The sequence below is a fragment of the Thamnophis elegans genome, chromosome 1 (assembly GCF_009769535.1).
Source record: "Thamnophis elegans isolate rThaEle1 chromosome 1, rThaEle1.pri, whole genome shotgun sequence".
NCBI lineage: Eukaryota > Metazoa > Chordata > Lepidosauria > Squamata > Colubridae > Thamnophis > Thamnophis elegans.
Genome location: NC_045541.1, coordinates 61,545,812 through 61,617,900, shown reverse-complemented (window position 1 = coordinate 61,617,900; position 72,089 = coordinate 61,545,812).

Sequence of the window (72,089 nt, the reverse complement as noted above, 5' to 3'; positions counted from 1 at the left end):
TAGAATATTAATTCTTGTGTTCTTGCATTCCTGTTCCATCGCAAAGAAAATAGAAGTCATGGCTTTTGATAATTTAGCAGAGTTCAGAAGCATGTTAGTCCAGCCTGGAAATATAGGGAAGAAGATCTTAAATTAAACAAGATCTTAAATCAAACAAGTAGGCAAACAAGACAAACTTTGTGCATGGCACAAATGGTCTCCCCCCTCCCCCCCCCAGTGTCAGGTTGATTATGTTTAAATACTATACTTCATTTTTGGTCCCTTCTTATTTTATCCACGTTGACTTTGTTTAATCCATCTTGGGGGTCTGCCAGTTCTTCTTGATCCTCATTTTTCTCATCCGATCTTTCTGCCTCTGCCATCTATCAGAAAAAAAAATTAGAACCCTAAATCTGTGCTCTGCAATAATAATATGAGAAAGGAAAGTTGCCAACCACCATCCCAACCGTTCAAAGGAGCAGCTTACACTTTTGATGGTTGCTTTTTTCCAAAGAAAATAGAAAAAATATATATGCAGCTACCAAGAATAACATCCGATTTAATATTGCCAGCCTATTTTATGTCTTTTCAAACCAGTAAATTTAATCTAACATAGTTTCTGGGAAAGGAAAAAAAGAAAGGCAAAAGAGATCCACATATTTATAATCATTTTCAAGTAGGCGCAGTGTAAAACTTATTCCAAGCCAGCCCTGCTAAGGACTGGCTTCTTCCCAGTCATAGAAATAGCACTTAAAATCCAGCTGGATTCTTCACTTGAGAAGTTGCTGATGCTGGAAATGTGTTTATTTCAAGTCATGTGACTTCACATGGAAAATATTGCACTGCTTCATTAGCAGCAATGGAGAGAGATGAAGCATGGCCTTGTAAAACAAGCAACCCAAACACTCAAATCTCTTTCTACATGGCGAATAAATATGTAAAGGTGGCGGGAAGGGGAAGGGTCAACAAACAAGAACAGAGAGAAAAATAGAGAGATAGCAGAAAAGAGACCATTTGAAATAGCAATAGAGCTTAGACTTATATACCGCTTCATAGTGCTTTTACAGTCCTTTCTAAGCGGTTTACAGAGTCAACATATTGCCCCCAACAATCTGGGTCCTCATTTCACTGACTTCGGAAGGATGGAAGGCTGAGTCAACCTTGAGTCAGTGATATTTGAACTACTGAACTACAGCTAGCAGTCAGCTGAAGTAGCCTGCTTCAGTATTGCACTCTAACTACTGCGCCACCTCAGCTCTTATATACTGTATTTTCTTTTGAAAGTGTATAAGAAAGAGTATAAGATGCACCTTTTCTCCTCTAAAAAGAGGCTGAAAATCTGGGTGCGTCTTATACACCGGATACAGCATTTTTTGCCTCCCGAAGCCCCACCCCTTCACCAAAATGGCCGTGCATAGCCTTATGGAAGCTTTCACAGAGCTCATGAAGGCTGGGGAGGGCAAAAATGAGTGAAAAACAGGGCATTTTTGCCCCCCCCCCAGTCCCCAGCAGCACTCTATAAGCCTTCATAAGGCTATGCATGCAATTTTTTTGACACAAAAATGGCCCGTTTTTTTGCTTGTTTTTGCCCCCCCCCCCCAGGAGCACTCTGCAAGACCCCCCCCCCCAAGGCTATTCATGCCTTTTTTTAAAAATGGGCCCATTTTCACGAAAAACAGGCCCTTTGGGGGAAGTTTGCAGAGTGCAAAAACTTTTTTTCCCTTTCAGAAAGCTGCTTAGTTAGAGGGATTGATGAGAATTACATTGGTCAAGTACTGTGCCAGCAGAAACAAAGTTTTAGGTGCTGCAGGTTGTCAGTGATTTCCTTCTCCAGCAGATGGATAAATACACCTGGAAACATCTACCTACCTACCTGCTCTCTTTCTCTCCCCCCACCTACTGTATTTCTCTCTCTCTCCCCCCTCTATCTACCTATATACCTACCTACCTACTCTCTTTCTCCCCCTACCTATCTATTATATTTGTCTCTATTTTTCTCTCTCTATCCCTCTACCCACCAACCTATCTACTCTCTCTCTCCCCCCACCTATCTACTGTATTTCTCTCTATCTCTCTCTATTTCTCTCTCTCTATCCCTCTACCTACCTATCTACACACACTCTCTCTCTCCCTACCTACCTACTGTATTTCTCTCTCTTTCTCTCCCTCTCTATCCCTCTATCTACTTACCTACTTTTTTTTTTTTTTTAAAGCCTCTTCAAAGCCTGGGTGCGTCTTATACTCCGAAAAATACGGTATACTCTTATATATCTTACTCTTAGAGAGATACTCTTATAAATACTGAGTATCCCTGTATCTTATGTGCGCGTACATATACACCTATAGCAGTTCACCCCAGTTTTGGAAGATAATCTGGCTCTTTGCTTTCTTCCTAGAATTTCATGCCTAGTATTTTTCTTTTTGGCAGCATGTTAACTAAATGATTTTAATTGTGACCTAGTTCAAGCAATATTATTATTGTGTTGCACATTTTGGGGAACAACATCCTTGAGAAGATGTTTAAATGAAGTCAGTAACAGCCAGGGCTCAGGAGTTCTTCGTGCCTGCTTATCAAAGATGAATAGAACTTTACAGCTAGCAAGGCAAAAGTGGGGAAAAGGAAAGCTTGTGTAGATATTATAGAGGAACTGCTGAACAATATTGGAGGGTCTGGTATTTTATTTTAATTCCTAATGGGTTTTTGGGTTCCTAATGGGTTAATCAACCCATTATTGCATGCGGGTTGTAGTAACTGAGGAATTTAAATTGTAAACCATTTTTATCAACTGCCATGTTATACAGGTAGTCCTCGATTTACAGTAGTTCATTTAGTGAACATTCGAAGTTACAATGGCACTGAAAAAAGTGACATGACTTTTTCACACTTATGACCATTTCTGCATCCCCATGGTCATGTGAACAAAATTTGGATGCTTGGTGATTGGTTCAGATTTATGATGATTGCAGTGTCTCGGGGGTCATAGGACCCCATTTGTGACCTTCTGACAAGCAAAGTCAATGGGAAAGTCAGATTCACTTAACAACGGTCTTTCTAAATTAACACCTGCAGTGATTCGCTTAACAAATGTGACGAGAAAAGTCATAAAATGGAGCAAAACTCACCTAGCTAGTTTCTCACTAAGCAACATAAATTTTGGACTCAATTGTGATAGTAAATTGAGGACTATCTGCATAGGGGATATATTGAAGTCATATCGGTAGATAAATCCTATGTAGGTCCTATAAAACCTATGTAGATAATGCTGTTTCAAAGTTGTAAATGCCATTTCAGGAATGGCAGTGTAATCACCACCTGGTGCTTGAGAAGGCAATTTCCAGTTTTCATTGGAAGGATTCTTGGGTTGCCCCACCTCCCAGCTCTCCTGATCTCATCCTAGCAACTTGCTACCCTGACAAGGTAAAGAAATCTCGATGCAGAACTGGTATCTGCTTGCCTTGAAGGCAATAGCAGTTTACTCCATGGCAAGCACACAAATATAAAAGGGACTGCCAATTCTACTCTTTCATTTTTCATTCTCGAATACAGCTCATCTGTCTGGAACCTGCACTGCATATCAGACATTAATACAATTGAGAGAGTCCAGAGATATTTCACGAGAAGAGTCCTCCATTCCTCTACCTGCAATAAAATACCTTATGCCACCAGATTTTAAATTTTGGGCTTAGAGAAACTAGAAATACACTGCCTTCTGTCTGACCTAAGCATAGTACATAAAATTATCTGCAACAATGTCCTACCTGTCAATGACTACTTCAGCTTCAACCACAACAATATATGAGCAAACAACAGATACAAACTTAAGGTAAACCACTCCAAACTCGATTGCAGAAAATATGACTTCAGCAACAAAGTGGTCAATGATGAGAATGCACTACCTGATTCTGTGGTTTCTTCCCCTAACCCCCAAAACCTTAACTTTAGACTGTCTACTGTTGACCTCACCCCATTCCTAAGAGGTCTGTAAGGGGCGTGCATAAGCGCACCAATGTGCCTACCATCCCTGTCCTAATGTTCCTTTTTATTCATATCCTTTTCATGTATTCAAAATCATGTTTATACTTTTATCTGTTATCTTATATATATGCTTGCCTGAATGAATGAATGAATGAATGAATGAATGAATGAATGAATGAATGAATGAATAAATAAAAATGGTGAAGAGGGGATGACATGTGTATTTAGGCCTGGATCTGAAGGATGATACAAACCTCCTGGAGGGCCAGTAAGCCCTGACTGTGTTTAGTAATTCACCATCAAGGATATGATACTGCATTGGTTCTAGATTATAAACTCTAGACTCACAAATGTAACTCATACAATTGCTTGAAGGAAAGCAAAAGAGTCTAGAAAGATCACAGGGCCTTTTAAAGTGGATGCAGAAAAGATGCCAGAAGAAAAGGCAGGTGGTCTGGAAAAGACCATTGTTCAATTGCCCCTTTGAGGGAAAGTCAGGAGAGTGGGCTTCTGATAAAGCCATTTGCTTAGGTTCCTTTCCCTTCATCCAGTCCCCATCCTCAGTTATCCTTTCAGTGTCTTTGAATGCAGATTAAGTAGGCTGTCTCTGGTGCCTTTTCTCCAGCTTGGATTTCTCCCAGCATATCCAGAGATACACTTTCAAAAGAAAACCAGCAATCATGGACCACTTGCAAGATTATGGAGAAAATACTGACACTGATGAACTGCCATTTCCACATAACCATTCTAGTCTTCCTAGCATGGCAACATCTCTAAATTATACAAACCATGCCTTCTTCTCCTTGTTAAAAAAAGCAATCTCACAATATATTTCACAATCAGCATCTGTAGAGACAGAACTATTAGCATTTATACTATAATAGTGGGCCATTCTTAATCATTTCCCTACACTTATATCTATCTCTTTTAGGAAGCTTTATCTTCTAGATGTAAAGGTGAAGGTTCCCCTCACACATATGTGCTAGTCATTCCTGACTCTAGGGGGTGGTGCTTATTTCCATTTCAAAGCCAAAGAACCAGTGCTGTATGAAGACGTCTTCATGGTCATGTGGCTGGCATGACTAAATGCTGAAGGTGCATGTAACACTGTTACCTTCCTACCAAAGGTGGTCCCTATTTTTCTACTTGCATTTTTACATGCTTTTGAACTGCCAGGTTGGCAGAAGCTGGGACAAGTAACGGGAGCTCCCTCTGTTATGCAGCACTAGGGATTTGAACTGCTGAACTGCTGACCTTTCTGATTGACAAGCCCAGCGTCTTAGCCACTGAGCCACTACATCCTTTATCTTCTAGAAGGACTGCCTTATTCCTATCATCAATAAGGTTCTCTTGAAGATGTATTTCAGGAAAGTCTTGAGTTTCTTGTGAAACATTTTGAAAGTCATTAGACATCTATATGACATCCTAATCCCAACAGAGCTTTCCTTGGTCCATCCGCACCAAATAAAATTATGTAATGATATTTTGTTTAATAATTCTCTGCTGATCCCAGAAATTCATGCAAAACCCTTTCAGACAAACAGGATCTCGGGTTTCAGCTCTGGCAGTTCTGTCAAAAGATTGTTTCTGCTTGAATTCTTAGATTTTTCTCTCCTCTCAATAATTCATCAAACTATGCACAGGGTGGAATAGATCCTTTGTGGTACAGCCATCATCTGTTGTACAGTACAACTAATAGTGTTTATATAGACATCTGCCACCAGTTTTGTTTTTCTCTTCAAGACTTTTAACTTCAGATTGACTTTTCCAAAAGACCTGAGGGCAATTTGGATTAGACATGGTATAGTGAAAATTCCTTTCTGGCAAACTGGTTGAATTCTAGACTAGAACATTGGGGCCCATTATTACCAATAAATGTTTAAAGAATTCTAAGCTATGAAAACATTGCCTTCAGGCCAACAATCACTGAAGTGCTGATAGTATTATATATATGACAAATCTCAGGATAAAAAGAATAATAATCCATAATTGTGAGATAAACATTTAAATTCCACTTGAAAGGTCTGGTACTGATACTCTCATATTTCCTTCTCTAGTGATCTCTTTGAAGATACAGAGACATAAAGGCTGGAATGATGGACATATGCTATCATATTGTCAATATCTTGAATGTTATTCTATGTCTTTTATATCTTTCAATCTTTTAATCAGGGTCTTCATGAATCTTAAATAGCATGCCATTTCAGAGACTTGATGTAATCCATTGCTTTTCTGTTCCAAAAAACAGCCTTTCCAGCCATAGATAGCTTGTGTGCAGTCTCAAATTTTGATAGCATTCTTGCCATAATTCTCAGTCCAGTTCATAAAAAGTCACTTTGTGCTTTATTTGTTACATTTTCCTATCTGTAAAAAAAAATGAGTGCACAATCAGGTCAATATAGGCTTGAACTCCAGCTGGGGTGATTGCCTCACCATGCTTGAAAGGGGTTATGGTATGAAATTTCTCTGCTTGTTAGATCTGGGCAATTTTTTTGGTAGCTAAGATCATCTTTTAAATATGAATGATATGCTCACTTAGAATTTTGAAAAAAAAATACAAACGGCGGTTATTGGCTTATGCACTTCCATAAATGATTCAATTTGTGGATTCTTGGCTTCAGCCTGTGTCATTGCCTTATATGCATAAGTTACTGAGAAATAAACATTGTCATGAATATTGCACCATGTACACTAAGATTGTAAGGAATCTGCCAAGATTTTTAGAAGCTTTCCCAAGATGGAAATTCTTTAACACAAGAGTGGCTTTGAACTCTTGATTCCATGTTCCTTTGTAAAATACATTGAAGTACTACTCATTTGAGTTGCCATTATACCAGCCTTGTGGTCAAGTTGGGTGTAACAATTACCGTATTTTTCAGAGTATAAGACACACCAGAGTATAAGACGCACCAAGATTTTGTGAGGCAAATTAAAAAAAACAAGGTTTTGCACTCTGCAGACCTCCCCAAAATGGCCCGTTTTTCATGAAAACAGGCCCATTTTCTTTCAAAAAAAGGGCATGAATAGCCTTTAGGAGGCTTGTAAAATGCTCCTAGAGTTAGTTAATAAATATGCCAAGCATTCTGTATACAAGACAAGCATTGGTGATGATTCTTTAGGTTGCTCTTCAATGTATCTTCAATATTCAGTACATCTTCAGTAGATTCAGTAGAGAGGTACAGAACTCCAACTAATAGTTATCATGATTATAGATTACGAGGATGATAGTCCAAATGTCTGGAAGGCACCATCTTAAGGAAAATTGACATGCCTTTTGTTGTTATTATTGTTGTTCTGGAACCACAAAGATGTCATTGAAGCATCATGATTGTCACTGTTATAATATAAATAGGGTAAATAATTAATGCAACACTATGATGGGAAGATAATACCTTCTTGGATACCTCACTGCCTTTTGATTCCTTGAAAGAATCAGATGCATTTTTTGAAATATATGTGAGTACAACTCATTAGAAATACTGAATAGGTTTTTAATAGGGGCAAATCCAATGACATTACTAAGCAATAATCTGCATAAAATATCAGCAAGGTTTGAATGACTACAATAAAATCCAGATGAAAGTAAAGAGCAAATCAATGACAAATGCTACCCCTTATTGAAGATAACAGGGAAACAAAAGATAGCCTTCTGAACAGCGAGTACACTTTTTGTTCTTAAAGCTCTTTCACTTTCTTCCCACTCACATATGGACATTAAGAAAGACTACAATAGTCGTGAATATCTATAGCTCGGGTGTAGGATGAGGGTGAAAGTTCATTCCCGAGCTTGAAGTTCAAAGAATGAACCTTCACTCTCAGTAAGAAAAATTACTATACCACTGTCATGTCAGTCTGTTTCCTGCACTTAAGTATGAATACTCTACTGGACAATCATTCTGGACAACACAGAATGTCACAGATTCAAGTAATTCTTTCTCATTTCTTGAGGCTGGTTATTGTTATAAAAACCTGTAAGATGATATTATGACATATTATTTTAAAAATCAAAAGAGAGGTTGACTAAGCTTTTGAAACAAAATTCAAAATAGTTACTTTGAAATGTTGTTACCTCTTCTAGAATTCCTAACACTCTGAATTCTATATCTGAAATAGTTGTTGAGTTTGGCAGAAGTTCTGATTTCAGTTGTATTGGCATAATCTAAACTTCTAAAAACATTGTCTTTTCTAAAAAAATGTGAAGTAGAATCTATCAATTTCATATAGGATAAATATTTGGTTTGAATTCTCAAAATTCAGAATGAGTCATATCAGAAGTTGAGTTTTATTTTCCAGATGAATATAACAATATAACAAATCACATAGTATTGGCAGATAAAACCCATCCAAGTATTAAAGTCAGCTTAATTCCCCTAAATTTTGTTCCACTTTGGTCCAGTACATGGCATTATGTATCTCCTACAATAAGTGTTTCTTCTGTGAGACCACATGTTCCTGCATTAGCCTCTTATTTATTAAAAAAGGTAATTGAATTCTTTTGAGAATAAACATGAGGCATTTATGTTTTGTGCAGCTACTAATGAAAAAAAATCAAGTACCAGCCTCAATTCTATTTATAAAAAAAACTGTCACTCCAAATCTGAGTTTTATATTTCCTCAAAGAAGCTAGAAGTTAGCTACCTGTATATCAGGTTAGCAGCCTATATGATATTGGACAATTTATGGACATTGTCTACAAAAATCTGGCTTCTCAGCCCTCACTTAACCCAAAGCAGAAATATAAATCTGGATTTTGTTTGATTTGTCTGCAGGGGAAATGTTTATAAAATTAACCCAAAACTAAGCAAACAATAGGAGCAAGCACATACTGGTGTTTATTTGTTTGTTTTTACTCTTACGGAGGAAAGAATTAGCTCTTTTAAAACATGGCTTATTTTTTTTCCTCCATCCATCTGGTTGTAGTTAGCATGGAGATATAATTTTCAAAACTGATCACTTATGGGTAGACCATGCAATTAAAGTATTTGAAAAACAAACAGCTCTAAACCACTGATTGTTGAGAGTGTGGCTTTGCACACGATGGCCCATTTTCCATGAAGAAAGCATCAGTTTCCAGCCAGGACTGCCTTTTGGGAAGTATATATTAAAAAGTCAGATTTTAACAGAAGCTAAATCTAGGCAGAGATAAAGATGAAAACACTGATTTGTTGTTGTTATTTTAAATCGATACATTTTTAATCCTCCCCTAATGGATACCAATAAAACAATAGAGTAAAATTAAAGAACACAGAAATAAAGCAGTTGAACAAAACTTGAGAATGGCATTATATCTAAATAGTATCAGACATGGCCATTTCATTAAGAGAAGCATAAATATGAATGGAGGGATGACCAAATGATTGGAGGTAGATGGAGTTCCATAATAACATATGACCTTATAGCAGATCAGACCACTTGTTTTTTGTATGCAATATTGTGAATGACAGTAGCTCTCCTGGATTTCAGAGATCTTTCCTATTCTGACAAATGTAGCAAAAATGTTGAAAATTGTCCCTGCTTCTTCTTCATGTCAAACATGTCCCCTGTATTTAATTTCATTGTACCATATGCAATGACAATACAGTAAACTAACTAAGTCAGTATTGTACTATATCCCTCCTCAAATGATGATTTCCTGAGTTCCTTAGGCAATCTTTCTTTGACCAGCAAAGAAGGGACCTAGCAATTTTATATTACTATGATGAAACAGTACACAAAGAATCAATTTCAGGAAATTTATCTATCTATCATCTATCATCTATCTATCTATCTATCTATCTATCTATCTATCTATCTATCTATCTATCTATCTATCTATCTATCTAGGGTTGACTCAGCCTTCCATCCTTCCGAGGTGGGTAAAATGAGGACCCAGATTGTTGGGGGCAATATGCTGACTCTCTGTAAACCGCTTAGAGAGGCCTGAAAGGCCTATGAAGTGGTATATAAGTCTACTGCTATTGCTATTGCTATTGCTATCTATCTAACATGTACAAGGTAATGAGTATAAGTATGAACATAAACATGAACAAAGGAACTGGATGCAGATAAATGGGGACAGTAAGACAAGGACGGTAGGCACACTGGTGCGCTTATGCACGCACACTTTAAGGACCTCTTAAGAATGGGGTGAGATCCATGGTAGACAGTTTGAGATTGAACTGTGAGGGTTTGAGGCTGTAACAATGGAGTTGGATAGAGTGTTCCTAGCATTGACTACTCTGTTGCTGAAGTCATATTTTCTGCAATCGAGTTTGGAGTGGTTTAACTTAATTTTATCTCAATTGTTTGCCCATGTATTACTGGGGTTGAAGCTGAAGTAGTCAATCACTGAATTTTTATTTTAAAGATCCAAACTACATGCTCTAGGGAAAAACCAAACCATATTTTTTTTAAAAAGCTTGCTTAGGATTCAGTAGGAATAAAGGGCATTCAGTAGGATATAGAGGGCTTTCCTCTTTATGGAATTATCACAGTGCTTCTACCTCAGTTAGAACTGAGGCATGACAAAGACTCTGTCTCTTCCCTGAGAATAGAACGCCAAACAAAGAGACCTGGAATAAAATTAACATATTCTGTTTTCTTTCTCTGATAGCTTCTTGTTCTTTCTCCATTTCCAGAAGATGCTGATATTTTCTCTCTTTCTCTTGTGTGTATCAGAGATGGTATTCAGCCAGTAGTGGAAATTTTGAGTAGTTTGGAGAACCGGCAAATAGACTGGCCCCAAATCCCACCATTCGTGTATGTGTGAGGGGGTGTAGGTGAGAGAGGATTTTGGTTGTTCCAGGATTATTTCTTCCCCACCTCCCCCAAAAGCAATCACCATGCCCTGTTCCTGATATCCACCTCTAGACATGATTTAAAAATAGTTCCTCTTCTCCAGCAACATGTAGCACAGTTCTAGTTACTGAGAAAAAGAAGTTCTGCAATTCTTGTTACAGAATTGCTGGCACACTTTCTTTATAGCTAGCAGCAGGAGAGAAAAAGTGCAATAAAAGAAAGAGGATTTGATGACTTCATACCATTCCCTATAGAGCAACTGCTCAAATTAGACAGTAAAAAACCAGTACACTGTATTAGCCTTTGTTTTTGATTTGTTTTTGCACAAAGTGGAAGCTAAGGAGAGTTTTATTGTTTTAAGACCTGCAGTCCTTAGAGGTGAGGATGGATTGACTTTCTCTTTCTGATTGAATTACTTTTTCTTCCCAAGAAATAGTTAGAACGAAATTACGTGAAGAGACTTGGGACCTTGTCTACCTGTCTGTCGGTAAGATAACTCTCTGATAAGGGAGGACATATTTGGTACAGGAGAAAAGCCAGCAAAAGAAAAATGACATTTGTAAATGGACCAGAGCCAGACAGAGGCGGCAGAAAATAAACAATGAAAACTTCCTCCAGTACAATCCTTTATTAGAGGAGGTGGGCAACAATTCAAAATACTGCCAGATGTTCCATTCTTAATTCATCTTCCATTTCCCTCCATAGACCTATGATCTGGAATGGAACACATACAATCAATCTTGTGCTTCCTACTATACATGTATACACAAACACTTATAGATACAACTCAAGATGAGAGTAGAAACACATAGAAACATATCTCCCTCCCTCTCATGCTTGACATACTTCAACTACCTTCTTTCAAATTAATGGAATATTAGAATTATGTAAAGAAACTTGGAACTCTGTTTGCAGAAAGATAACTCCCAAAACCAGAATCAAATGGGACCAAATTTGGTAGATCAGGGTGAGAGTCGTGAAGAAAAAAAAAATTCTCCACGTTTCTCTATGGTATTGGTACAGCAGAAGCACTTGGAGAATGGCTCAAAATGTTGTGGCTTGCTGCATTGTAAGCCTCTTTCTCCCCCCCCCTCTCCATTCTGTCTAGGGAAGTTGAAGTCCACTCTTTTTAAAGTTGTCAAAGTTGAAACACTGATCTAATCTCTCACTTCTCGTGAGTTCCCCATGTTGTTCACTCTCATTCTCTATTATCTTCCTGCCATGCATTTCCATGTACCTGTGGGTACACACACATGCTCTAAAACTTCCACTAAGGAAAATTGAAAACAAAGGTGCATGTGAATTTAACATTTTAAAACTTGTTTTTTTTAAAAAAAAAAAAAAATTAACTGCTAAAAATCCCTAATGGACAGGAACACTACTGTGTTTTTTTTTAACACAGATAGTAAAATATACTGTATTGTACTGATCCTTGTCCCTAGGCTTTATAACTGCTACAAGTCTTTTCCAATTTAAGTAGGGTAGAATGAGTATTAATTCACTTTAATAGATTCAGGCCAAAAATCCCTGTCTGATTGGGTCAGATCCAAGAACAATACAGAGCTCCAGAAGATATATCAAACAAAAGATATTTCAGTGGGGATAAAAAAACCCTCTTACATATTTGCAGTTGTAATTGGCCAGCTTTGGAATTTCTTATGGTGGATCTATAGAATACAGAATTTATTGCAGAGCTATGCTTGAGTGTCTTCCTTTGGATACGGATAAAAGGTGAAAAAATATAATATAAAGCTAATACGATGAAGGAATATTTGGACAGGCCAAAGGGTTTTCATAAAGTCTGAAACCTATACTGTACTACTGTTTGGAACTTCAGCTAACCATAGCTTTGGTGCCAAAATCTGTTAGACAGCTATAGCTTCTACGTAGATGCTGTAGAAGAACATATAGCCAAATCTAGTGGATTGTATGGAAATAGTGAGGATAATAAAATCTTATTCAGAATAAAGGCACTGCTTTGGATTACCTTTATTTTGAGATAATTTCATTTGGCCTCTCACTGGCTCTGGGATGATGTTGTTGACACTAAGAGGAGGTATTTTTCAAAGGAAAAAAATTGCTGAAGCTGCAGCCAACTAGGATCACCACAAAGCTTTATGTATGCATTGCCTAAATGGTTTGGGTGGTGTCATAACTTTTCTCTGCAGCAATCCCTACGGAAAACAAATTCCAAAATTAGCCTTGAGGAAAACATCCAAAAAGTGGGAGGCACATTTTGCAGGGGAAGAAAATAACCACATTACCCTACCTCCTTCCATTTTGGCTCAACCCTAGTAACCCAGAGCTAACCGATATTACCTTGGCATTTGGCAAATCTAAACCACAATCTGCCAGAGTGAAGCAATTTGAAGTTTGGCAAATTGAATACAAGAGTTCATCTTGGGCTTAAAGGAGGCCAACCAAGACATTTTGCTACTTGAGGTAGAGTAGAAATGGCATTTGCTTCCTCCATTCAGACTACACTATGTTTTTTTTTTTCTTTTTTGGCCATTTGAGGGAGAAAAGCCCACAAATATCTCCTTTGGAAAGTAGAAACAGAACTTATACTTATCTAACCATTTGCTACTTTTTCATGACACTCAAAATCAGTGGCCTGAGGCAATTTCTTCCCTCTGCCTAATAGCAGAGTAATTCTGGTTTTAGGAGACGTAGAGAATTCAATCTTGATAAATACAGATATGAGATTAGCTGGAGTTTGTAGACTGCAAGTCTGCAGATTGCTCTTCATTTTTACATAATGCCACGCTATCTTTTGTGAGAGAAAACTGTACAGATAAAAAAAAAATTGAAATATCATTATGAATGTGGAAAAAAAACATTACATATTACAATTTTGAGGTGTTCTTTTTTTTTAAGTCACATTATTATGAATGTGGAATAGAATTATGAATGTGGAATAGAATTATGAGAGATTACAGAGTAATCTGTAAAAAACGATGCTTCTGTTTCTCAGTTGAGATTAACAGAACCCTCTCAGGGAAGGCCATCTGAGAATGACTTTGAACCAGGATCTCCTTAATCCTACTTTTGAGCTCTAACTATTACACTGGATTTGTTTTCAGAGGAATTCTCATTTGTGTTAATATTGCCCCACTTCCAATAACTTTTTTTTTTTAGCCTTCCATTATTTATTTAATGGAGATAAACATTGCCACTTTTAGGCATTAGTAATCTACAACTTCAGAACTGCCATTAGGAAATCCCAAACACCAAAGCAAATCCTTCTCAGCTTCATCATTCTGATCACTTCTGACTCAGGCAACATGTCTCTGGGAAACATAATATCTTAGCTTCAAAAGATCAATGTTTTCCAATACTGCCAGTGAACAATGCACAATCAACCCTCAGCTACAGTATAGCAGAACGTGAGGTTCAGAAGGGGCCTGAAAATGAAACATATGATGGCAGAGGGCAAAGCAAAGTTTAAAATGAGGCAACTTTTGATTACTAACCAATATCAGATGAATCCAGATGGATGAGGTAATGAGCTTCTGTGTGAAAGAGAATGTGGGAGATGGTGGCGGCAGCAGAATAAGGGCGCAGACTGCCTATCATATCCCTAAAAGCTTCCTGTGACAAAATAACTGTCCTACGGGCTGCAACAGGCTGGTGGGAGGCTTTCCTTGTTCTATAATTATCTGTGAAATTGCAGCCCATACGGTTAAAATATTAAATAGGATAGCATTACACTGCTTAATCCACAACTGAGACAAAGTACAGATCAGGAGTAATCTACTTGACAACACAGTGCTGACTGTCTGATGTGGGAGATGTCAATTAGCCTTTAAGTGGAAACACACTTTTGCAAGTTAGTAAAATATAACATCCACTTTTTTAAAAAAAAAAGCTTAGCCTTTCTCCAACTGACCCAACTTTCTTTCACTTCTTGAAAAAGAGTGAAAGCTAAGCATTTTGACAGACTCACCATCCCTGGATGTCATATGGCCAGAAGTGAAGTGTGCACCTGCAGTTTTATCTTGGTCCTGAATCCATTGTTCAATGCTAATTGGGTATCTATTTCTTTGCTAAATATATTGAATCATATGGATGGATTTCAGGAAACTTTTCCTAGTCCCTGACATTGACCATGTTTGCACAAAGCAGTCAGCCGTATTGTGGCTTGGCTTAATATGTCATCCAAACCAGAGAAAATGGTCACTTTGTGGTTAGGTGACAGATCCATTAATCGCAATAACCGGTAATAGTAGTTCTTATTTAAGCAGTACTGACTATGGCTTAGTATGTCTTGTTGTTAGCTCATAGTTAAACAGTTATTTCTACCCAGAAAAAAACATGATGGCTGTGAGGTAAAGCTACCTCTGCAATATCTCTACTGCTCCACTTTTATTTTTCATCTACTACAGATGGGAGAGAGGTTTTTTTCACATTTGAATGCAAATTTACTTAAGTGGGTTCAACACTGTTGAACTAATATTCAAATCTAAAGGTAGTTACACAAAATTTATAAATTCTGCAATGTCATTCAATAGTTAAAAGTGAGTATTCATAAATATAACATACACAGTAATATGAGGGAATGTTATTAAACCCATTCATATATTTTGAAGGAAAGAACATCAAAATACATGTGGAATATAGTTTGAAACTTTCCACATTTCTCAAGCTTTTGAGAGAGGGAGGGAGTGGGGAGGAAGGGAGGGAGAGACCTCATCCATTGAGGCATCCAACCAGTAGTGTGTTGCTGTTTAACAATCAGCTCTCCCAGTGCAACTGCTATAACCTCCTGCTAGCTGGCAAAGAGCTGATTAGCACAGTGGACATCATGACTCAGCTTTGTTCTCAACCAGTTTGCAAAATTTCAGAAAACTTAACACTTGGCTGTTGTGAGCCTGCTCTAGCACGCTATTGCTTTCATCCTGATCAAGTTAACCAAGCCTTTCTTCTGTTAGAAAAGTTGTTGAAGTATCCCAACAATAAAGGAGGAGTTGATTATGGTTCCCCATAGGGTTTAGTCCCATGCTGTCGAAGTCCTATTCATCTATCTTTTGGTCAGTAGAAAATTATATTGTTGTGAAATCAATTTATTATTTTATTTACCACATCTTTCTGTTTGTATCAAGTGCAAGGTGGCTTACAATAATTAAAAATGTAAAAATATGAAACAGAACAAAACTAACAATTAAAATAAAATCTTGGAGTTTTCTGCCATCTTCTATAAGCATTGGCAGTCAAACCCAGCTTCTGCCTTAGAAGATACATTCTCCAATCTTGGAGAAGGCCTTTTTCTATATACATAATAGTTGAGTTTGGGCATCTTCAGGATGACTTTGCCTACTGTTCTAAGTAACTGGATAAACTCATATTCTCTTGGTTCAATGGGCCATACCTCCACAAACATCAAAGTTCTAATAAGTAGATTGCTGCAGCAAAGCTGATGAAGCTACAACAAAAAATAAAATAATAAGGGCGCTGGGGGGGCGGATCCTGTCGCCGAGGAGGGCTCAACCGAGCTCCTCTCAGAGATCTGGTCTGTATATCTAAATAAGATCATAGATATCACCCCTTTTTGGCTATAAAGGGGCAGGGAGTAGCTCTGTGTGCTAGGGTCTATTTGTAATTCACAGCCTTTCTCTTTTTTTTGGCTGTGGACAGAGATTAGATCCAGCATGAGCGGAGCTTTTATCTCCAGCCAGTTCTTCTCAGCTGCCTTTTTTTTGCAGCCCCAGACAGGCGACCCCCCCCCCCCCAGGACAAAGCAAAGTTGTTTGAAGCTAGGATTAATACGGGCGGGTCCCACTCCTGTGAGATTTATGCTTTTATTACTATCTTAAATACCAGCACCATTTGTCTTAGAGGCTTCTTTGTTTAAACGGACTTCAAAATGGCGATTTCTCTCCGTTGGTGACTGATAGGGGATGTACGTAGCCGGTTTTACCTTCCTGCAGACCGCTCCTTAACAAGATAATTTTTTTTTTGTTTTTTTGGAAACAGAGGGGAGCGAAAGCGCTGTTTATTTGTTTATTTATAATGGCACCCAGGTCAAAATCGAAGCGTCTCTCTACAAATGTGCCTAAAGAATCTATGAATGAACTTAAAGAATTTACACTGGAATCGCAGCCCTTGTCTCCTACGCCCTCTACTGGAGAATTCTTAACACAGGAATTTTTTTTTCAAATGTTTAATGATTTTAAACAAGAAATTAAGGAATTTGTATTGGAGCTATATGGTGATTTAAAATCTAAAATTGATCAAATGAAGGCGAATACGTTTGCAGCCGTGTCTGCCCTGTCAGATTATACCGCTGAAATAGAGAATAAATTGGAAAGCTTGGAGGAGGCTAATTCTAATTTGACTACTAATATTCAAATATTACAACAAAAAATTAGAGACACTCAAGAACAGCTCATTATGATAAACTTTAATAAGAAGGCATTCGCAATAAGAGTCAGAGGATTCCGCGAAAAGGAGCGAGAGAATCTGAAACAGACCTTTGTTGAAGCCCTCAGCCATGCGGTGGGAAGCCCGGGACTTAACTTTGATTGGCAGATTCGGAAAATCTATCGCCAGAATTCGTTGGTAGCAGAACAGCGACAGCTCCCGAGGGACATAATTATATATTTCTCCACAAAAGAATCCAGAAACGCGATCATGCAAAAATTTTACAATAATAGTTTGAGAGTTGATGGCCAGGACTTGATTGTCTTCAAAGAAATACCTTTCCAGATGTTAAAAGCAAGAAGAGACTATACCTTCTTAACTAAAGAGCTTAGAAATCATCAGATTCAATATAAATGGGAGGCCCCAGCCGGCATTACGGTCACATTTGAGAATCAAAGACTTCGTCTCAATTCTGTTTCGGAGGCTCGAGATTTCTATTACAAGACTTTGAAGGCGGGACTTCCTGATTCACTTGGAAAAGAGGAGAGACAAGCCGAAGGAGAAGGCAAGCAACAGACCACATGGCTGCAAGATGGAGGGGGTAGCTCCCCCTCCCTCGGAGAAGCAGAAAAGCGGAGTTTGAGGATTTAGACATTCTAAAATATTCGCCAAAGTTGTGGATTGAATGGGGGTTTGCGACCTCTCTCCGGTAGAAAAAGCGGAATTTATTGGTGGGGTGATACTGAATGTATATATGTAAAATGCATGCAGAATGATTTACGCTGTTTAAATCTTGTTAGAAGGGAAAGTTTGAAGAGATTATTTTAAAATAGAAGGTAAACTGATTCTTGTTGAAACTATTATTTGAATATGTGGAATGATCTATGCTATTTAATTTTTATTAGAAGGGAAAGCTTGGTGAAATTATTTTGAGCTAGATTTTAAACTAATGTCTGCATAAATTTGATAGTGGCAAATATCAGAGAAGCAAGGGATGAGGGTAAAATGCATGCGGAATGATTTACGTTGTTTAAATCCTATTAGAAGGGAAAGTTGGTCGGGATCATTTTAAGATAGAATGCAAACTGATTTTTGTGTAAAGTAATACTTGATCCACGCTGCTTAAATTTTACTAAGAAGGGAAAGTTTGGTCAGATTATTTTGAATTACTGTTTGAAATCAAGGTTAAGAAAGATTATTTACACTGTTTAAATCCTATTAGAAGGGAAAGTTTGATTATTCTTCTGTAAAGTAATATTTGAATATGTGGAATGATCCACGCTGCTTAAATTTTACTAGAAGGGATTATTTTTGAGCTAGATTGTATATTGATGTCTATACAAATTTGGATAAATGTTTATCTGAATACAAGGTTAAGGAAGAGGAATGGGAGAGTCTACAGGAGGCCGGGGTAAATAACAAAGAAGCAAGAGACGAGAATAAAATATAGATAGAATGACTTATACTATTTAAGCATAGATAAAGATGGGGGGCTGAGCTTAACACAAAGAGTTTCTTTTTTTTTCTTTTTTCTTTGTTCTTTTCTCTTTTTTTGTGTTTTTTTCCCCTTAATATATTACTTTTATTTTTAATCCATACGAACATAAGATACTTTAGATAGAAGGCAGTGCCAGGTGTGGGCCCTGGGAAGTCGGGAGGAGTAGGGATGGGGATTTATGGGGGGTGGGTGGGTGGGTGTTAACATAGTCTCAATAAGAACAAGAATGCACTTATATACGGTTGTTCTTTTTTTTTTTTCCTCTTTTCTTTCTTTATATTTTTTTTCCTTGGTTTATTTTACTTTTTATCAGATTATAATAAACAACACTTGAATAAAGGAATACACCAAGGAGGGAGGTAGAGGGAAAGAGGAGGGAGGAGTAAGGAAGGAGTAAGGGGAATGTAAGGAGGGCGTGTTGGGAGTAAGGGGAGAAGGAAGGTTTGAGGGGAAAGGGAAGTAGGAGGGGAGCGTTAGAGGGAGGAAAGGAAAGTTGGAGGGGGTAGATGGGGTGTATGGAGGATGGAAGTGTCAGGTGGGGTTGTGAATGATGAGTTGTGTTTTCTTTTTTAAATTTTTTTTTATTTTTTTTTATTTTTTTTTCTTATAGCAAATACCCTGTATATAAGTGATTGTAAAATGGAATGTGAAAATGAATAAAATATATTTAAAATAAATAAATAAAAAAATAATAATAAAATAAAACAAATCCAATTATAACTGTGTATTAAATGTTAGCCCAGTTTCCAAGGGATTTCAAAAGCTACTTCAAACTCTTGTCTCTGTTTCTTTTGCCCATTCTTTTGGTCCTGAGGAACAGTTTCCATCTTGTCTCTTGTACTGGTAATGGATTCATTTTGTATCAGGTTGTATGACTGTGACCTTGTAAGAACTTTCTGTCACACCAGGAAGGGCAGGGTCACAGACAATCGGCCTATGCTTTTTAAGGGTTCTAATGGTTAATACCAGCACCTTAAATTGCATTTTTGGCCATTGCAGATCTTTCTGTATGGCCAAGAAATACAACTTGACCTCTGCATTTTGTACCATGTAGAATTCCAAACACTTTTCAATGTAGTCTTTTATCAATAAAGTAGAACGCTTGTAGCTCAGGGTTGACATGAGGGGTGCACTGATGTCTTCAAGTAAACAAGCTCAGGGAGCACCAAGGCTCCTGCAGTTGTTTATATTTGTCCATTTCCTGGTCTCACAGCCTTAATGATCTCCCCACCATCCATAGTTGTTATAGAACTACTCAGTCTGATGACCTAGGGTTGTTTGAAGTGCCAATAGCAAACAGAGCTCCCTACTTTCCAAAAAATATATAGTTTTAATGAAACAGTAATTTTTAAAAACTTTTTTTTGCCTTTCAAGTGAGTTTTGTGCCCCAATTGATGTCTATTTATTTCTAAAGCTCTCCCTCCTTCCGTTAGACTGGTTAGAAATTTTGATCAAAGGTTGGCTGCTAGGTCTGTGAATGTGTGTATCCACACCATAATCACAATAAGGATATCCCACCAATTAGGATAATAACAACAAACAACAATAACAACAACAACAACCCCTCCGAGGAGCTTTACCTTGTTGTGGTGGAGGGGCTTGCACACTATAATGATCCTAAGGGATATGCTGAACAGGTACAACCATATAAGACAGGTCTTAGGTGAAGGGCCAGACAAAATTTGCTCCTCAACCCATTCAAATATGATGAATACGAAAAAAATGAAATTTATGCTGGCTGTACCATCATCCGGATTAACAAGGGAATTAATGGGAATCGAAGAGAAAGCAACTAATGGTCTGAGTATACCAACAAAGAAGAATAACATCAAGAATGATTTGCAGACTCAAAAGCAAACTGAGGAAGAAAGGGAGGAAGAGGATGCTGAAATGGATGAAGATAAAGAACAAGGAAGCACTGAAGAACAAACACCAACAGATATTGCTCAATTAGCTGAGAAAATAAAGCATCAAATGGAAGATGCTGAAAGAACACATTTGCCAAAGCTGAACCAAGTGAACCGGAAAGAATTGAGAAAGGTATTAAAAAAGGTCAATGAGGCTGTGCAAACCATTCAAACCATTACATTATTCGCAAGATATTAAAGTCCAAATTGAGTGGAGGAAACATCATAAAAGCCATAAATACCTGGGCTATACCTGTGATTCGATACTCTGCAGGAATAATTGACTGGACCCAGATGGAGTTGGACAATTTGCACAGAAAAGCAAGGAAGCTTATGACAATGAATCATGCTTTGCACCCTAAATGTGATGTTGACCGATTATATCTACCAAGAGCAGAGGATGGTCGAGGACTCCTACAAGTAAAACAGACTGTGGAAGAAGAAAGACACAGCTTGAATGATTACATCCAGAAAAGTGAAGAACCAATGATTAAGGAAATAAATAAAGGAGGCCTTTTGAAGACAACTAAGTTAAAAGCTGAATATAAGAAAAAACTAATTGAAAAGCGAGCTGAAAATTGGAAAAGCAAAGCTATGCATGGCCAATACTTGAAAAGTATTGAAGGCAAAGCTGACCAAAAACTAACTTGGAACTGGTTAAGATGAGGGGTACTGAAAAAAGAAACAGAAGGCTTTATTTTGGCAGCTCAAGAACAAGCCTTAGCCACAAACTGCATGAAGGCAAAAATTCAACATGTTACCACAATAGCAAATGTCGCCTCTGTAATGAGAAAGATGAGACAGTTGACCACTTTATCAGCGGGTGCAGCAAAATTTCACAAACTGACTACTTACAATGCCATGATCGCGTTACTAAGATTATTCACTGGAAATTGTGCCAAAAGTTTGGATTTGAGTACAGCAAAAACCACTGGGACCATCAGGTTCAGAAGGTTTTAGAGAATGACAAAGGCAAAATCTTGTGGGACTTCAGAATCCAGACTGACAGGCACTTGGCCTACAACACACCTGACATAACAATAATTGAAAAGAAAAAAAGTATGTTTCATTGACATTGCAATACCTGGTGATGCACGAATTGAAGATAAACAGCAAGAAAAAAATCACAAAATACCGGGACTTGCAAATTGAGGTTGAGCGACTGTAGAAAAAGAAATCATGTGTTGTCCCGATTGTAATTGGAGCCCTTGGAGCAATACCCAAAGGGCTACCTTGCTATTTGAAAATTCTAAATTTACCTGACTTGAACATTCTGACTCTACAAAAAACCATCCTACTTGGAACAACTTATATCCTCCAAAGTTAACTTAACAGTTCCTAGGTCCTTGGTTAGGATTCGAGCTGTTAGGCTACCAACCAGCCCCAAAGGCTGTGAATCTCACCAAAGATTAACATAATAATAATAATAATAATAATAATAATAATAATAATAATAATAATAATAATAATAATAATCGGCAAAGTGGATACATGACTTTGAGAAAAGCATTGGCAACAAACAAATGCAAGTATTAGAAATAACAACTGAGATGGTCAAAAATTGAGTAAAAAAGGTAAAGAATTGGACATCACCTGGAAAGGACGAATTACATGGTTTCTGGCTCAAATATCTGACCAGTTTACATGCAATATTGGCCAGGCAACTGAATGAAATTTTACAAAAGGGCCAAATTGATGAATGGTTGACAACTGGAAAAACATACTTGATTCAGAAAGATGCAACTAAAGGAACAACACCTGAAAACTACAGACCAATAACATGCTTGCCAACAACATTCAAATTACTCACAGGCATTATTGCAGATAACATGATGGATTATATAAATCTACTGAAGGCCCAACAGACGAAACAAGAATACAGAAAAGATGTGATAAAATCAAGAGTTGGCAGAACAAAGCACTGCACGGCCAATTTCTGGAAAAAATAAAAGATAAAGTGGACAGTGAACAAACTTGGTTATGGTTAACAACAGGTACATTAAAGAAAGAAACAGAGTCACTAATCCTGGCTGCGCAAGAACAAGCTATCCGCACAAATGCCATTAAGGCCAAAATCGAAAAATCCTCTGATGATGCCAAATGCAGACTTTGCAAAGAAGCTGATGAAACCGTTGATCACATACTCAGCTGCTGTAAAAAAATCGCGCAGACTGATTATAAATTGCGGCACAATTCAGTAGCGCAAATGATCCATTGGAATTTGTGCAAAAATTATAATATTAGAACTGTTATGTATTCTGAAACCTTCAAAAGGGCTGGCAACAGCTCTGCTGCTCCCTGATTGGCTAGGACGCAGCAGAGGGTGTTGCTAGCCTTCCTTAGCAGCTAATCTTCCCTGATTGGCCGTGGTACTGCATCGGCAGCTGCTGTGCAGTACCCGGCCCCTGATTGGAATGTGATTGTTACAATTACTATAAATACTGGGCGTGTTTGTGAAACCACGAATCGCTGTTATCTTACTCCTGTAACAATAAAGGTCATCTTACTGGCTATCCATGGCTCCTGCATATCCATCTACCCAATACTTAAAACTGGCGACGAAGGTGGGATGCGCGATTTCCGCAGGGCCTGGAATAAGAAAGAACAGCCAGTCGCAGCCACCTCTACCTTGCACAACTCCAGAGGCTACCCGAGCTACCTTCGCACAACTCCAGAGGCTACCTTTCAGCAGCAGCAGCAGCTGTAGCCACCGCCGTTGGAGCCTGCCAGCGTCTCCGCCAACTTGGCATCGATCAGACGCGGCCTCCGTCTGCCCGAGGGGGTGTTCCGCGTTCACCTCGGACGGAGCGCCGCCGATGCGCAAGGACGAGCAATGGACCGCGAGGCTCAACCGCGGAGAAGAGCCCGTGAAGGACCTGCCAGAACCCAAGGCCAGCATGCGCCCAGCTACAGCAGTATCCAGCCAACCTCAGCCGGAACTGTCTGGGCCCGAAGTCGTTGGGTTTTCCGTGCACCTCACGGATCCAGCCAGCTGTCCCGATAGCACAAACTGCTTCACGACCTGGCCACTCAGCCTGCCTGCGAAGTCTGCCTACCAAGGAGCAACTCTAACCTTCCGCTCAGAAGCCGCCTGCTGCTTCCCGTTCGAGCCAATCCTTCCTGCCGCGAAGAGCTCAACGCCTTGCCTCCGCAGCCTGCCTGCAAATCCTCGCTGCCTTCCGAAGAGCTGCCTCTACATGTCGCCGAAGTCTTGCTGTTCCCGACGCCGCGAGCAGCCCGAGAAACCAGGCCACCGTCTGCCTGCCTTCTGCCTCCACTGTCTGCCTCCTCCCTCTACTGCCGGCCTCCCCTCTCAGCTGCTGGAGCCACCGCGACTCTGCCTGCCTCACAACGAGAAGTTCGAGGAGCTCCAGGGCCAGCCGAGTTCAAGCCACCGCAGCCTCCGCGGCCTCACCGCCTGCGCAGCCTGCCCTGCCAGCTCCTTCCTCCGCCGGGCCTCCTTGCTGCCCTGCCGGCTCTCATCCGCCTCCGTTCCTCAACTCAGCCGCCCAGGGAGAGCCTCTGCCTGTTTGCCAGGGCCAACTCAGCTGTCTCCCGAGCCGCTCTCAACGCTCATCAACCCAGCCGCCCAGGGAGAGCCTCTGCCTGTTTGCGAGAGGCCAGGAAGTCACGGGCCGCCGTCCCATTCCGCCTCTACTCTTCCCTCCCGCTGGACCTCCGTGCTGCTCTGCCAGTCCACCCACCTCCGCGCAAAGCCCTGCCTCTGCTCCCCGCTCACTGACCTCCTGAAGCCATCCACGAGCCGCCTCCAGGGCTGGTCTTCGCTTCAGAGGTTGCCTCCGAGCCCAGGACCGGGAGAATTCAAAGGGGTTTGTTTGGGCACGCGCAGAACAGGGAGGGGGAAAAGGAAAGAAGTGAAATTGAGAAACTTGTAAAAATATGTACTTAACTGGGGGGAATGTAAATGAGAAGTTGCTAAAATGGGGTAATGCAGAGGAAATGTGAATGAATTAACTGGGGGGAAGGAGAAGTGAATGAATTTAACTGTACTTGAGAAGTGACTGAATTTAACTGTACTTGAGATGTGCATTAGCTGGGGGAAAGGAGAAGTTTTGACTGTACATGAAATGTGAATTAACTGGGGGAAAGGAGAAGTTTTAACTGTACATGAAATGTGAATTAACTGGGGAAAGAGGAAGTGGAAAATGGAGTTGTCATACAATTTTCTCTAAACTACAGATCCCAGAATGCTCCTGGGGCTTGATCCTTGTGATTTTTTTCGTAATAACAAGCAGAAGTGAATTGCTCTGGGTAATCTTAGTTCTAAAATGTTATACACACACACGCAAATGTAACACACAGACAAACTAACTAAAATGAGTTAATGTTCTTACAATGTTCTGGAACGTTCAAAGCTCCTTAGCCAAGCTTGCGTAGATCTGGGGGGAAGGGGTGTTATGTATTCTGAAACCTTCAAAAGGGCTGGCAACAGCTCTGCTGCTCCCTGATTGGCTAGGATGCAGCAGAGGGTGTTGCTAGCCTTCCTTAGCAGCTAATCTTCCCTGATTGGCCGAGGTACTGCATCGGCAGCTGCTGTGCAGTACCCGGCCCCTGATTGGAATGTGATTGTTACAATTACTATAAATACTGGGCTTGTTTGTGAAACCACGAATCGCTGTTATCTTACTCCTTTAACAATAAAGGTCATCTTACTGGCTATCCATGGCTCCTGCGTATCCATCTACCCAATACTTAAAAAGAACAGCAACAAACTGGTGGGAACATCAGCCTGAAAAAGTCACCGAAAATCAGATGGTCAAGATCTTGTGGGATTTCCGTATACAAACAGACAAAATACTGGCGCATAATACACCAGACATCACACTGGTTGAGAAAAACAAGGTTACAATCATAGATATTGCAATACCAGGTGATAGCAGGGTCGCCGAGAAGGAACATGAAAAAAATCGCAAAATACCAGGACTTAAAAATCGAAATTCAACGACTATGGCACAAACCAACAGTAGTAATTCCAGTGGTAATTGGCACACTGGGTGCTATTCCAAAAGCACTGGAATTACATTTAAAACAGTTAAAAATTGACAAAATCACCATCAGTCAAATGCAAAAAGCCGCACTGCTTGGATCTGCACGCATATTACGAAAATACGTTACAATGTCCTAGGCCCCTGGGTGGGGCCGGACTAGTAACCAATGCCAAATCCGGCGAAACAACTGGCCGCTGTGATACAATTGTATAATAATAACAATAATAATAATAATTTGATTACTTCTGAAGGGGAAAAATCTTTTTGACATGAGATTTTAATACAAGCAGTGGTAAAAAAAAAAAAAGAACCAGGAGAATGATTAAATGCAAGGGACATAATTATATATTTTTTCATTACATCACATAAATTTGTTCGTTAAATGATATCAAATACCATTAAATATCATTAAATTCTGTCCCTTTTACTTTTTTTGTATTTTTTATTTTTAAACAAACAAATATAAACCAACATAAAACATAAAAACCATCCTCCAGTTAATTCTGGCCCTGTTACTATTGTTCCTACTACTGGTAATTGCACATCAATCCAAGAACTAATATAGCCCTCTTTCTTCTATAGGATTTTTATCATAGATTTTTTTATCCTTCATCCTCATAGACCATTATGGCCTTCCATGCTTGATAATTTGCCTCGCTGAAAGGTAAGTTGTCCATTTCATTTTCTAGGCCTTTGTGCCCCCTTTTGTTTTTTTTATGTGTTCCTCTTATAAAGAAATCTTTTTTCCAAGGACAGCAACACAACTATAACAACTCTTTTGCATTTAGTTGCCTTGAAAAGCACCAGTCCTGATACGGCTGATTGTCTAAAGAAGAAATAGAGGAAGACTGGATCCATTGCACAGGTAACTGCTAAGTTTCCCAAAGTAGATTTAGAGCTTTAGATGAATAAATAAAGACTCCCACCCCTCAGCTTCCACTTAACAGAAAACTACACTTCAGGCACTTGGCTGATTCTGTTTCTATTTTAACCAAAGCTTCGCAACAGCTGCAGGTCTTATGTTTTAAACCAACAACTCCCTTTCCATGTTTATGTAGCCACATCCCATTTTTTTCAATGGGAAATATTTTGTCCCCCTGTTGGGAAATGGTCTTTGGCAAGCAGAAGTATCTGAAATATAGCTGTTGTTCCCACTGGGCCTGTCCAAATCAAATGGTGAATTCTTCTGGCATGCTTTACTCTTCCTTCAGTTTTCTTGGACAAGTCTGTGTTGAGGACTCGGAAAGTCCTCGACTTACGACCTGGCGGCTAGCAACAAGCCAGGTGGCGCCCTGATTGGCTGGGGCGCGTCGTCACTTGTTGCTAGCTGCTAGGGGCGTGCTCATTGGCTATCCCTGCTTGACAGCTCCATTTAAATAGCTGTCAAGCAGGAAGGGTGCTGAATCGCCTGCAAATAGTTACCTTTGAATAAACCTCTTGTTCTGGAAGTCCTGGCTCTTGTCTCGTCCTTCCGTCGATCCTCAAAACTGGTGACGAGGGTGGGATCCCAGCGATTCCAGTAATCAGTGCCTAGGAGGAACGAGAGGGCAATAAGCTGCAAAGCCGCTCAAACTGCGGAACATCCGCCGGCTCTGCAATCCGAACAATTTCTTTCCTCATTGCACATCGCGACCTAGAGATGGCAGCTCTTCCACCATTCGCCCCCTTTGGAACCTCCGGCGAGTCATGGGCCAGGTTCCTCAAGCGCTTTGAGTGCTACCTCATAGCCTCAAAGAATCATAACCTGCCACCGGAGGAGAAGTGCAGCTTCTTCCTCATCTGCTGTGGCCCGGCTATGTTCGCCTCAGCGAGGGCCCTGGCTTCTCCTTGGCCGGTTTATCAACTCAGCTGAGAGACGCTGATGGCGAAACTAAAAAATCATTATGCTCCCACCCCATTGCGAATCGCCCACCACTACACTTTTCACCAATGCGTGCAGAAACTGGCGGAATCCATCAGCCAATTTCTGCAATCTTTACGTGTAGCGGCGATTCAGAGTGACTTTGGGGACTTGGAGGACAACCTTGTAGAACAATTTGTCTGCGGGGTCAAAGACATTCGCTTTTGACGCCGTCTCCTGGCTCACCCAGAGATCACCTTGCAGCAGGCCGTGGACAAAGCCAGAGCAGCCGAGCTCTCGGAGCAGTCCTCAGCTGACATGCAGCATCTGCAGCCTCTCCCTCCTCCTCTACCTCCCCCACCTCCTCCTCCTCTACCTCCTCCTTGCCCTCCTCCAGCTGCTCAGGCATGCCTTGTCGACGAGCTGGTACCACTTGTGAAGCCGGAATATGAGCAAGTGGCTCAGCTCCGTGCCCAACCTAGGCGGCCTCCCCCTCTTCTGGCCGTTCCAATCTCTTCTGCTTGTGTGGGCTGCGGCAGCAGACACACCCGCTCTGCATGCCCCTTCAAGGGCACCGTCTGCTGTCGTTGCGGCAAGAAAGGCCACATTGCCCAGGTCTGCCGTGCCTCGCTGCCTGCACCTTATTTCCTTCAGCAGCCTGCCGCTTCTCAATCGCAACCGCGCCGCCAGCCTCTGCGGCCTGCGAGCCTGACTTCGCCGGGGAGACCATCAGCCAGATGTCTGCGGGAGTGAGGAAGGTCTCTGCTGCCCTTCACCTGGAAGGTCAGCCCTGCAGCATGGAGGTGGACTCCGGCTCCTCCCACTCCTTGCTGTCCTGGTCCACTTTCTCCCGCCTGTGTCCCCATGTCTGCCGCAACCAGCTGCAGCCGGTGGACACATCCCTCAGAGACTACCAGGAGACTCTTATTCCCACCCTGGGTTCTTTCCCCATCTGGGTTGACTATGGGGACTTTCACGGTCGCCTGCCTGTCTTGATAGTGCAAAAGCCCCTGCCAGCCCCGTTAGGGTTAGATTTGTTCCCTCCCCTGGGGTTGTCAATTGGGGGGATCCATCGGGTGGGTGCCTCTGCCCCCTCTTTGGAGGACATCCTCGCAGAATTCGTGGATGTCTTTGATGGCTGGCTGGGCTCTTACAAGGGCACCCCCATCTCCTTCAACCTCGACCCCCAGGTTGTACCTATTCGGCTGAAGGCTCGCAGGGTGCCTTTTGCCTTGTGGGCCAAGGTTGATGCCGAACTTGATAAGCTGCTGGTGCAGGGCGTCTTAGAACCGTCGACCATTCACGATGGGAGACGCCAATTGTGGTTCCTGTCAAGCCCGACGGGTCGGTCAGGATCTGTGCCGACTACAAGTCGACCATCAACCTTGGCCTCCAGGCAAACCCCTATCCAGTCCCTGTTGTGCAGCACCTGCTCCATTCCTTGGGGCGGGGCTGCACCTTTGCAAAACTGGATATGGCACAGGCCTACCAGCAGCTCCCGGAGGATGATGATGCGGCGGCGGCCCAAACCATCGTCACCCATCGTGGGGCTTTTTGTTGTCACCACCTCCAATTCGGCGTTTCCATGACCCCAGAGATCTTCCAGAGCCTCATGGAGCACTTGCTCCATGGGCTCCCCGGTGTGGTTCCATATTTCGATGATGTTCTGATCGCTGCTTCCAGCCGCTCAGAACTCATTGAAATGCTCAGGAAGGTCCTCCTCCGTTTTGTGGGCGCGGGCTTGAAATTGAAGCACAGCAAATGTTCATTTGCTGTGCCTAGGGTGGAGTTCTTGGGCTTCTTGATCGACGCCCAAAGGATCCACCCTACACCTTCAAAGGTTGTGGCCATCAGGAACACCCCCACTCCCTCCTCCAAGGCAGAGCTGCAGGCGTTCCTGGGGCTTCTCAACTTCTATGTGCCGTTCGTGCCGCATAAGGCGTCACTTGTCGAGCCGCTGCATCGGTTGCTCAATTGGTCCACGGCCTGGCACTGGGGCAGCCACGAAGTGTATGCGTTCATGGCTGTCAAAGACATGCTTACATCAGCTACTGTTTTAGTGCAGTACAATGACAAGCTGCCGCTGACGTTAGCCTGTGACGTCTCCCCCTATGGTCTGGGGGCTGTCCTGAGCCATGTCCTCCCAAATGGCTTGGAGGCCCCTGTGGCTTTCTACTCCCGGACACTCTCCTCTGCGGAGCGCAATTACAGCCAGATTGACAAGGAGGCTCTGGCTGCAGTGTCTGGGATTAAGAAATTCCACGATTATCTCTATGGTCAGCACTTTACACTTGTCACAGACCACAAGCCTCTCCTTGGGCTTTTGGCCGGCAACAAGCCAACCCCTCCCTTCCTCTCTCCCCGGATGACCCCTGTATGGAGTTCCTGGTGGCGTATTCCTATACGCTGCTCTACCGTCCTGGCAAGCAGCTAGGGCATGCTGATACACTTAGCCACTGCCCCCTGCCTGTCTCTGACCCGGCCCTGGTGCCCTCCTCGTCCATTCTTTCAATCGCCTCCTCGGGTCTTTCCCTCACCGCTGCTGACGTGGTGGCCCACACCAAGGCCGACCCGGTTTTGGCTCAGGTCTGCTCCTGCGTCCTCCATGGGTAGCCTCTGGGGAAGGTAGCTGACAGTTTCTGGCCTTTTAAGGCCCACCAAGCCGAACTGTCTCTCCATAGTGGGTGCCTTATTTGGGGAGACTGGGTGGTGATCCCTCCCATTCTGCGATCTCAGGTTTTGTCTCTGATCCACAAGGATCACCCAGGCATAGCGCGCATGAAGGCGTTGGCGCGCAGCTATGTCTGGTGGCTCTTGCTGGACACTGAGTTTATGACCTGGGTTGGCCGTTGTTCCACCTGTCAGCTCTCCCGTCCCGCTCCCCCAGCCGTGCCTACTCGAGAGTGGGAGGCTCCGAGAGGCCTGTGGTCTCGTACACATGTAGATTTTCTGCCCATACCAAAAGTTGTTCCATTCTGTTTAGTTTTGGGAGTTATTATATTGCCAGGCAGGCAGAAAACTCCTGGATCATTTCAGACCTGCTCATCCCTCCTTTTATGTTACTAATTAGGGAAGGGACAATATCACTATATGGCCACATGAAAAGGAAAGGTGCTTTGCTTTGAGCATATGTACTTATGCCATGTATGTATGCATGTGTGTGTGTGTATGCGTGTGTATTGTATGTACTGCATGTATGCATTTAGAAAATTTATATAGTGACCCAACTCATTCATGGTGATTCGGGGTGGCTTAGAGAAATAAAACCCCATATATAAAACCCAATAAACACCCACCCCCTTTAAATTAGACAAGACAATGTCCAACTAAGAATAGATAGCAACATATGAAAATATGTATTGTATATATTCATGCAGTGTGCTAGCAGCAAGGTCATATTGTTAGCTATTGCTTCAATTTGGTTAATAAAGCTTACTGCCATGTATCATAACAATGTTTTTCAAACTTGGCAACTTTAATGTCAGTCCTGGAAACCATCTTGGGCATTAGATTTTCAGGCCTGCCACATTTAGCCTGGGAGGGGGGATGGAGCTGGGGAGATATAGTCATAATAACATTCCTTTCTCCAAGAGTCTATGACAGTGGTTCCCAAACTTGGCAACTTTAAGACTTGTGGACTTCAACTCCCAGAATTCTCCAGCTAGCTCTTCTGTCTGGAGAACTCTGGGAGTTGAAGTCCACAAGTCTTAAAATTGCCAAGTTTGGGAACCACTGGTCTATGACATTCTGCCCTGCACCTGGAGTGGTGTGACTGGGACCATCTCCAGTTGGGATGGTGCTTTGATTGGACCATGTGATGGGCATGTGGGTGCTGGGTAGGTACTTGGACTTTCTTTTGGGTGGGGAAAACCTGGAAGCTTTCAGATTTGGGTTTTCCCAGATGTGCCAATATGACATCTCTAATAAAATGGAACTTTGAGGAACTTCAAGCCTTGGAGTTTTCTTTCATTGGTGGTGTTACTTGAAACCCTGACATTTAAAATGTGTTCCCTAGTCAATACATTTGCGGGGGAATACTGGGAGTTGCCTTCTACACATTTTAAGTTGCCAAGTTTGGGGGGAAAAGCCCGCTGTTTTACAGTCTCTATGCTCACCCTTACACTTGGAGAATGCACATTTTTGTATCTTCTACATGGATGTGTGCAAAAAAGGAAGCCTACTTGTAGATTTTGATAGTAGTCCATATTGTCTATACTAAGGTGACCAGATTTTCAGATTGGTAAAGAGGGACACCATTGACCGGGGGTGGGGAGCTAGGCCGCAGCAGTTACTGCCAGCCCGCGACCTCGCTAGGGACGTCTGGTCACCTTAATTATATACATCCTCTCTCTCTCTATCCATCCATCCATCTGTCTGTCTATCTGCCTGCTTATCTAGTTATGGTATCCCTCTCCCTCTTTCCCCCTCTCTTTCTCCATCCATCTATCTGCTTGCCTACCTATCTCTCTCTCTTTCTCTCTATCCATCCGTCTATCTGCCTGCCTATCTGTCTATCTAGTTATGGTCTCTCTCTCTCTCTCCCTCTCCCTCCCTCATCTCATTATCATCTATCTCAGTATTTCTCCACCTTTTTATAAAAATAATTTTTTTATTTATTTTTTGTTACATAGACGACACATACCCACAACAATAAAAACAAAACAAAACAAAAAGAAAAAAACCCATCATCACATATAGCATGTCGTTTGGTTACAAGTGTTTTAACATTTATCATTCTTATACATTTATTATTTCATTTAATAGGTTATAATATACAGTTTGGGTTGCTTTGTTTACCATCCCTTCCTCCTGTTATAACACCACCTTATTTTCCCTTTCTTTTCTCCCTTCCTCCCTTCTCTACTTTCTTCCTTCCTGCTCTCCTTCCCCTTCCTTCTTCCCTTACCTTTCTCCTACTCCTGCTCTTCCTCTTCCCCTTTCTACCCTCTCTCCCCCTCTTTCTCTCCTTTCCATCCTCCTCTCCTTACCTCTTTCTTCTTTCCCCCATCTTCCTTTCATTCTCTCCTCCTTTCTCCCTTTCTCCCAACTCCCTTTCTGGGAGTTGAAGTCCACACACTTTCAAGTCTCCAAGGTGGAGAAAGACTGATCTATCTAATTAATATAATTATTTCTCCCTCTCTTTTTCACTCTCTTTCCAGCGCACACACGCAAATGCATAGGGCAGCCCACCTCACACACAGGTAACTCTGGGCGGCTTACGGGAAGAGGACAGCTGACCACTCACCCACGCGGGGGGGGGCAGGATTTCGCCAAGAAAAGTTAACTTTCCTGCGAAAGGGGCCGGCAGCCTCTCAGCTCTTCCCGGCCGGGGAGACCTCCCACCACTTCCACTCCTGCGACCCTCCTCCCGCCTCCTCGGAGCTTCAAGCAAGCTAACTGGGAAGGCCGGGGAAGAAGAAGAAGCGGCGGCGCGAGGTCAGCGGTCCTTGGGGGCGCGGCGGAAGCCCTGCCAAAGCGCCCCTTTCCCGGCTCTGCTGAGGGCGGAAGGGGAGGAGGAGGTTCCTGCAGCCGCCAAGGTGGGAAAGGTGCGCTTTGACAGAGCTTCCACAGCCCTGCCAAAGCGCCCCTTTCCCGGCTCAGCTGCCATTGCTGCTACTCAGGGCAGAAGGGGAGGAGGAGGAGAAGGAAGATAAAGCGGCGGGGCGGTTCCTGCAGCCGCCAAGGCGGGAAAGGTGCGCTTTGACAGAGCTTCCACAACCCTGCCAAAGTGCCCCTTTCCCGGCTCGGCTGCCGTTGCTGCTACTCAGGGCAGAAGGGGAGGAGGAGGAGAAGGAAGATAAAGCGGCGGGGCGGTTCCTGCAGCCACCAAGGCAGGAAAGGTGCGCTTTGACAGAGCTTCCACAGCCCTGCCAAAGCGCCCCTTTCCCGGCTCGGCTGCCGCTGCTGCTACTCAGGGCAGAAGGGGAGGAGGAGGAGGAGGAAGATAAAGCAGCAGGGTGGTCCCTGCAGCCGCCGAGGTGGGAAAGGTGCGCTTTGACAGGGCTCCCTCTCCGGAGAGGCGTTTTTTAAAAAGAAAAACCCTGCAGGCACCCAGCGACAGGGGCTAGGAGCTAGGAACCCGGAAGTTAATTACTTCCGGGTTCACTGACGAACCGGATCGCAAGAACCGGTGCGAACCGGGAGGAACCCACCCCTGTACTGCATGCTGCAGAAGGAATTGCAATTAACTTTCCACCCTGTTGGGAGATAGGGCACCAAGGCCTTGACTACAGAGCTAGGCAAGCTCAGTCCCAACCGTACATGCAGCCTCTGAAGCCCTTTGTATTTGTGAAAGAGGAAACTTTTGTAAACCTCCAGACAGGCTTAATGTGATTTGAAAAAAAGGAAACAATTCTCCCTCAAATTTAGAGGAAATCGAAAATTCTATCTGCATTACGTAGATCCACTCATGTTGCATATAACCCACCCGCTGTCCCCCAAAGGTGCTTTTCAGATGGCAATTGGACTTTCTTGGGGTTTTTACTTTGAAAACCTTTCACTTCTCATGCAAGAAGCTTCTTCAGTTCTAGAGAAATGGAAGAAGCTTCTTGGATGAGAAGCAAAGCATTTTCAAGGGGGGAAAAATAAAAAAAATACAAATTGCCTTTTCAAAGCCATCTCTGAAGAAGCTTCTTGGATGAGAAGCAAAATGTTTTCAAGGGAAAAAAAACCAAGAAAACCAAGTTGCCTTTTGAAAAGTACCATGACCTGGATGATTGAGAAGATCCATAGACATCCATTTATTGCTTTTGACATTTCAATCTATTTACCAGGAAACAATGTAGCATTTGTAAGAGATACCTTAGCCTATAGCATTTTATTATTCAGCACTCAAAGTTGTTGAATGCTCAAATATTTGTGTTACAGAGACAGAATATGAAAGTTCTGACCATGATGTTTTGAAGATCCATGGCTGCTCATTTAAGTTGCTGCTTAATCTATATATATAAAAGGCAAATACCACTCACTCATCACGAAATTTCCAGAACTGTAAAGCCTACAAACTTGAAATTTGGCATGCATGTTTCCCTTGGCTTGTAGGTGCTCACTAAGAAAGGATTTTTCAAAATGACCATGAGATCATTAGTATTTCTTATACAGTAATTAACATGCTCTAATGCTAAGGAGTTCTACTCCCCCTCCCCACCTGAAAAGAACTCTGTTCCAATTGCCAGTTGCCTCCCATTCCATTACCTCAGTTCAAACTGGCAGACGTTTCACTCCTTCACTCAGGAGCGATCTGGGGCTCCTTAGAGTATTAATAAGGTGACCAGATTTTCAGATTGGAAAAGAGGGACACCCTTGACCGGGGGGGGGGGGGGGGGGGGCTTGATTAAAAAAATTTTTTTTGTCAAAAGGTCACCCCAGGACACTGAAACCAGAATAAATACGAATCTGTTGCCAAACAAAATTTTGATCACGTGACCATGAGGATGCTGCAACGGTCGCTAAGTGTGAAAAATGGTCGCAACGGTCGCTAAGTGTGAAAAATGGTCGCAACGGTCGCTAAGTGTGAAAAATGGTCATCAGTCACTTTTTTCAATGCCATTGTAACTTTGGTCACTAAATGTTTTCCCCCTCCTCGAGACTCCTCACTTCTTCCTTCATTCCTCTTGCTTATCTACCTTCACCTTATCTGTCTTCTGCTCTTTCCCTCTCTTCCTTCCTTCCTCCCTCCTTCCATCCTCTTCTTTCCTCACTCACTCCCTTCCTCCTTTTTTCTCTTCCTTCCTCCTTCCATTCTTTATACGATATAAAATTCAATGAGGGTGAAACACACCAACCTGGCCTGCCCATAGAATAGCAGCCACTTTGAGACAAATAAACCTGGTCTGAACATATTGCATCACAAAGATTTGCAAAGATCACATTTGCAAAAAGGAACATTTCTTGTAGTAAATACATTTTATAAACAATTTAAAAGTAAAAATCCCCCCAAAATAATAAAAAAGGTATTCTATAAATAAAAGAAATCCTTAAAAACCATTGTTAAGTATTACACCAGCAATAATTTATACTGTCACCATTTCAAACTATCATCAGAAATACGAATCCGTTGCCAAACATCAACATTTTGATCGCGTAACCATGAGGATGCCACAACGGTCGCTAAGTGTGAAAATGGTTGCTAAGTGTGAAAAATGGTCATCAGTCACTTTTTTCAATGCCATTGTATCTTCCTGATTATTAAAAGTGCAAATTCACTCAGTGTCAATCATGACTCCTGAGTCCATTTCAAAGTATTGTGCATAGAAATTTTAAAAATGGCTTGTTTCAATTTATTTTGGATAGAATCTTTTTTTAAATAGTCTAAGACAATTTAAAAAAAGAATCAACACAGAATACCACTATTTTAAAAAATCATATGCACAATAAATAAAATATTATTTTAAAATACATTGAGCCTATACTCCTTACAGTAAATGACTCATCTGGAAACAAGCCAATAGCATTTTTTGTGCTTTCAAATTTACAGATGTTCCAAAATCAACTTAAAGTCCAAATATTTAAAGACCACCCCCCTCAAAGCTATCTTACCAGAGCTTTAAATATCTTCTGGGGAGGCCCTGTAATCCCATTCATGACAAAGGTAGGGCTTTCTCAGGAGGAAGGTTTCAGCTGGTGCCCATCCTTTGGAAACCTCCTCCAGAGCAGGGAGCCCTAACCTGCTGTCCATTCAGGAAGGCTGTACAAATTATTCTGTCTTCTAGAGCCATTGGGATTTAATATGGTTTTATCACTGGATTTTCTTTTTATTGTTTTTGTGGAATTGTTACAATGATTTTATAATAATATAATTTTATTTGGCATTTTTGTTGCTGTAAACTGCTGAAAGCCCCTGATAGAATACAAATTATTTAATAATAAATTTAAAAAGCTGGATGCAAGATATGAAAATATTGCAAACTATTGTTCAAGATAATTTGAGAAAAGGGAATCATTCACCAAGAGTGCTAATAACTACTGCTAAGTTATATAGCAAATCAGATACTAAGGCCTAATGCCACAGAGGGGAGAGAAATTCATAAGTTTTCAAGATTTCCTGCACTGCTTCAAACATATACACTTAATACCAATGAATCCACAGCTATTATTTGATACAAGAAGATGGGTATGGAGAACGGAAAGAAATTTAAATTAATAAAAAAGATGCCACTGAAATCATCTGTTTTAAATTATAATCCCTCTTCCTGACAGTGGATCAATAAAAAAGATTATGCCCAATTCAAACTGGAAAAATACATTTAGCTCAAAAAAATAAGATCGTCATGGTGATGAAAGAACATGGCAAGTATCCCTAGGAATTATTTGTCTCCAGGCAAATAAGGAAATACCTGTTGCTCTGGTCTTTAATGCAATTCTTGCTTAAGGCAGAGCCCTCCCCCGAAAAAATGCTTCTGCCGGGCTGCGAGAGCCACGTGGAAGTTGTCTGTTTTTTCTCTTCCTTCCTCCTTCCATTCTTTCAGCTTCATTTCTTTTGCCTATCTACCTTCTCTGTCTTTCTGCTCTTTCCATTTCTCCCTTCCTCTTCGCTTCTGTTCCTTTCTCCTTCCCTCCTTTCCTATTTCTTGCTTCTTCCTTCCTTCTGCCTATCTACCTTCACCTTCTCTGTCTTTCTGCTCTTTCCCCGTCTTCCCCTTTCCTCCCTCCTTCCCTTCTTTCCTTTCTAGTTCCATCCTTTCTTCTTTCCTCTCTCCCTCTTTTTTTCCCTTCCTTCCCCCTTCCTCTTGCCTATCAACTTCATCCTCTTTGTCTTTCTGCTCTTCCCCTCTCTTCCCCTTTTCTTCCTACCTCCTTCCTTCTCCCTCCCTTCTTCTTTTTCTTCCTTTCTTCTTCCATCTTCCTCCTTCTCCTTCCATTCTTTCTCCTTCCATCCATCTTTTCTCCTTCCATCTTCTCCCCCCCTCCCTTCTTCTTTTCCTCCCCCCTCCCTCCTTCCTTCCTCTCCTTCCCTTTCTCGCACACAGGAAGGGGAGGGGGGGCTATCTAGTCGCTTTCACAGCATAATTTCTTTATCTAACTTTTAAAAAACAGTGTGCAAATCAAACGAGATTTTTGTAACCTGCGAAGCACCAAGTTATATTATGTTGTTACAAATTCGCAGCTACTCCATTCTTTCTGATAGGGAACTACATTTCCCAAGATGCCTCAGGTCCTCAAAGCGCTGAACGCAGTTTAGGCAATTGACTCCAGCGAGGCCCGGTAGCCGCCGGCTGGGGTGGTTGTCAGGGCGCTGCGGAGCGGACGCGCCGTTTGTTACTGCTTCCAGCAATCAAGACGGACAAGGGAAGCGACTGAAACGGACGCTGGCCGCAGGAGAGCGAGGCTGCTGTCAGCCGTTTCACCTCGTGCAGCGAATTTGCACTGGGTCCCGGGGCTTCTGCCGGGCGGCACAAGCCCGGGAAGCGAATGGAACTTTTCTGCGCGACTGAAACAGAAGCCGCGGCAGGAGAGTGAGGCTGCTGCCGGCCGTTTCACCTCGCGCAGCGAATTTGCACTGGGTCCCGGGGCTTCTGCCTGGCGGCACAAGCCCGGGAAGCGAATGGAAGTTTTCTTCCCTACTGAAACAGAAGCCGCAGCAGGAGAGCGAGGCTGCTGCCGGCCGTTTCACCTCGCGCAGAGAATTTGCACTGGGTCCCGGGGCTTCTGCCGGGCGGCACAAGCCCGGGAATCGAATGGAAGTTTTCTTCCCTACTGAAACAGAAGCCGCAGCAGGAGAGCGAGGCTGCTGCCGGCCGTTTCACCTCGCGCAGAGAATTTCCACTGGGTCCCGGGGCTTTTGCCGGGCGGCACAAGCCCGGGAAGCGAATGGAAGTTTTCTGCGTGACTGAAACAGAAGCCGCGGCAGGAGAGTGAGGCTGCTGCCGGCCGTTTCACCTCGCGCAGCGAATTTGCACTGGGTCCCGGGGCTTCTGCCGGGCGGCACAAGCCCGGGAAGCGAATGGAAGTTTTCTTCCCTACTGAAACAGAAGCCGCAGCAGGAGAGCGAGGCTGCTGCCGGCCGTTTCACCTCGCGCAGAGAATTTGCACTGGGTCCCGGGGCTTCTGCCGGGCGGCACAAGCCCAGGAAGCGAATGGAAGTTTTCTGCGCGACTGAAACAGAAGCCGCGGCAGGAGAGTGAGGCTGCTGCCAGCCGTTTCACCTCACGCAGAGAATTTGCACTGGGTCCCGGGGCTTCTGCCGGGCGGCACAAGCCCGGGAAGCGAATGGAAGTTTTCTACGCGACTGAAACAGAAGCCGCGGCAGGAGAGCGAGGCTGCTGCCGGCCGTTTCACCTCGCGCAGCAAATTTCCACTGGGTCCCGGGGCTTCTGCCGGGCGGCACAAGCCCGGGAAGCGAGTAGAAGTTATCTTGACGACTGAAACGGACTCCAAACGGACTCCACGGCAGGAGAGCGAGGGAGCAGCTGCCTGAGAACTTCCACTCGGTTCCAGAGCTTTGCTGCCCATGCCAGCGCAGCACAGGGGCTGGCTGTGAACTCCACAAAGGGGGAGAAGGAGGAGACGAGGGCTGTCTCCTCCCCCCAGCGCCCCCCGATTCCCACCGGTACCAAATCATAACATGAACATGATTTACTCACCAGTGAGTAAGCGCAGCTTCAACCTCAAAACAAAGACGAAATGAAATGGGAGACTCACGCAGGCGTGCTCAGCTAAGGAGTCCAGCCAATCAGTGAGCTGGTTGGGATGGAAAATTTTCAGCACGTGGCGTGCTGAAAATTTTCCATCCCAGCCAGCTCACTGATTGGCTGGAGTCCAGGCCAATCCAATCAGTGAGCGGCAGGCTGGGCTGGCTTAAATTTGTAGTAGGTAAAAGGCTAAAAGCACGCTTTTTTTGGCGCTCGCCGCTCCCGCCCATCAGCTGCTAGCTTGCTGGGCTGGCTCATCTGGTAGGATAGAGAACAGAACGATGAGCCAGCCCAGCAAGCTAGCAGCTGATGGGCAGGAGCTGCGAGCGCCAAAAAAAGCGTGCTTTTTAAAAAAGCGTGCGGGACGCAGGAAAATGCATTGGAAAGCGGGGGTGTCCCGCCAAAAGCGGGACGTCTGGTCACCTTAGTCTATACTCTAAGCACCTTCTGTATGTGGAGGATTGATTTATGAACATATCACAAATGGCATATGTGACTCCATCATAATGATAGAACCAAGAGATAGGAAATACAGAAATAATTCCTAGGACATGTTCAGCTTGTCATGAAATTAGTGCCCAAAGGGTTGTTCTATTTTCTAGAAAGAGAGTTATCCCTAGCTCTAGCCTAACCTTTGAAAAACAGAATCTGGTTTTATTAAAAAATAAAATTAAAAGAAATCCTCACACTTTATTTTTAAATAGATTGATTAGGGCATCCAACATTTGCACACGGGTGTAAGTAATTGGTTTGTCCTTCCATGTTTCCTGCTAATTCTCTAATATTCAAAAGAGCAAGACTAACTCCTTAGGGGCAAGACCTGTGAATTATTTAAAATTTGTGTTTTTAGGTTAAAACTTTCTCAAAAAGCTCCAACATAGTTTGATGAAAATACCATCAAATATTCCCCTGCAGTCATTTCCATTTTCAGTATTTTGTTAACTCTACCGTTCAAAACTTTTCACATACCTGGCAGTATAAGCAGCTGTTCTTGTAACTGAGAGCAAGTCTTGTAATACTTCAGTTCCATCTGCTAACTCGATTACCCCCTGCAACTAGAAAAATTAATCACTGATGTCTCAAGTTGGCCAAATGTTTGCAGCCTGCTGCAAAAAGAAAAAAAAAAAGAGAGAGAAACCTAGTAAAGCATTAATCTTGCTCCACTCTCCTCTAATTTAGACAACTCTTACTAGTCCCAAGGCCAAAATTCAATTGTTTCCTTCTTTTACCAATTGAATCAACCTAAAATGGACTTTCTTTCACATTGGCTTAATCAGACTCAGTCAGACTCCATAGTCTTCAGAGTACTGCTGAACTCTCTGTTCTGCTGCAATCATAATCTGGTAACAAAGAGTAGATTAGACTGCAGGGTTTCCAAATAAATAGGTTCCTTTGTTGGTGTAAAAATAAAAGTTTAGCAGTATTGAGCTAGTGTATACTTACCGTATTTTCCTGAAAATAAGACATGCCCTGCTAATAAGTCCAATCGGGCTTTTCAGAGTATGCACCATAATAAGCCCTCCCCCAAAAATAAGCCCACCCCAACTACTTAAGCACATGTGCAACCGGTCCCCGCCATTACCACTGTACCGCCTACCAGTACAGCTTGCTGGGCAAAAAGAGGGCTCGCCGCAAAACAGCAACATGAGAAGCAAAGTGCTTCCACCCCGCGCCCTTCCCTCCCATGCAAAAAGAGCCCACCGCAAAAGCAGCAGCAGGCCAGCAATGCGATCACACCCTCTCGCCTGTTCCTTCTCATGCAAAAAAACACCGCCCACCCCAATGGTAAAGGCAGCCTGCCTGGTTCCCTTTTCCACTGTCCCTTTAGTGAGGGGTGGCAGGGGGGGGGAGAAGCGAGACGCACGTCCTAGCATTACCAGAGACTGACAGCTCCACTGCGTTCCTCGCACTTTCATCCATTGAATCCCCTTGTAAAAAAAACCTCGCGAGTTGAACTCATGAGGTTTTTTACAAGGGGATTCAATGGGCAAAAGGGCGAGGAACACGACGGACCTGAAAAGGTAAGAGGTGCGCCTCACTTCTCCCCCACACCTGCCACCCCTTACTAAAGGGATGGCGGGGAAGGGAACCAGGCAGGTTGCTTTTACTCTTGGGGCAAGATGGGCGGTATTGGGCCGTGAGGCATGCCTCTTACCTTTTCAGGTGCGTTGCGTTCCTTGTCCTTTCGCCAATGTGTTCAGGGAAGCCCCTGGTAAAAAAAACTCTTCTTGTGACTTCAAGAAGTTTGATTGAACTCGTGAGAAGGATTTTTTTTACCAGCTGCTTCCCTGAGCCCAATGGTGAGGAATGCAATGGAGCTGGAAAGGTAAAAGGCACGCCTCACTTCTCACCTGCCCCAGAAAATAATAAGCCCTCCCCTATAATAAGTCCAAGGCCATATTTCATGGGGCAAAAGAAAATAAGACCCTGTCTTATTTTTGGGAAAACATGGTAGGTAGGGGACTACAACAGTCCCAAAGATTGTAAAACAACAACTGCAACAACAACAGCAGAAGCAGCATCTTGTAAGGCCAAAATGACAAACCACGTCTGCACTACTTCTGCCAAAAACCCAACATGGACTTCTTGGAATTGAGTTTAATTCAGGAGACATTTTATTGGGTGGAAAAGAATCAATTTATTATCTCGGCATTGAAGACAAATTCAGTATGGGAGTGTGGTGACTGGAGCACAGGTTTTCACCTAGAGTACTTCAGGAAAACAAGAAACTCAAAGGACAATAATTACCAGAACATAAGTGCTAGCTTTGTTTCAAAGCATTACTGGTTTTGTGTATTGAAGTGAAGGGAACACAGGAGCCATGGATAGCCAGTAAGATAGTCTTTATTACACAGAAGTAAGGTGACAGCGATTCGAATACTAACAGATCGTGCCCAGAATTTATAGAAAATGTAACAACACAATAACCAATCAGGGGCCTGGTACTGCACAGCAACTGCTGCTGCAGTACCTTGGCCAATCAGGGGGAATTAGATGTTTCTTGGAGGCTAGCAACAGCCTCCAATGCCTCCTGGCCAATCAGGGCTCAGCAGAGCGGTTGCTGGCCCTTTTTCAAGTAACAGAATACTCAACAACTGGAGTCTAGGCATTAATTTACAGATCCAAGATCTCATAAATATGACTTCCCTCTGCCATTTTCTGCTGATCATTCTTCATTATACTTTTTGGGGGGGAGGGGATCTTCCTCTTTCTGCATTGTAAAATGGAATCCACCATTTCTCAAAGGCCTATATGAGGGCATAGTGCGGATATTCCTTTTATCTGAAGAGGTTTACTTTCTAAGTAAGTGACTTTCCAACATACTCCCTTGGTTTGGACAAAAAAAGGGACTGAGGTTTGGTTGTCCCACGTTTTTTTTTAAGTCTTTCAATCCACAATTGTTGTATTGTAAACTTTCTAGACAATGTTGATATTTCAAATCCAGGCATATGTTTCCATAACAAATGGACAAGGAACAGCTGGGGGGGGGGGACAAGATTATTATTTTTCCTTTCTCGTTTTCTGACAGCTCAGAAGTCAGAACAGAAGTCAAAATGAGGTCCAATGATTCTTTGTTACTTGAAAGCATTAGGGAGCAAGGAAAAAGAGGAAAAGGACTCTGTGCCAGCTCCCCCTCCTAATATAATCATTATGGGTAATGGCTTCCAGATCTTTTCAATCTGTTTCTTATTGTTTTGCGCTGATCTCTTCTTCCAAGCAGTGAACCTGTCAAGGTTTAGGCTTCGCTCAACTGCACTCTACTCCTCCCTAGGAAAGCAAGAATATGGTTTCAGCTAAACTGATTAAAAGCTGTTTAGTTCCCATTAGAGCTCTATCAGTAAGATGTGTCTGTTAGAGGTGTGCGGACTGGAATCAATCCAAACCACCAAAACAAACCAACTGGACAATGCTAATTGGATCTGAGTACTTGAGAGACCGCCTCCTGCTGATTACCTCCCTCCGACCAATTAGGTCGCACAGATTGGGCCTCCTCCGAATCCCATCCGCCAGTCAATGCCGACTGGCGACTACGCGGAGGAGAGCCTTTTCAGTAGCAGCTCCGACCCTGTGGAACGACCTCCCCGTCGAGGTTCGCACCCTCACCACCGTCCAGACCTTCCGCACAGCCCTTAAGACTGGCTATCCCGTCAGGCCTGGGGATAAGTTTCTAATTCGCCCCACCCGAGTGTTGAGTGTTGAATGAAAGTTGTGTTTTTACTGTTTATTTTATTCACATATTGTTTATGTCTCTGTATTGCACCCCCCTTTTCCTATGAATGTAAGCCGCCCTGAGTCCCCTCAGGGAAAAGGGCGGCCTATAAATCCCAAATAAATGAAATGAAATGAAATTGATTCAGAGGATTGAGATGACTCAATGCATCTATTCAAGCCACTTTTGAACAGCATGTCCAGTTTGCGTTGTACAGCCCTAATATCTCATAGTTCAGCCATTCTTTGATTGTTTCCATTATATGAACTCACCATTTATTTCTTCACTTACTCACTTCTAAAAATAGTCCCACAAATTAAACTTCGTGCAGGGCCTTATAGATTTCTGGAAAACATAGAGGGGAGATCCCATTTTAACTCACTAGAGAAAAACATACTTCCAACATTTTGGAAATGAAAACAAAAATACATTTTTAATATTTCTTTCTAAGCTTTATATGTTGCATCCTAAAGCCATGGATTATACTTACCCTCCTACAGTCTCCTTAACATATCTAAGTCTACTGATTAAAAAGCCCTATGGAACTAAGGAGGGAACTCCTTAGGAAATTTAGAGGTGAGAATGTAGGAAAAGATGAGAAAAAAGGAAAATGCCAAAAATTACAAAGGAAAAACTCATAGCAATGTCCTATTTAAGTTTTTTTAATAATTTAAATTATTAAATTTATGTTTAATATATAAATTAAATTTATTATTATTATTATACTTTATTCATTAAACATGAAACTCAGTCATATTCAAAAGTTTGCACATTTTCCAGTCCAAGTTTTCCAGTTCAGCAAAAGTCCAGTTGATGATTCAAGCTGAGTAGCATATCACTGGAACTGCCCATGTATTAATGGCTTTAATTATGTTTCCAGCATTCAACTTTGATTTTAATATTTTGCGGACCCTCCTGATGTATTCCTTTTTCGTTGACTCTTTGACTTTTTCATTCAAGATGTTATCTGCTTCCAATATGCCTAGGTACTTGTAATCATCCTTTGCTAATGCTTTCACTATGTTTCCCTTTCCCAGTTCTATTCCTTCTCTTTTTCCCTTTTTCCTTGCCACATAGATAATATAGCACATTTTTCAAGTCTAAAGTTGTTGCTGTTGCTTTTGTTGTTGTTATTATTATTATACACACATCCCATGGGTATCTGCAAATGGTCATCATTTTAGCAGCGGCACAATTTCAAAGCGTTTTCATAATATGGACAGTGGTTGTTTTGTGCCTCACCTCATTGGGATATCACTATTAATGCCACTACTTCAGAAAACCACCCCTGAGAGTGTAAAAATCACCCTGTCAACTGTCCCCTCGAATTTTGATATATGTCTCTGTGTGTGTGTGTGTGTGTGTGTGTGTGTGTGTGTGTGTGTACTGCAACTCCTCTGCTTCCCTTCCCATCCCACCTGCCAGTCTCCTCCAACTTTCAACTTTGTTGCTATGCCCATTTATTCTGTAACCAATTGTCATCTTGGGTTGCTCTAAATGCAAGTTAAATGTAGGAGAAGCTGGGGGAAGAGTTGTGAGTTAAAAATAGAGATAAAAACATGGTGCTTTTGCCAACAGTCATAACAAGACTCCCTAGCACGAGAACAACACATTATGCACCGCTGCCCAGTGCTCTTTGTTAGTGTGCACCAGAAGCCAGATGCGTCTGTGTTCCTCTTCGAAGCATATAACTTACAGATACCCTGAGGAAAGAGTTGAACTCTGAAGAATGATTTGCAACTAATTCAAAGAATGCTCACAAGGCAAAAACAGAATCAAAGTAAGGGTGGGCAGGAAGGATCCTTTCTTTAACCCAAAATTGTCTCCAATATTTATATAAAGAGGGCAGATAGCAATAGCAGTAGACTTATATACCGCTTCATAGGGCTTTCAGCCCTCTCTAAGCGGTTTACAGAGAGTCAGCATATTGCCCCCAACAATCTGGGTCCTCATTTTACCCACCTCGGAAGGATGGAAGGCTGAGTCAACCCTGAGCCGGTGAGATTTGAACCGCTGAACTGCTGATCTAGCAGTAGCCTGCAGTGCTGCATTTAACCACTGCGCCACCTCGGCAGAGCGTATTCTGCAGCTGTTCACATTCCCGTTTGCTGAGCCCTATTTATTGACTGGTGTTCCCTCTTTGGTTCACATAGACTTGAAAATTCACATGGTCACTGCTGGTCTTCCTGGCTTTATAATCTAGCATTCTTTCTCTACAGAAGAGAATGATTTTCTTTGGAATATTTTTGTGAAGCACATAACAGAGGTTCAGTTAGCAAATCTCAGATAACCTAAAGACATGGATTTTCACTTTTCCTTTCTTTAAAAATGTCGCCAGGGATTCACAAGTTGGTTTCTCTCTCATTTTCATCTGTACTTCTGCCCCCCTCATTTTGCCACAGCCTTAATCCATGGTCCACTTAGAGCTCAAGTTCCCACAATTTTGAGGAATCTTCCATGCCTCACTCTCCTTCTCCCCACTACTACAGCTCTATGTTGGCTACCTGACTTTTTCCCCAGCCTAATTGTTTTCCTCAAATTCTTCTGAGTTTAAATTGTTCTAAGGAACTGGCTAAGCTAGCTAGACATCTGCTTGATCAAAGAAACATGTATTAGGATGAGCTGTAGCCCCAAGCAGGATTTTTCTTTCATGCATTCAGGTACTGTAATGCACAGCTACGGTGCAGAATCCAACTCCATGAAGATAAATATGGAAATAATCCCATATCAGACTTTCTACCCCAATAGAGATGATGGCAATGGGAAAGATGCACATGATGCCCCTTTTCTCCATTCCCTTAATGAATGGGAGGATAATACAACAGAACATATTAATAATATTATTAACTTTCTCTTAACTATTTTAAAGATGTAGCCACAAGGTCTTAAGCAGGAAGAAAAGGTCTTAAGGAAGAAAAATATTTATTTAATTTAATTTAATCAATTCTATTTCAAGGATACCCAACTTCTCAGCAACTATGGGCAGTTTAGGTTTGTGTGTGTGTGTATGTGTGTGTGTATACACATACACACACACACATACACACACACACACACACACACCACTACCTAAGAGCACAAAAAACCATAAAACCAAAGGGACTTGAACATTATCCTATTCCAAACTCTTGGAGAACAGTTTATGGTGGGAGCAGTATTAATTTCTGGATGGATTTCATTCCAGGGACCATTTATCCATTTTCCTCTGTATGATTGCATACATTGGACTCCAACAATGTTGATACTAGATTTGAGTTCTTACTTCCTCTAAAAAAAGGGCTCATCCACTTTTAACCTTTGACAAAGATCAAGTGGGAAAAGCAGGAGAAAACAGCAACATTGTGGTCAGCTCTGTCGGGGCTTTGAATTTCTTATCTTTTATGCAATGTGACACCATTCAACATCACAGAATAGTTAAGGTATTGGTCTGAAACTAAAAAGAATCAAGTTCAAGCACTCTTAGTCCTAGAGTTCATATTTTGACAAATTTATAACTTATTTTTCCATATATAGCAATATCACTTAGACTTATATACCGCTTTACAGTGCTTCGCAGCCCTCTCTAAGCGGTTTACAGAGTCAGCATATTGGCCTCAACAATCTGAGTCCTCATTTTACCCACCTTGGAAGGATGGAAGGCTGAGTCAACCTTGAGCCTGGTGAGATTTGAACCTCCAAATTGCAGGCAGCCAGCAGTCACCAGAAGTAGCTGCAGTTCTGCCACTGTGGCTGCTGTGTGTGCGCACGTGTCTGTGTGTGTGTGTGTGTGTGTGTGTGTGAGTCTATGGAACAGATATTCCATGTGTGTGTGTGCATAGATATACACACACACAAATGCACAATATATGCATAAAATAACTTATACATTTAATGAATATATGTGAATAGGGCGCTTCTGAACTGCTTAATACAGGGGACTTAAGATAGGAAAACCTACTGTATCTCAAAAGGTTGCTATGGTGAGGATAAATTCAAATATACTGCTTTGAATTATCTGAGAAAAGGCCCAGTATTTTATTATCATAACTTCTGTAGCCTTTGGAGGCTGCAAAAATAATTTAAAGTGTGGTTCCTGAATTCAAAAAAATAAGATCTGCTTTTAATTTAGGGCTACATATATGAAATATGTAGTTCAGGCTTTCATTTAAAAATAAAAATAAATGGCAGAATTGTTTTTCTTTAGTAGATACTTTACTGTGTATTAGGATAAACCATCTCTGGCACTGGTGATGCTACCTAGTTGGGTAATGACATATCTGCAAGCAAACAAACAACCTTAGAGAGCATCATAAACCATCTTCCACTGAATAACAACACAATTGAACTAAATGTCAACAATAATCCCAGCCAAATTTAAGGTTAATTCCTAAATTAGACACCAAGTCTGCTCTTACACGCATCAAAGGCAAGCGATTCCATTACAAAAACATTTCCCAGGATGTTCTTATGTCCAGAACTGGAAGAAGCTGCCCAACTAGGAAATTGATCGTGGAGAAACCAAGAAGAAATTGAAATATGGCATAGGTGAAAAGTTGTTGTGGAGAAAAGAGAAACCAGTGAAAAGCCAAAAATTCCTCAAGGCATGGCTCATTTCCCTCTTCCTCAAACTTCCTGCCTGACAGACACCAGTTGGCTTCAGCTTTATGGAAGAGCATTTCCATTTACTGCAAGAGAACTCATTGGCTATTGTCCCCAGCTTCTGATTTTCTCTCCGACTACAATGATTTGTGTTTATGGAGTGAAACCTGTACTCGTATCCTTTCTATGTGCAAGAAAAATTATGTTCACTGCCTTTCCACATGCCTGACATTATGGAGCTTGCATGTATCTTGGAAAGCAATTAAATATATGCAAATCAGGAAAGAGTGATGTTAGTTGAATAGCACTTCCTTTAGAACTATGGCAACTTCCATTTGGTGGAAACCTCCCCCCACCCCATCTTGTCATGTCTCCAAAATTTCCTTTCCTCCAGAAACTAAGGAACTATGACCCCTTGGCTTCTCCTTCATCAATCTTTCCACTGAATGGAATCACTTGGTTTTCTTTTTCTCCCCTCAACAAGAAAAGCTAATTTAGTTAGATGAAAAGAAATAATAGAAAAAGGCTCTGGTGACCTCATGGTTTTGACGTTACTTTCATTGACTAGCTGGTAAAATACTGGCTGGTGCAAGAAGAAGATGGAGATGTTTTGTGAATTCTTTGTGTCAGGACAAAATGATCATGACAGTTAGGGATGAAAAGATGGTGGTCACTGTGATGAACCTTTTGGGTATCTCTATGGTAATTTCCCATATGGAAAAATGTGATTGTCTACTTGATTCTATATGCATTGTTAAAGCCTTCTTCCAATAAAGGGACATATAAATAACAACCTTGAAAAGCTTGATATATATTTTAAATAAAATATGCTGAAAAGAATCATAGTTTTCCAATTCCTTAGCAGACATCAGGACACATTTTAGAGATATGCACACTAAGCATAGAAAAACCCTTCCGTGTTACCACTCACCTGTTAGGCAACAGAACGCCCTGCTATAAAATTAAGTCTGCACCTCAACTACTATACATTTGAAGCCTCTAGAAAAATCAACCACTTAGATTCTTCCTTTATTTGTAACTTCTGGCATTTCTATTCCAACATGCACTCATGATTACAGTTTGAAGGGCAAACTGCAGATTAATATGCATTCAGGGTTTTGCTCTGCATTGTTGTTTTAAAGAACTATTGGAGTGAAGAACTTCACCAGCACTTTTGTCTTTTTGCTGCCTTCCATGTCACAACTCAAATTGCACTGTAGAAGGACTTTTCATACAGCCTTTGAAAATTCACAAATATTATTGGATTATTAGCTAAGCTGGGACTTAATGATTGTTTTAATAGAGAAACAAAAAAATATGTACATTTTGTTATTTTGTTTTTTTCTGTGAATATTAGTGAACTGAAATAATGAAAGGAAACAAAAATTGATTATTTTCTGTGCACCCCGAAGCACCTTTCTGCCTTTGGATCTAAAGCACAGTCTTAGTCATCTGAATCACGATGGATGGATGGATGGATGGATGGATGGATGGATGGATGGATGGATGGATCTAACAGAAATAAATTTTGGAATACAAATAGTTATATTTTGTCAATCCTTCATATTTCAGATTGTTGGTAAAAAGTGTCATGATGGCAACTGTGATAGTGGAATTAAAGCTTCACCATTTTTTATGCACACCCATTTTTTAAAATAGACAGACATAGCTTTAGTTACACCATTATGACTGCCACCTTAACTTTTCTTTAACCATACCCTTAAGAAAGCTTTGCATATCACAGTATTCTTATTCCTCCCTACCTTGCAGATTTCTTCAGAGCTTAAATATTATCATCCGTTCAAATCTGAGAAAATTGAACCATTATTAATGCTATTGTTAAAATTAATTTAATTGTAGAGTTCCTGACGGATTACATACTGTAATGGTATATGGGGAAACAGGGAAGAAATGCAGACTAGACGATGGTCAGATAAGAGCCAGCTGAGCCTAAAGAAAGAATGTCACAGAAGGGTGTGGCAAATATCTCAAAAGAACATCTCCCTGATTTCTTGAGTTGTAAAAGTGAAGGGGGAGAGAAATGTACTTTCAGGCTTGCAAGATTTTGTTAAGGTAAGTTTACAAAATAAAGATAGAACTAGCAATTCTGGCTGTGTTAATCTGGACTACCTTGCAAAACTGACACATACGGTGGGGCAAAATTTTACCTCAGGACCTCTGGCCATGCATGCAAGGGAGACACCCCCAGTGGTGAGGTAGGAGCCGGGGTCTGTTTTCCAAACCCTTGCAGCCAAAGCAGTTGCTCCTTTTCTCTAAACAACAGACTGCCCTGTGCTGAGCAGACAGCTGTAGTGTGTCAAAAAAATAAATAAATTGCAAGGCACCTTGTTCTTTATTCAAGTGTAACTTTCTGAACTTTGGAACTGGGTGGGGTTATTATGCAATCATGGCAGGGTCTGAAAAACAAAGGCTGTCTTTTCAAAGGCACCATTCAGAAGGGCCTACCTCTGAAGAATAATGAAGTGCCCTTGTTTCTCTGGTGTGCTCCCTGCATGGGAAACGGAAAAAATAATTGGAGTGTGTATGACTTTGTTCTCAAATGTACAAGGTCATGAAGTTAGTTTTAATTAGCCACATTCACTAGCGCTTGGGAAAATCAAACATTTGCCAACTTTTCCATTAATGCCCCACAGTGAGGGGAAGAGGGTGGAATTCAGATTGTCTGGGCTTAAATTGGGGGGGGGGTTTGTGCCTGAGGTGCTCTCATCTTGCCTGAGTGAGGTGTTTGCTCCAACAGTTGGAAGAGGTTTCTGCACATGCGCTTTCACTTTCAATCACTGTACTCTTCCAGCTGTTGAAACTGCCACTTAAGACTATGGAAGAAACTTTAGGGCAGCCTGGCATCAACCAGCCTCCCTCCTCCCTTTTAGAAATAAGAGAGCTATGTTGCATCACCAAACAGCTTTGAGAAAATATTTGCTTCAGTAAAGCAAAGTATCCCTGAGAAACATCGCAGAGGTCCAATTTTAACCAGATTATCTAACTGCCTTAGATGCTGATTTATATTCATCCCCACCTCACCAGGTGGCAGCATCTAACTGATCTTACTGGTCTCAGAAGCTGAGCAGGGTTGGCCTTTGCTAGTGCTAAGCAGGATCATCTCCCAGATCAGCTGGAGTGGACTAGTGTTGACTTACGGAAAAAATATAGCGTAAGGATATGAGAACACCATCTCTGTTCATTCAAGATAGCTGTCTAGTCAGCATCCTCTTTCTGAAACTTGCCATTAATTGAGGTAGGAAGCGCCAAAGCCTCATCTAATTTATGTTCCCTGCATTTGGAAAGAAAAGCTATATTGCCTCTTTAAACAGCACTGCCATTTTGATGTTGGGCTGAATTCTGCTCCCCTCATGCAATTCTCTATCCTTTATGAAAGAGCATAGGACAGTGATGGTGAACCTTTTCAGCACCGAGTGCTGAAAAGGTTGCGCAGAAACATTGTGTGTGCGCGCTCATCAGGGCCACTCTCTGGAAAAGCCAAACTTCCAGGTTCTGATGCCCATGCACACCCAACAATCGGCTGGTTGGCATGCATGCGCCCACTGGTTTTTGGCACTGCTGCATGCACAAAGGACAGCTAATCATCATGCATGCATGCTTGCCAGAAACCCACAAGATAAATAAGCAAGGCTGTGCGTGCCAGGCAACATGGCTTCATATGCCAATTTGGGCACACGTGCCATAAGTTCACCATCACTGGATCTGATATTTTCCATTAAACTTGAAAACTCCTTGTGCCTCTTGAAGCCTCATTTGCCTGATCATTGTTGTGGGTTCAGACAGTCATTCTGGAAGGAAGCTGCAAGACAGAGCAGAGCCCACGTGCTGCTCTGAATAGTTCTAGAGGGGGAATTCTTAAGACAGTTACCAGCCACGGGGAGATTCACCCTCTGTTCATTTGACCAATTTATCACACCGGTTTTTTTTAAAGTCATTTGGACTAAGCATATAAATAAAACGGGAATAAATAAGGGTTGTTTTTTTTTGTAAAGTGATGCATACCTGATAGATAGAGGAGATCAACCCTGACTGCTCTTTAGAAGGCCAGATCCTGAAGATGAAACTCAAATACTTTGACCACCTAATGAGAAGGAAGGATTCACTGGAGAAGAGCCTAATGCTGGGAAAGATTGAGGGCAAAAGAAGAATGGGACGACAGAAAATGAGGTGGCTGGATGGAGTCACTGAAGCAGTAGGCATGCGCTTAAATGGACTCCAGGGGATGGTAGAGGAAAGGAAGACCTGGAGGTACATTGTTCATGGGGTCGCGATGGGTCAGACATGACTTCACAATTAACAACAACAAAGAGCTGAAGGAAGCAGGATAGAGCCACCCCTTGATTGACATCTTTTTTTTCCTGTCTGTCCTTCTCTTCTGTCCTTCTCTTCTGTCTCCTCCAAGAAGCAAATTGCCTGGAGGGAACAGCTCCAATTAGAAGTCTGAACTAATCTCTTGCATAGGAATGTTTTAATATTATGCAAAGGGAGATCTGAAACTGCAATTTGCCATCCCTAGACTAAGACTATGCATAAAAGTCACTTTTCATATACACATTTTTCGGAATTGTTCTTCAATTGGGTAGTGGGGGAAAACTCACTGAAAATATTTAAGATGGAGATGCCAATCTTGTTATATTCACAAAGATATTTGGGGAAGCTGATGGAAATCTTCACTGAATGCCATAGGAAAGGAAAAATAACTCCACAAACCACGTTGCCTATAAACAGAAGGTATGCCAAACCAGAGCTTGCTTCTGTAAATGTTCAAACATTTATCCTAACACCAATGTTTGTTTCAATCTTATGATACTAATGGTCTTAGTCCAGCTATAGTTATTTGGGGGGGGGGGAGAGAACCAGCAAAAGAAATGCAGGATATGCTATTTAGTCCAAGGAAAGTGAAGTTTGATAACCCCACTCCCTCCTTTTTAATTTGCTGGTAGCAGCATCAAACCAGTTCTCTGTTGTTAAAACCATAGGAATGTCAAATGGAACCAATGGGAAATGTTCTCATAGAGACTGAAGTTGAGAATTTTGTGAAACTGATCGGCTTTCAAGAGGGAGCAAATGAGGAATCTGGTAAGAGTGACAATATTGGTATTCAATGGTATCAGCTTACAATTCTTTTAAGCCAAGATATTTAGCCTTTGTGGTAACTGGCAACTCACAATGCACAGATTTACTTAGAAGTAACTCCCATGGATTTACGTTAAACTTAACTACACCCCATACATCTGGAATTACAAGGACAGATTTCAGAGTCAAAATACTGTAACATCCAAGCAGATTTAAATTTCTTTTCTTCCCTCTTCCTTCCCCCCCCAAAAAAAAACCCAAATTGATCCCAAAACCATCTCACATGGACCTTACTAGAAGTTGGGCGTATTAGGGATCTATTACATAAGGAAAATTACTCAAGGGATGGGTGAATCAGTCTGTTTCCAGCCGGTGTCACTGTTGTTTGTGTTGATCCACTAAAAAAAACCCCAATCATTTGGGAAATTTGCATATATCTTCTTTCAAAACTATGTACTTGTGAACATACTCGCTTCCAAAATATGTATCCTTAAATGTACTTTGACAATACATTTTGTGCTAACAAATCCATTGGAACATCCTGGTAGAGAACTTCACTGCAGTCTGTACATTACCCTATCTAACAAGTTGCAGTTATTTCTGAATTCAGAAAGATTAAATTTTCCAACCTTCATAAGTTTTGGCTTTTTTTATTTTAGCAGCCAGAGGGGGATTGGCTATAGGTAGTACAACCAGTCTCTTTGTCCTGTTGGTGCTTTTCATCTCCTAAAATTGTACAGGTACAAAAGAATTCCTTAGTTTGTATTCTATCTCATCTTCTGAAGTGCATAACATTGATCTAATCCTGAAAATTTCCTGCCATAAAGAGCTAGCTATTTTACTTTAGATCTGTGTTCCCTGGAACTCTGATGAAGTATAGGGAGCTCAAATTCAAGCCAGGAGCATCACTGGGTAAATCCACACTATTATTTAGTATGCATAGAGTTACATGCCATATTGTTGATATGTTCTCAAGGCGTAGAGATTTGAGAAAACACTGGTTCTATTTGAACTGTTTTGAGTCATTAAAAAAAGTCTAAGCAATCAACAGGTAAATATCAAAATGCCTGCAGCTGTTTAATATTGTTAATAATGAATGAACAATGCTACAGAAGAAGTTGTGAGCTGAAATAGTACACAACCTCCAAACCAGTAGGATCGTAAGAAGTTCTGACAGTCAGTATCGATATCAGAAAGCCCTTTCTACCTCCATTGAGCATTTCCATTATAGAAGTTGAATTATACCCATCAAAATCCTGGGAACAGCAAAAAGATAAAAGGGGAAAAAAGCATGAAACCTGTGTTGTATTATTTAAGATAGAAAAAGCTAATACAATCCTTGGTTGTATAAATAGAGGCATAGAATGAAAATCACATGAAGTACTGCTTTATAAATCCTTAGTAAGACCACACCTGGAATCCTGCAGTTTTGGTCACATCTTTACCAAAAAATGTTCAGACTTTGCAAAAAATGCAAAGAGGAGCAACTAAGATGATTAAAGGCTTGGAGACAAAAACATGTGAAGAACCGTTGTAGGAACTGGATATGACCAGTCTAGAGAAAAGAAGGACTAGGGGTGACATGATAGCAGTATTTCAGGATTTGAGAGGCTGCCACAAAGAAGAGGGGGTCAACTTATTTTCCAAAGTACTAGAAAGCAAGACAAGAAACAATGGATAGAAACTAATCAAGGAGAGAAGCAACCTGGAATTAAGGAGAAACTTCCTAACAGTGAAGACAATTAACCAGTGGAATAGCCTTCAGAAGTTGTAGGTGCTTTATCACTGGAGGTTTTTAAGAAGAGACTGGACTGGACTGTCTCAAATGGTATAGGATCTCCTGCTTGAGCAGAGGGTTGGAGTAGAAGACATCCAAGGTCCCTTTTAACCCTATTCTGATTGAAGATTAGAGAGCCCTTTGAGCCCTTTGATTAAATTCACTGGTTTGAAGTAACTTGCCATCTTAGGGCATGAATCTGCTTCATTTCCTGATTCAGGAAAGCTTTGTTAAATCAAATAATCCTTTCAGAGTTTTGCAGAGCCATATTACTTAGAAGCCTGGACCAGCAGAGTTACTTTGGCATTTGCAATGGAAAGCTCAAAAGTCCAGCTAACAACCCGAGCACTTAAACTATAAAAACAAATTAAATAATGACAATTAGTTTCCATTTCATGTCTCAGGTGGCTCAGTTTGCTTAATGGTAGGATTGGCTCTGGTAAGTATGTGTTGCTGCTGTTACTATTTGCTTAGCAAATGGACTAAGAAGAGTATGCTTTCTGGCCTATGAAATGTTAGCCACTCATCAAGCACAGCTGGCTTAAAATAAATTAAATGTATGCATTCATACAATGATATTCTAGTACCAAAAAAGGGACATACTTAACAGATAAATGGCTTTTTTTTTTTTGCTTCCCTGGGATGTTGTTGGCCAGCACATTGGGTAGTTTTAACAACTATCAGATTACTGACAGATGTCACTGGTTACTATTTTGTTACATGCATAGTAGTACCGTATCTAAGGTAACTGATCATCGGTATCAGTAGAAATGGCTTGGCATTCTCTTGTCTGCTTACATGCATCCTGAATGCATCTTTTTGGGCCATTAATTATACAAGATACTTCCCACCCACTTCCCAGTTGCTCAGTTCTTCTGATTTCACAGTTAAAACAAATCAGTGACTAACTGGGTGATCTGTATACTTCTGAGTTACCAAAGCTATCAGAAAATCATGGGAACAGATGTGTGCATTCCTGAGACTTCAGCCCCTGTGGATCCACCGATCAGAATTTGACTTTTCTAGCCGGTAAATGATCATAGAGATGGCTCAGCCAGTCAGGGCTCATCCACTGCCTAACAAGGAATGCACCTTTAATTTCATGCTGATTTATCTTTCCTCATTTGTTCAAAAGAAGAAGAAAGGGGTTTTGTCTGCTTCTTCTGGGCCTAGCTGCCAAATTCCTTATGCTGATATGCATTTTGGTCCCTTAGCAGCCCTCAGATCCAGCCACCACATCAGGAGAGTAGGTGTTACGAGCAGAGCACTTCAGGCATGTGTGTGTTAGTTATCATTTGTCTGCATCAATTAGAATCATTCTTGCCTTTCTGTTGCGGGCTGCAATTTTCAGAGGGAAATAGACTGAAGTTGAATAAAGCATGTTTTACTGAACTGTACTCCCAGTTGTAAGCTGCTGTTACCAAATACCCTAAGATCTCCTTTTTCCATTTTGCCACCACCTAAGCCTATAACTTACTATCTACATAATACCAAAAATCATCTTGACCAGATTTATAAGAGGATTGATTAACCTTGAAAGGAAAATAATAGCATTTATGTTTTAACAGACAGACAGAACCCCCCAAAAGAAAGCATGTTTGCTTGTTAAACTTGTTATCTGTTCAACCCATGAAATGGTCAGATGTGTGCATTCCTGAGACTTCAGCCCCTCCAGCCAAAGTCTTCACAGGATCTGTCCCCAGAAATGCATCACCTCATTCTGCAAACATGCCTATAAGGCAGGGGTGTCAAACGGGTAGCCGGCAGGCCGGATGCATCATGCACAGCCCACACCAGCTCCCACAAATGGGAAAAACATCATGCTACATCATGTGACAGCAATGGGACACCACAAGTTTGACACCCATGCTATAAGGATTCATATTTACATCACTAGAGGAGGGGAGTATAGACATTCTGCTGCATGAAAGGGAACCCATAATCCGGGTTCATCTGTGACATCCTGGTTGGTTTCAACAATTCAAATTACATAGCTTTTTGTGCCAGGATCCACAAATCATTATCAAGGCTAGGAAAACTTGGAAGCACATTGCACAAACATAGAACAATCTAACTGTGTTGGGTGAAGTTTTCCTTCTCAGAGTAAAAAAAAACAAAAAACAGTTCATTTCTCTGACAGAGAGAGTGACAAAATGTGCCTCTACACTAATGTTTATTGTATCAGTTAAGCACAGAAAATCCTTACTAAGTGGTCTTCTTGTTGACAAACAAGACCTTGGGCAGTGTCCATCAGTGCTGTTTTGCAGCGCTGTGATGCACACTATGACCCTCCACAGTGGCAAGGGCTACTCAGTCAAATCAATGTTTTATACAGCTCAAAGTGACAGTAGCCAACACCTCCTTACCCCACCTGTAACACTGGCTTCTCCCCCTTCCTTGATTCCTTTCCCTTGGCAACCTATTCCAGACACAAAAAGAAAGGTCTATTCACGGGCTGGCAGGTGGAAGATTAATACTGTCAGGGGAAGAATTTGGAGCTAAAATGACTTCAAAAACAACATACCTTGCATGAGGGAGAAGACGGAGGGAGCAGAGATTGCCTGAAGGCGTAAATGGGGGTGGGGGTGAGAAGGAACAAGGGTAATAGTAACTGGCATCAGGCCTATTCAATAAACTATCTCCTTCTCCACCCCCTTCTGTGCTAACAAGTTGCCCCCAGCCCAGTATTTTTGCAGCTGTGCTTTTCTTTTAGTGTGCCTCTTTTTGTGGGCATGTTGGACATAGCAGCAGGTAATCAAAAACTACACCAAGGTGGAATTTTTTAAGGAAATGTTAGAGGCGTATAACATACCCTCACTGAGAGCCCCTTCTTCCTGTTCAAACTGGAGCAGCTAAGTTGACCCAAATCAAAAGATTCCCTTTCTCTCCTTTTCTCCTAGTTTACTTTCCACTGGGTTTTTGTCAATAATATGGGCCTTTTGATATCAGTCCAGACTTTATACTCTAAATGAGACAGGGTAGCCTGTTCTTTGCTTGAAACATGGACAGATTGGGGTAGAACGATTGCCTCTTTTCTGTTGCCATCAACCATCAAATGGATATCTTTTATGAGGTATCTTGAGATATACAAAGCTTCTTTTAAAGCACAAAGGGGAAGTTACACAGGAGAAGAGCATACCTTCTGACAGAAGAGAGTTTGCAGCCCTCCTAGATGAAATAGGAACAGGAGGGAAGCAGAAATTAAACAGAGATTAAACAGAGATTCCTAGAATAAAGATGTAACATGCATACTGCATATATGTGCATAGCAAATTGTGATAGGTGTCCCACATAGAGGAAACAAGAAGAATGTAGTAATCAGTTCTCTTTAATGAGTGAGCCAAGTACCTAGCTATGTTGACGGCAGAAACCTCCAAATCTTCCAGATTGAATGATGTGAGTTTATACTTTTAATTTCAGTGATGCAGAATACTACTCTGAACTAGGGGAGAAAAGAACAGAAAGTCAAATAAACTTTAATACTGCCACTTCTTGTTATTATAAACTAGAAGGCTTGAGTTCTTTTTTCCAATAAGAAACAGCAAAAGAAAAAAGAAAAAATTCTCCTTGGCTGTAAAATAGACATCATGATACTAGTGCCACCTCAGATCAATTTCAGAACCAAAGACAGCTTTATTTTCCTCTCTATTGAGGAACAAAGGCATTAACACTGAGACAATCCACTCTTTTTCCAATATATTTTTGAAAATCCTGGAAAGTAGCTTTTATGACTGTGACTTGTTTTTCAGAGCTAGAGTTTTGTCTATACCTGGGTCCAACATTCTAATAATAACCATCTAACTCCAAGAATGCTTGCACTTGCTTTTGTTGCTTTGCTATAATAATGGACTATTCCAGGGGTGAGTTCCGGCAGCCACTACTGCCAGTTTGCTCCTGTGCACACTTTGTGTGCGTGCATGCGCTTGATGCACACCACACATGAGCATATACAGTGCAATTAAAATTGTTCTGTGCATGTGCAGAACTGAAAAACAAGATGGCACCTCCGATGTGGGCATGGCAGGCCTGGGTCGCTGCTGGTTCCAGCAACACAGGCCGCCAAGCACTACCAGTTCGGTCGAACTGGTCTGAACCAGTAGGAACCCACCACTGGCTATTCCTAGATAGACTTACTTTGACTTCCAGAAGTAAAATACTGTAGTCCCTTAATCCACCTAGTCTTCCAAATAAACCACCCAGTTAAGGCCAATATTACATTTGTAGGCCTTAATAGTCTGGTTTCCTTGATGGTTGAAGTCCCATTTCCAGATCTTTCAGATGGCATATAGACATGCCAAGCAAAGTCATTTAACCCTTAATCAGCTGGCCAGTTTTTGGAAGATTGCAGAAGCTTTCATAAAGCTAAACATGAGCAAATTAACTCAAACCATTTGTAGTGGATGGTAAACATTTTCTATTTTTTTTTCTATCAGTGGTACTTACAAGTATATTTGAAAATGTACCTGGTTCACTCTTGCTCTTCCAGAAGGTGTCAATGCAAAATACAGGGAACTGCCCTGCCTCCAATTTTTTTATTATCCACACCAAAGCATATTCCCCATTGTGAGTTTGAGGACAAGGGTGATTGTGAAGGTCCATGTACCCTTAGAAAGTCAGATCACCCCCACTGCCTGAATTTCTTCATTTCTTCTTCAATGGTTTTCTATCATCAAGAGGCTGATAGCTAATGTTTTTGTTATACTGTCTACTTTTCTTCTTGTCTATAGTGTGAATGGCTAATTTTGTAAGACTAAGACTAATACCTCAATTTACATCTGACATACAGTAACTACTAGGAACATTTCTTCTTTTATAGTGCCAAATAGAATCCCTTGGGGATTTTTGTGCACAATCCCCCCACACCCCGAACTCTCAAAAAAATCATTTGGAATGTCCACCATATCTCTCTTGATTTCAACTGATTTCTAAAATGTAGTATGATCTGAATATGATAGATTCTAGGTTTTAACTAGAATTCCTAGGAATTCTAAAATATAGTTTACCTATAGACCTGTTTATTTATCTACACGAGAAAAGTTAAGACTCTGAGCAGACTACAAGAAGATATTTGTCTATTATGTAGGATACCTATCAGTTGAATTTGCATAGAGATGATATCAGAGATGATAGAGCTTAGGTAGGCCTTGCTTATTAGAGATGATGGAGATCAGAGGCCATATTGTTTAAATAGTTCTATACTTTACAAAATAAAAGTAATCAACATTTCTATTTTCAACTTGTTCCCTACTCCTTAGAAATAAATGGATCGCTGCATCAATATTTCCTGTTGCTTCCTAAGGGTTTTCTAAATTCTAGATAATACTTAGCATCTTTATATACCCACATGTTTTACTTCTTCTTTTTTAATCTTTAAAAACATACAAGCTTTTTTTGTAGAGCATGGAGGCAGGAGGTCCTTTCGCTGCATGCTGAGACAAGCAATCTTGTTTCCTGCTTATTTGCTATAAATTGACAAAGTTTGAAATGTATGTAACTTGCAGGTAGACAGTCTGAACTACTGTTAAGGAAAGTTTGCTTCACAACAATGTTTTGCTGGCAATATCCACAAAAATGTTTCCTTATGCATTGCCCAATATTACACATGTTCTCTGTTTGCAATGGGTTTATTTTATCCTCAGTGATGCTACAGTAAATCCCTAAGGATTTTAGTGAGGTCACATTGTGGGGTAGTTATAAGTAAATATATAAATACATAACAATTTTAATTAGTCAATTGATATACCCCCCAGAGTCATAAATTTTAGGCAGTTTACAATAATTAAAAACACTAAAACAGAAAAATAATAAAAAATCTCATTTATATTTTGCAAGTCACCCAAAATCACTGAGAGTCAGAGGGCAGCCATGTACATTTTTTAAATAAATAAATAAATTACAGTCCCTATCAGAATACCATAAGGCAATAAGCTTAAAACATACCTAATGATGTCAAGCCAAATTGAACAGGTTTAACTCTCAAAGGGTCTATAGAATAGCTCTTGTCTTGAATTAGCAGTTTATCACTTTTACTGAGGTCATCAAATATTTGGTTAGGATCAGAAACATGAATGATTGAGGAAGCATTATTCTAGTACATGTTCAAATCATTTTAACTGATCTTGCAATTAAAGGATTTGGTTAATTGTTAGTGACTCTAAAAAAAACACCAGTCCACTTGAGCTAACACCACAAGGATGAAATATTTTGTTTGTACATTCTGTTGGTCTCAATAAAGTTATTTCAGTAAAGAGCAAATGAAAAAGTGTAATCAGTCAAGTAGAAATTTTTACAACCCATATATTTCTTTCTTAAAGCCAAGATCCTACATATTATAATTCCACCACCATGTGGCATTCAGGTTTCTCTAAATATGGCTTAATTTCTTATCTAAAGTTCTTATATGTCTATGTTTCTCCCGTATATAGCAACCTCCATAAAATTAAGTTCAGTTCATTGCCATTACATCCTGATTGTTATCTTAGCAACAATTTAAAGAAGTGATTTGTATCATATATTGTCTTGCTATGCAGATGACAAGGTAGTGCAGAGAATTCAGAAACAGTTGTGAGCCAGATCAGTAACAATTCTTCTAAGAAAGTAGGACCCCCATTACAGTATCTGGGCTTGAAAAGTCTGAAAGTCCACTAGTTGGTGGCAAAAAGATACAGAACTCCCTATGTTTTTGTTGCCAACTATTGGTTTCCTCAATTTTTGCAGATTTCATATAGCCACCCTACAATATGTAGGAAGGCAAGCTTGCATAACCAGATCCCAGAAAAGAACCAAAATAATAAGACGGTAATTAAAGTGAGGTAAATTGAAAAGTAATTCAAGCCTTGATCCAAAATTGACTTCCGGAAACTGACCACTTTTACACTTGACCTTCCAAGGCTAATTAGACCAAGTTGTTGGCAAATCTGGTCATTTGGAGAGAATACCTCCTTACAAGTAGATCCTTATTCCCAAGTAGCCTTTTAGTCAAGAGAAGATTAATTTCAAAAATGGGAATGATCTTTATTCACTGGTATTGTTGAGAACTGAGTGGTGCTTTGATCAGTTCCCTTAAATCAGATAGGCTAAATCCTCATTTGTTTGCAAGGTGAAACCAGGATTTAATCTAAATGTTTAAGGAACCCTAGTTCCACTTCAAAACTGTGTAAATCTAGTAGTTTAATCACAACATTTGATGAGGGAGAGAGAGACTATATTTTTAATGAAATTTCTTTTAACACAGCTTTAACCATGTGAGAGTTGAGGCTGTTTATAGGCCTATTAAGAAGCAACTACTTTAAAAATGTATTTCATATGGATAATACATTTTATTTCACCATATATACAGGGTGAAACAATTTTCTTCACACCATCTTGTAAATAAATAGCTGTAAAAGCACACGGGATATAACTCTATTATACACTTTTAAGAGTGAACATAGAAAGAGGGAATAAAAGTAGCAAAACTGTCTAAAAAAGGTAACAACTAAAACAATTGAGTGTTGCTTTTAAAATGGCTTTGTCTTTGTGCAGTGGAGTTTTCCCTTGACCTCCTTCCCTCATACTTTTCCACATATTCTCTGGAGGATCACCAACAAAGTTGAGGGAGATAGTCCATTTTACCAGTAGTTTCTGTTCTTCTGGTGAATGAACAATCTTGGATAAAATCTTCAGATTTAAACATTGGGTAACAAAGATGAACACATTTATTCTGGAGGTCAGATGCTTGTTGAAATAAAAGAGGCTATGATTGCTGGGAAAAGTTCATTAATGAAAGGACTGAGGGGTGTTGTTGTTTTTTGTTGGTTGTTATATTTTTGCCTCTTAGTTTTGGTGCCTGGGAGCAGCCACTAAGGCGGGCTTCTCTTGAACACTCACCAAACACATATTACATGGCTGAAAGAGAGAAAGGTTATTAATCTAGCCAATGAATTGACTAAACATTACAATTCTCATTCAAATGCAGCACACCATTTACTGGGGATTGGATTGTTAGTGATACTTGGATGTGTGAACTGAGAGATAACACCAGGCATTATATGCTGTGGTCACTTCCCAGGATTTGTTATTTGTCAGGTTGGCAAGCAACCTTACAAAGATGTGAGGAAAGCAGAAATGCCTAAAATGGGAGCAACCATCACACAGAACATCCCCTAATCATTTGGGGTCATGGATCTCATTGAGAATGGGATCTGTCTGCCTTCCTCTACATATTTAAAAGAAGGTGAAGAGTTGTGTCCCCCCCCCACCTTTTATAGAACACATTAATGGGCTCCTGTAAAGTTGTTTTGAAAGAGGAGGGAAGACTGGGAAAACATTCCTCTTTAAGAATTACCAGAATGTTGGCCTGGTCTCCTCAAGTCATTTGCTTGCATGCTATGGATTTCCCCCCCTTGTAAACTGGCAATTAAAGCCATGAAATACAACAGTTTCAAAGGGAGCTGGGCAAGGGGATTTATTCTGCCAAGCCAAACAATGCTTCTGGCTTCTCTGAACAACTTGTCTGTGTTGGTGGGTGGGAAGTGCGGGAAGAACCTGTCTGAGGTTATGTGACAAAATTCTCAGAATGTGATTCTTTGGATTCTGGCATCTCAGCATTTTCTCACATTTAAGTGCATGGAAACATGCCCTCCTTTTGACCATACACACAGCACAAGAAGACAACTGTCCTCTCCCACTCAAAAATAAGCAGCAAAACAAAACTGAATTATGTAGAGGTGTGAGAAGCATGCCTTGGAACCTAGCACAACTACTCCATTACTGTGGTTATTGTGCTAAACAACTATAGATTAAAGGGATAAGAAACAGTGCACTAAAGAAATAAATTGTTGTGACTGCAACTGTAAGTATGAGGCATGAAATGTAGCCATGCATGAAGAAATCAAAAGAAGACGCGCTCTCAGGAGGATGCAGGGTAGTTATATTTTTCCTGGCCTGAAGATTGCCCCAAAAAGGAACTGAACAGGGAGATCTTTAGTGGAATGAGTGACACATTCAGTTTTATGTCACATACTTAGTGCCACTGCCCTCAGAAAATAAGAGTGGGTGGGAGAAAGTAGGCTAGGCCAAAGGGAGAAGTAGAAACAGCCAAACCAGGGGGAGGGGCTATATATGTTCAGATATGTCTATCTGTCTGCCTATCATCTATCTAGCTTTTGGAAGAAAGAAAGAAAGAAAGAAAGAAAGAAAGAAAGAAAGAAAGAAGGAAGGAAGGAAGGAAGGAAGGAAGGAAGGAAGGAAGGAAGGAAGGAAAGAAAGAAAGAAGAGAAAGAGAAATAACTAAAGTTTCCAAAAACAGTCAGTACAAAAATAGGTCATACGTATTTTTGCCACCAGTATTGTTCTCTTAAAAATCAAGATAAGAATAAATAATCAAGCTGTGAGCTGTGTCTCTTAAATGACTGATAAGTGAAGTCAGTGTTATCCTTTTACATTTAGTAATTTGTATATAGTTTCCACTTTTACCTCTCATCTGCATCCTAATTTTCCATCTAGTTGGAAAATCCTGTTCTTTTTTAAATTGGTAGGAGATCAACTAATTTTGAAAATACTGTACAACTAAGAATAGGAAATGAAGACAACTACAATTAAGAGGTTTCCAACTGACTCCATTTTAACATCATACTTTTTATTAATATTTCTAAAATGTCTTTTATAAATAAATTTTGATTTTCTACTGAGCTTTTTTTCTAACTTGGTTGCCTCTGATTACAACTCCCAGAATTCCCATCAAGCATGCTGACTATGAATTATGGGAGATGCAGTCCCATCATATCTGCAGCTCCTCAGGTTATAGAAATCTGATGTAGAGAATGCCATGATGGCCTAATGTGCAACATTGAGCCATTTACCCATAATTTCTTGCTGATTTTCTTGATTCTCTGTATCTTCAGATCCTACCATACACTATTATGTTAGACTTCTTGAAAAGAAATATCTTTTGTTCATTTTTTAAATTCTCTAAATAACCTTGTAGAAGATAATGGAAATTAAACCTTGCAGAAGATAATGGAAATTAAACCTTGCAGAAGATAATGGAAATTAAAGTGGTGAAAGAGAATTGCTTTTAACATTTTTATTAAGAAGAAAAAGTTTAACATAAACAGAATCAATCAATTTGTGTTAGTAGAGTTTCTGTTGCCCAAGTCTGTATTTTAATGAGTCATATAGTACTAGTCATTCCAGCATTTGTCATGCTGGACCAAGATGATGTGGGCTCCCTCCCTCCCTCCCTCCCCCTCCCTCCCTCCCTCCCTCCCTCCCTCCCTCTCTCTCTCTCTCTCTCTCTCTCTCTCTCTCTCGTTTGTGTGTGAGAGAGTGGGGGCATTGTAGATTGTGAGAATTTCTCCAGTGCAATAATTTTATTCCCCCTGCCCATCTCAATTTTCAGCCTACAATGTCCTCCCTTCCTCCCCCCCTCCCTCTCTCATTTGTGTGTGTGTGTGAGCGGGGGGGGGCATTGTAGATTGAAAATTGAGGTGGGCATGGGGAATAAAATTATTGCACTGGAAAAACCTCAACCAGCACAGAAAACAATAGTAATTGTTTCTAATTTCTGGTCCTCTAAAATGTTTTTCTTCTTTTACTGATGCTAACATTCTACTTATCCAGATGTCATTACACCCCAAGTCAGTCAGTCAGTCTCTGTCTCTGTCTCTGTCTCTGTCTCTGTCTCTGTCTCTGTCTCTCTCTCTCTCTCTCTCTCTCTCTCACACACACACACACACACACACACACACACACACACACACACTGGTCTCAATTAAGTAAGCTTCAAAATCCCATTCCGCAATGATGGCTATTTCACTAGCCCCAAATAACTGAAAACTCTTTTTTTAGTAGAATGAAGTTAGAAAATAGGGGGAAAAGATTACAAAAGCAATGAAATTTTCTTTTTGTATGAATGACAGTATTTCTACAGAATGGAGCAAGAAAAGAATTAAAAATGAGGTTCTACATCTAAATAGATTCTTAGAAAAACTACAGTAATCCCTGTGCAAATTATTTTTTAGGATTTATCAAAAATTCCTATCATCTCTTTTTTGGAGAGATTTCTACATAATTAATCAGAGGAGGCAATAGACTCTCAAACAAAGAAGTGATACAGGGAGAAGAAATCACAAAGACATATTCTTCTGGTGGTTCTACTAGCTTTTCCCAGTTGGACCATCTTCTTCAGAACAAGAGCAAATAAAATGGAACCTTTGAGCCAAAGTCTCTGGATAAAATTAAGAGAAAGAGTGCTCCAGAGATTTGTGGCATTTTTATTATTATGTATTTATTTATCTTTTTGTACATGCATAGAGAAACCAACACTTCTTTTAAAGAGATCTCTCACATCAATCTCCAGCATCCTCAATATATTTACTTGATTTCTCTTTTTCTCCCCTGTCTTTCTCAGCATAGGAAACTTGTTTTTCTCTCTGAAATAGAGGGAGGGAGGAGGGGGAAGAGAGACCAATTTCCTAAGCTTTTGTTAATGCCTCATGCAGGCCCAAAAGAACTTCTTTCTCTACGTCAGATCTCACAGGGTATCAACCAGCAACTTGCCCACGTAAGGAATCATCTGCCAGCAGCATAACAATAGGCTAGAAAAGCTCAACTTCCTTATTGTCTGTTTCTTCATGTCTGCTAAATTTGTGTTTGTATGTGTCAGGATCACAGTAGCCAAAAGTACACAGAGCTGGCTTTCCCATGAAGTAGTTTCAATGTTGGCAAAAGATTCCAGATGTAGGATCTGTACAGCATAGGAGATATTCACAGAATCAACTTTCATATGTAAAATTGCTTAATTTCGCCACATGCCCTATTACTGTTGTAGGATTCACGATGCAAACCCTAAAATACATTTTACACTACATATTTCAAGTTCATAAAGTACAGGTTAAAAAAAAAATACTACCAAAATTTTGCTTCCTTCTTCAGCATCTCTTTCAGATTCTTCCCCTCATCTTTCTTCCCTCCCATTCCCCCCACCCAATTTCTTATCCAGTGTGTGGCCCTTGCACATGGGTAGAAGTAGAGCCAAGTGAGGTCATTCAACAATATGACTAAATTCCTTATCACTGAATCTTATGAAGCAATGTATATGGCTTTAATTGTGATTCAGCTGATTGGTCCAGCATCGCTTGTCTTGACATAGCTGATCCTGAACAATGGAGCTCAGGTTGGAAGACTAATATTAATGCCTTCTCTGGATCCAATTCCAGGAAGGGGTTATGATACACCAACCCTCCAGAGCTAGAGCTTTTAACAGTAGGCATCTTAAATCCAATCCAAAGTGTTAATCAACACTATTCGACACAGCTAGTTTTACATGGTCCCGACCAGACTGAGGATGGGAGTTAGTGGGGAGAGTTCCTTGAAGAATATGTTCTTGAAATGGATATGTGTGGGAGTAGCTACTGTTTCACAGAGACGTTTATTACATGCCCTGTAGGCATTACATTCATGCTTTGCCAGTCTGGTAGTGCTCTTCCATTCACATTTCTTGACAAATCCATACTTTACAAGACTTAAGCCCTAGGTAGTCCCATTTCTTATCTGAACATGATGCCAGGTCAGAATAGAAAGAATTGCATAATACTTTCACTCTGACGCACATAATGGAGACTCAGAGAGAGAAACAGAGAGAGTTAGAGTGCTCTCCAAGTAGTTATTTTAAAGGCTTAATCCAGAGGTCTTCAAACTTGGCAACTTTAAGACTTGTGGACTTCAACTCCCAGAGCTGGCTGGAGAATTCTGGGAGTGGAAATCCACAAGTTTTAAAGTTGCCAAGTTTGGGGACCCCTGACTTAATTCATAAACATATATAGACACAGTGAACTGGCGTGAAAGCACTTGTCCCCTCCTATACTTATGCTAGATATGATCGAGTGATACAGCATCCGCAATAGGTTATTATGTTTCTGTCAAATAGAATAGGGCAACTAAATTTATCGCATAGGGAGACAGCTTGCCACCTTTGCAAGAAATGAATGAGCTAGGTAGCTCTGCGTCTCAAGGACTAGCGGAGAACTTCAGCACTACAGAAAAAATATATTGCCACTGATGAAATGAACAGCAAACCAAAAGAAAATGGCTTATGTGATAAGAACACCATGTAAAGTACAACCATAAAACTTCATTCTATTTTCTGCACTCTTTGGGAAATTCTTACCAGTACTGTATTGCAGGTTTTTCTAACATAATGCTGCCTACACAAATGTATTTGACTGCAACCTCGTCGCAAGATGACAGCCTGCCCTAGTTGTTATGCAGATTGAAGACCATTGTATCTGATGGATATTTGGGGGAAAAGTTCTTCTGGTGGAATAAGGAAGTACCACGACTCCTTGAAACCTAAGATAAAATTCTGAACTTGGAGATGTTGCTCCTGCTCTCATTGGTTCCTTATGTATAGATCTGGGACACATCAGAAGAAAACTTAAATTGATGCCTTCCTTTTTCCTTCTAACATGCTCCTGTACAAAGCTGATCTTTATTCTATGGAGTGATATGATTGTTGAGGGTAACACTGCTCCTTCCTTAGTTTTCTTTTTAAGTCCAATGGGGCTTGTTCTGTGGGTGAGTTCCATTGAAGCCAATGAGGCTTTCTTCTCTGTAGACATGTATAGAATTGCCCTGCAAATTTCCCTGAAAGCTGGACATAAGAATGTTATTTTCTTTTATACTGGAGTATAAATTTACCTGCTATAATACATCATAAATATGTCTTTTACTGTGGAATGTGGCTTTTTACTCTGTATGGTTGACAGATACTTCCTGATTTTATGTGCATAAAACAGCTCTATTTGTTTTACTGATCAGTTTTATTCCAAGAAGCACCAGCGCCAGAGTAAATCACATGACTAAGGGTTTACAGGTTTCATAACAGTAAATATGAAACATGATGTCTTGCTCCAGGCAAAGTAATGGCAGTGATGTGGGGCAGCCCTGTAGATGTCCTAGTGTTAGAATTCTAAGAATTCCGAGCTATTAGAGCTGTTGACTGTGTTGTCTGAGGTTCTGGGAGTGAGATTCCCAACAGATATGAAGGGAAAACAAATGTATGGTTGTTATTGGCACCTGTTTGGGACTGACTGACAAATGTGTGAAGGTCAGCAAGAGAAGGGAGAAAAAAGAGACACAATCTGAAATGGTCAATTGTCATTGGTGGATTATTGGGAATGATTTTTCTCAGTAGATTATTGCTATGTGATCTATCTTGTCCTGGATTGACTGGTTTTGGATAGTGCCCTAGCAGCAGGAGTCAAGTAAGGTCATGTTTTATGGAAGAAAGTGAACAATGCCAAAAAGAAGAAGGGGAAAAAATCTAAACAAAATCACAGTATGAAGAACATGACTGATGCCAACATTTTAGCAAAGAACAAGTCAAAAGAGAAATTTCCAAAAATGGGAATGCCAAATAATTTCGACTTTAATCTTATGAAATTAGGAACCTAGCTTATCCCAAGTCATAATGGTGGTTCCCTCAATCACCTATTGCTGTAAAAATGAACAAGAAGTCATCCTTTCAGGGCTTCTGAGATATATCTAACCTCTGAGGGATAGCTCAGTATTCGAGAGATGCTTCAGTTCTTTTCTAGCTATCATCATTATGGAATTCTCAGTAAATACAAATGGGGATTTTGTCATTTTATTGGGCCAAATTTTAATATGCTGTGCCAGAAATTGCTTTGTAATTTCTCAAAAGTTTTGTCCTCTGAGAGAGCTATTCTTACTGCTCATATTCTTTATAGTTCTTTAGCAGTTTTAGAGTGTACTTTATTGTTGGAGTGGGTGAGGTTTCCTACTGCCAGTGTTATCTTCTGTTAGATGTCTTTCCATCATTCCTCCCTGGCTACTGAAACCTCCCAGCCTGAGAAAATAAAAAGTCAGGATTTTTTAAAATGAGATGTAATGAAATGGGCTGCACATTTGAGGGAAAATAGTAGAATGATGAGAGAGAAGACATTCATATATTCATCCTTTGGTAATGTCATGGTCAAATAAAAGCATGAATTTTACTCTGAGTTAGACTGAAAATTTGAAAAAAAAATTCACTTTTATAAAATAATTAAAGAACTAATAAAGAACTAGCAGTTCTTTAATTATTTTAAAGAGCAAAAGATTTACTCATTTTTAGTAATAAGCTGTCTAGGTTTAGAACTATAAAAAAGTTATAATTGGGTGGTCCCCACCCCCAGCTTTCCCTTGCTTTACAAACCTGCAAAGACCATAAACATAAAGATTGGTCATAAAATTACTTTTCACTGGAATTGTGAATGGCCACTAAGTCAGCCAGTTGCAAAACAAGGGTTATCTATATAACTGCAGTGCCTTTGCAATCTGATCTTTCATTTTTGAAAGCCATGGGGTGTCACATGAACATGGCAGAGCAAATAATGGAATTTTTTGCAATTACAGTCATGTAACCAATCATAAATATATGTGTCTCTGTGTGTGTGTGTTTGTATGTGCATGTGTGCGCGTGCGCGCGCGCGCACACACACACACGTATGTATGTATGTATGTATGTATGTTGTGATGTCTTTGGCTTTGTGCTTGTGCGAGCAAAGCGTGATCGGAGCTTCCGTTTTTCTATAAATATAGGTGGGGTATGTGGAATGTTGGCTTTGTTGCTTTAAATGGATTGGTTGGCTGTGTTGTCACATCTTGATTGGTTGATGGAATTGATATTTGGTGAGGGTGATTGGTGATGTTGTCCTCTGTTGTTCTGGGTCCTGTGTTGTGGCTGGGACTCCTTTATTGACTAGGGCTAGTTCCAGATGTCTGGTAGGCGGGAGGTATCATCACGTTTATTCATGTTGTGGGTGTGTTTCTCTATTTTGATAGCTTCCATAATTATTCTCTTGTTGAAGTGTTCAGTTTTGGAGAATAATTTGGTTCCTTCAAAATCAATTTCATGTCCTGTTGCTTTAAGGTGCTGGAAAAGGGAGGAGGTTTCTTCTTCTTTTCTGACTGCATTCTTGTGTTCTGTGATGCATGCATTTATTCTCCTATTAGTTTGTCTAATGTATGTGGCTGGGCAGATTTTGCATGGTATTTTGTAGACTCCTTGGTTTTCTAGCTGGATCTTGTCTTTGGGGTTTCTTAAGATGTTGGCTATTTTTTGGTCAGTGCTGAACGCTGTCTTGATATTGTGTTTGTGGAGAATTTTGCTGATTTTATCTGTGGTACCTTTGATGTAAGGGAGGAGGGCGATGCCGTTGTCCTGTTCTGTGTCTCGGTTCTTGGGTGGGGTGTCTCTTTTTGGATTAGGTTGGTAATTGTGTTTTTTTTTTTGAAAACCTATGAAAACACACACACACACACACAAACATACATACATACATACATACATACATACATACATACATTCACTGTATATCAAATGCTTAAGGCCTGCAGATATAAGTACTTGACTTTTTATTAAAGATGTTGATCTATGTTTAATTGTACATTCTGCCAAATGAGCATCATTCATATTAGATCTGTATTTTGACAGCCATTTGAGAAAGACAGTCTCATGAGAAGTTTTGAACAGTGTAAAATGATAGAATTGTGTCAAAATGATCAAATATTCAATTATAAAAAGATGCATTTTTTAAAGAAGCCTTGAACTTAATATGGACCTCCTTTAGAGAATTTTGAAAATGGTGGAAAGAACAAGGATTTCCAACAAGCAGCTGTGTTTTATTACACTGGATTTCCTTTTAAAGGGAGGGGGTGTACAATTTCACATTATTTTATTTGGCATCCTTAGCATCCCATCCTTGCTCCTTAGCTTATATTTGTGGTCATTAAAAATAGACTAAAACTAAAAATCATAGATATTGACTCTTTACATGCATCTAGTAGCTGAACCAAAGTGTTGTAAATGCACAACGAACTAAATATCTTCAGGATATCATGGTCAACATAGCTGTTGTTCTTTGTATAATTATTATTACATTGTTAAGTTTCAACACAAGGTGGCCTGGTTTGATATATTGCATTGTAGTGCATTACAGACTGGAATGATTTCAGTTGTGATAATAACCAGCATTCATGTATCAGGAGGTTCCTTCTAATGAGTCGGTTGCAAGAAAGTCAACAATCAGTGCTATTTCATAAGGATGTCACATTTCCAAATATCATCCAAGTGTATTTTGCAAGTAAATTACCCACTTGATTACATTAGTAAGTAACAGTCCATTGTAGGCTCTGCTTCTCTCCAAGGGAAGCAATGAAACAAAATAGCAAGGATCTCCTCTCCATGTACATGATGTTAAAGCATTTAATAGGGATTAATTGGAGATAGGATGGCAGATTAGGCAACCATAAGCCTCCCGAAGGAGCATTTTGATAAATGAGTCCTTACTAACACATTAAGGAAACCATAAGTTATCAAATATATAGTTATGCATTGGTTCTTCCTGGAATGACAATACAGACTCTTACTGGACCCAACACTGGAAGTCTTTAAGAATATGTTGG